Below are 72,089 nucleotides of genomic sequence, written 5' to 3' on the forward strand. Positions count from 1 at the left end.
ATCAGGTCTGGCTCTTTTTTTATCTTGCAATAAAATAGATTCTGTCAGTCAACCATATCATGGCAAGCTCCTTCATATAAAAATGTTAGATATTTTGTTTCTTCTCTTTTAACGCCTTCGTTATCTGTTTGGTTAACAAGTTTATGCTTAGTTTCTTTACTTTGATCTTCTTTTTATGCCATGCACTTTGCTCCTTGACCCCTTCCTCAGCCAGACTGAGCTTGGCTTGGCATAGATCTGTGTAATAAGGACTGCAGTGCATGGAGATGATCTTGAACTTGGTAACAGGGGTTCTATTCTCAAGTAGAGCCAGAGCAGGGCAGAGCTCAGTGTGACTTCATTGCCCAGTCATTCACCCAGCTTCTCAGGTGGGTTTTGCTGCTGTCTCTCAGCTTTGTTATCATGACTGACAACAATCTAAAATTGCCCTTCCCTCTATTTTACTGTTCAAAACCAAAATTGATATTTGGATTGTAGAAAGACACTACAAAATTGTTATCTTAGCAGCTTTACTGATGCAGGAATAATGAACACTGTTTATTTTTTAATGTCTATATTTGCAGAAAGACCTTGCACTTAAATGAATGCAATTTAAGAACATAACATTTTTTATGGCATTGCTTACTCTCTTGGAGATAGTTCCTAGCAGCAGCTATTGGTCTGTCCAAGAAGCAATTGTTCTGACCCTGTGCCTCTCTCCAGAGTTCTATATGATTTCCCATTCAAGACAGGGCACACATTTTACATGCGGTGAAATGGTATGTCAAGAATTATTACCTTTAAGCAATTTCAGATACTTGAGGAAATTTCACCTTTGTGGGCAAGAACTCTGTAAACTAATTTATGCCACAGTTTTCCAAATACATTAGTGAACACAAAGCATCTCACTAATGCCTTTAAAAATTCACCTCAAAAAAAGAATGAAAGGTACCACTGAGTGTCAATAAGTCATTAGTCTAACATTAAAGGCCAAATGTTTTTAAAAAGTTAGGCTCCCAAGTCTGTATTTAGTATTGGAAACTAGTAGCCTTATTTTCATTGCAACTAACCTTTTAATTGACTTTATAAAATTTAATGGAAGCTACTAGATTGTGAAAAAATCTCTGTGGTGCTTATTTTAATTGGTTAAATATGCACTCATATTTAGCACGGTTAGCAACCTCATTTTAATTATTGCCATTTTTCAAAATCTTGGCTCAGATCTTTTCCGTCATTAACTTTTATGACTATATCTATATCAAACACCAATAAATATGTAACTTAACAACGTCTCTCTTTTAAGTATGTTCATGACATCATGAATTTTTCACTGTTGAATTTATGCCTGTGCTAGTGAAACACAATGTACGTGTTGTCCCCCCACATCACTTGGAAATCATTCCTTGGCTGACACAAGTAGCTAACTGTAAGCCAATGGAAAGAAATATTTAGAATATTCATAAGAATTATCGTGGTTAATGACAGCATAATAGATTAATAGACTCTCTCTGCAAATGTGAGAATAGTCGCTGCTTTCTACCAATGAAGTGTCAACATTCATTTACAACATTAAGTGCTTTATGAAGGTTTTTGCATGGCCATCACATTGCCCAAATTGTAACAGAAACATAAATTGAAATTCAAAGAGACTTTGATGAGTTCTGCTGTCATTCAGCAGTTCATTGAAATGCCTTCTATTCCTCATAATTCTTTTCTTGCCGCAGAATGGTACAAATTATCAAGCATGTTCTAATAAACAGTGATCTAAGAAGGTTGGTTTTCTTAATATAAAGCCCCACTGTAGGAAAAATATTTTACAGGCATTCTGGGAGAAAAGCCAGTGAAGGGCAAAATGGGACCTGGCAAGATGCAAATGTCAATAGAGGTGGCTAATCCTCCTACTAAGGAAAGTTGAGGTGATCCATGGGTGGCTTCTTATGGTGTTGAAATCTACACCCGTGGGAATGACTCTCCTTAAATCCTGTCCACTACTTTCTCCAGACCTTATTGCATAGTTTAGAGGAAATTATTGTAAACATCACCCATCTACATTTCTTAATTAATAGTATGGAGTGTTTAATAAAAACAGTGTTTTATGTAGGCAGAGTTCTTGGGATCAGATAGTTTAAATTGAATAACTTCATCATACTAAACTACATACCTCATTGAAAACTGGTGTTTTCTACCAGTTCTAGTCATTGTGGAAAAATTGGTCTGTTTAAATATTTTTTGCATTATAAAAGCATGGATTTTTGTTTGAAGTGTGATGAGACCAATTTCTTTGGTCAAGACAAAATTTGTCTAAAGATTTTAAGGCAAAGAATCTCCCAGAGAAAGAATGTATCCAATTGTAGAGCCGTTGCTATGGGAGAACTCCCAGATTTATTACTATGACTGCATACATTTTTGCATATACTGGTAGCCCTACGCACATTATTAATTGCAGAGATTATGGAATCTATATGCAAAATGGAAATACTCTTTAGCCACCAAGTTTCCATTGATAAACTGTTCCTGGTGCCTTCGAAAATCTTGCTTGTTGTCTATGCATTCCCTGATATAATCATGGGCTTAATAAGAAAACATAAAAAATACAATACTGGGCCTGAGTATTTCAATGTTATAGCAATTTAATAATCAGTGTTTTTTCACATAGTTGTCACCCATTGACTCTAGACACAGTTCTTATTTTAGAAACAACATTCCTGAAATATTTGGTATAGGTTTTTAGCGGGATTTTTTCTCTCTCTCTTTTTTTTTTTTTTTTAAAATCATGAGTGTTTCAGGGAAAATACCATCTGATGTTGCAATGAGGGGCTCTACCTTTCAGGATAATATTTAAACTTAGGTGTAAATACAGGCAAACAGAATTTTTTCTATAAGAACTCTGGAGATCTAGTGTGCTGATCTTGTCAAGAAGTAACCACTGTGTATTTTTGTCATTCTATTAGTTAATTGCCACTTAGCATTACGGAAGCATAAAACTGGAAAGGACTATTGAAATCCTTAGGACCAGAGTCCTGCCTACCATCACAAGCAACTGTGTTTTATTCTACTAGTTGTAAATGTATTCAACTAGGCTCTAAAAACATTTAGTTTTGGCCTCACTATTCCTCTGCAAAGGCTTGCAGACTGATGCATCATTTCCAGTCTTCAGCCTTCATGTACTTTTCACTGCTTTATTTTCAGCCCATAACAACCTCATCCTTAAGCTTGTATGGCTGTTCTGTCTTCCTGTGGATTTACAGGGATCAGTCATAGTCCTCTCAGACTTTTCTAGGATAGTAGTGTCAGGCTACTTTGTCCCTTCTTGTAAAAGCACTTTCTGTTTCCATATGGGTTCGAGTAGTCCTTCCATTCCCATCTAATTTAAATTCACGTTTGCTGAATATGAGTAACAAGAAGTTCTTAAAATGTTCAATATGAACTCCCAGCAGTACCCGGGCAAATAATCAGTAATTGCTGTTATATTGTAATGAGTAATAGGTAATACATCCCTATCACTAGTACAAATACTTTCACCGATATATCCTAAGATGGCAGCTGCTCTCCACTTACGTCACAGCTCACTGTTCACGGCTATTCTGCCCGTAAATGATATCTATGTATAAATGTTTCCCTTCCTCTCTTTATTTTTTTCCAATATACAAATTTCTAGCTTATAGCAGAATTTCCTCCTATCTGCTTTTAAATTAAAATCATTTCTCTTTGTACTACTGAAATTCATGCTATTCCTAATGTTCTAGTTCTAGTAGACCATTTTGTTCCTTCCTGGGTGACCTTCTAATCCCTTATATGTTGACTATAGGCTAGATCCACAGAAATGTATAGTAGAATTCAGTCAAATTTTTAGTTCTGCTGGTTTTGCTGAGTATCAGACTACCTCTGATGGCATTGGCATTGTCATGTCCCTCTCTGTATCACTAGAAAATACCATAGTAATTCTGTTCGTGCATGTGCCTTAAACTTTGATAGTAAGAATGGAGGTTGATGTCAATTTAATTTTCAGACCAAGCTTAAAAGTGTCTTTCTATCAACTCCTTTCTTCATATTCTTTTTTTTTTACAGCACTCATACTTTTCATCTGGACTTTTGGCAGTTCTCCATTAACCCTTCCAAGATCTAACTTTTTTGCTGATCTGCTCCTTTTCCTTATTCATTGTTAAAGTTCTGCTTATTTTAAGAGTATTTTCTGACATAGTTATTTATTCAGTAAGGCTTGGAGTTCTTCCTTTCAAGGTTTTTCCTTTTGTTTAACATGGAAATTCCGAAGTTGTATTGCCGTAAAGAAGTTATATTCTTCTTCCACAAATATACAGATCATGCTCTTCATTTGATTTTTTTCCCTGAGAACAGTTCTCTTTTCATAAATGTCAGTGACTCAAGATTTCTGTTTCCTAGGAATATTAATTAATAATCTACCTATTTTCCTTCCCTTGTAAAATCTTTATGCTCCTCCTTTGGAAGAAAAAATATCTGAAATTCCACTAGAAGGATCACTGGAAATAATACCACTTTCTTGAATGTTTTCACTAAACTGACACAATCTAAACCTGTTCCGGTATGAAAACAGCAGAGTCACTGCTTTCCAGCCCACCTAAAAATGAATTGAGAGTTTTTCAGGCTTCTTCAGATTCGTATCTCATTGTCTGTACTTTTGGCAAACATTGCGTACATTTGTTCACCTGATACACCTTGATGACAAAATATAATGGCTTTGATGGCTTATTAAACATTTCTTGGTAAGATGCTTCCTGGGTTTTTAGACCTGACCTCTCCTGAAGCTAAGATGAATCCCAGCATTTTTCCTCCCTGCTTTTCTTCATTCCTCAGGTCATTGCACTCCATTTAATCTTGCAGTTCTTTGCATATTATCTTCATGTCTCCTTGGACTCTACTCTCCCAGGCTACATCTACCCTACTAAACTAAACAGAACTATGGCAATTGGACCTTGCTTTTTCTCACAGCTCAATAGCACAGTCAACAGTATGTTTTTAGGCCAGCTTAACAAGCACTTTCCCAAATAACACCCAGGTACGGCTTCAGACTTAAGTAAGGAACCATTCCAAATACACAATTGCATGTGAGCACTTTGTTGGGTGACATGAGAGAATTTAACCTGATGGACATGGACTATAGCACAACCCTTGGCCTCAGAGCCAGAAAGTGGTCCTTGGCCCATTTCATTTTTTAGCACAAATAAGCTCTATTTTCCTCATCACCTTTTTGCCCTGGAACCAGTTTTTCTTTGCTAGATAGTTTCTGTTTGTCTCTCTTTCTTATTCCCCACTAAAGCAAATCTGTTTGTCAAATCAATCTCTGTGTAGTAAGGGGTGTCTTAATTTATCTTCATAAAAGTTACTATATGCAGTTCTGGGCATCTTTAGGTGCATAAATATTTGAGTGGCCCATTCACTCTTCTAACTTCTCTGTTCCATCCTTATTTGAATACCACTTTTCCACTTCTCAAACATTTTTCCCCTTATATTCTATTTTTTAGAATACATAGCTTCATTCAGGTCCCCATCCAAAGATAATATACATTCTAGCTTTCTGGATCTACTCTCTCTTAACCATCATCATCTTCTCTCTCATTACCCTTGCTTTAAAGAAATAGGGAAAAATTCCTGTCCAAAGTAGCCTTTTTATGGTCTATGTGATTGCTGACCATTTGGTGTTTCAATCTAATCCTACTTCTGCACTATGGCTGAGTTAGATGTCCATCAGCAGTGATTAAGGCAGAAAGCTTCCGGCACAGACTCTGCCAAAAGCTAACATGGAAATGTTAAGCCCATGTGTAATTTTATTTCAGAATAGTTTTTTACCAAAGTGTAAAGTCATGGGAAAATTTCAAACACTTTCCCAACATAAGTCTCAACTTAAATTCAACATTAGTCTTGACATTAATCCCATGAAACTGAATAATAAAAATGCTAACATCTGAATTTCTAAGCACAACTGCCATTTGAAAGAACTGGAGAAGTTTCACATTCGCAGCTTTACCAGTTTCAAACTCTACCATCTACGACTGGGGAATCTGATTCTACACTCTACATTCTTCCTTAATCTACATTCTACACTCTTACTTGGGTGCATGAGGAATTACTTCACATAAGATGCAGGAAAACAAATGTCTATCAAAGTAAGTCTGTTAAGAGCGAATTTTATGTGAGAACATAATTGAATCTTTGAAATTTATTTTCTAGCCCCACTAGAATCATGCATCATGAATTAGTATCCAGACTAAAAGATGGATTATTATAGAATATGAAGTAGACATAAAGAAACAACTACACTCTTTCCCCAGCGATGTCAGATGATTTACAGAGAAATGCTAGAAGGAGTTATAGAATTATCTTCCTCTGAAGGAAAATTCATAGCTTACATGCTTAAGCATGAAAATTTGGATCATTTCAAAACTAAGCTGTCTTACTCTTTGGAAGTGGCAGCTGAAAACCAGGCAAAATATATGAGTATGTGAGATGACTTAAGATGTCCAAGTTTTGGCAAATAGATAAATTACATACTTTCTACATCATAGTGTTATTGTATCTGTCTGTTTCAGTCTCTTTTGTTTGTATTTAGATCACCAGAAGAGTCAAGGAAAGAAGAATTCTTTTTTGTCTTTGTGAAACACTACGGTGATAAGGTCCCAGCCCAGCTAGAATAGGGTGTCCAGGAGATAAGTTAAACCAAGAGGCACATAAATTAATAAACTTCAGAGGTCTCCAAAGCTACCTGTGATACATATTTAATACTTGTTTTTATTCAGTTAGTTTAGGTTTTACATTCAGATTTATTGCCAACTTTCAAATGCAATGAAAGCAAGATTAAGTAGACTTGAGCATACAGTATCACTTTTTACTCAGTGCATTATCTCCTCTGACCTTCAGTTGCTAACTGAGAACAGTGCAAATCTCATCTAAGATCCATGTCTTATCTCCAGCCACCATACAGGTATCCTTGATACTCCAGGAGTTGAAAATAAAATTGGATGGCCATGTTTCAGGAACTGAGTCCACACACAAGCACCCCCAAAATGTCTTCAAGTACTGCAGGAATACTCTTAGTGGTTTTCATCTTGCTCTGTATTTGTGATTGGTTTGTGTGCCTTTATCTTATCTCTTCTTATCTCCTCTTCAAAGCAAATAATTACAGTCTCTTCAGTCTCTCTTAGGTTGGAATATTTTCCACGGCTCTGATCTGCCTATCTCTCATCCTTCTCAGTTTCCACTATATACTATTTGAACTGGAATGACAGGAAGGGAATAATAGCTCTGTTTACTTCTATTATTACCGTTACTGTTGAGAACATACCATTGTTTGCCTTACTGTAATACCATTTTAATGTTTTGATGCTGTTCTCCATTCTCTTCCCTCATTCTGTTCCTGTTTTGCTTTTTTTCCCCACATCTGCACATTGACCACAGTTCAGAATTGCTTACAACTGTGTGCACATTCTCTGCCCACCAAATCCTTACCATCGCAGTGGAATACATCTTCTCTAAACTTGTCATCTGAACATTGTATCATGAAGTCTACATGAGACGAGGAAACAGTGCTCAAGCTTTGCATCATGAGATTAGGAAATGGAAAGAGCATTATTTCAGGAAGCCACACAGTAAAGTACTCTGAGGTTATGTGTGGCTTAATGCAACAGAAGTGACCATTTTAACAAGCTGAAGTGGGGTGTCATGAGAACCTGGTAGGCTGTTCTCACAGAGGAATTCTGAATAGGACAGTGGATTACAAGGGCTTAGTGAACAGGAAGATAAAGAGAAGATTTCAGCAGTCTAAAGTCAAAGCAAGACTTAGCAAAATGCTAACTATGAGGAAGAAGTAAAGGTAACATTGGGATAGTGTGAGGTATATAAGTGATGTGCTGGGACAGAGAAAATAGGAAGAAGAAAGGGAAGAATAACACTAGAAAATTAAACTCTGTAAGTGCAATTGTGGCAATGAAAAATCAGAAATACCAGATACAAGGGGAAAGATGGCAAAAGGTCAAGGAATAGAAAGCAAATGGTGGGGCAGTCAGCAGAGAAATAGCTGTTGAGAGCATCAAATAAGAACAGAGAGGCGACTTCAGAATTGAGCCAAATCCTCAGATCAGATAGAGTAATATAATTCTGTCATTGTTAACCAATTCATTTCTGCAGATAAATGAACTCTTAGTGTTACATTTCTCAAAGAAACCTGTCCTTTTTCATTAAACTATGTTGATATGTTGGGGTTTTATGCCAAAATGTATAATTCAGAAACCTTCATTCTTGCTAACTAAATGAATATTCAGATGTTTTATTTAACTCAATTAAGAACGTTTTCAAATAACCTAAAAAAAAAAAAAAAAGTCTGGAAGTTTTCCTTCTGTTACTAAATAACATCTGAACAACAGGATGTTCCCTTTTCTTTTCTGGGCCTCCACTGCTATTGTAAGATGAACTTTAACCTGGTTTTGCAGTTCATACCTTATCTTAATGTTAAATGAGGTTTGGTTTCATTTGAGTGATCAGCATAATGAATCACTAAATTGTTGACAGCAGAGACAATTGGATAGTCATACACAAATATAAAACATAATTCTCCATCTTCACTGAACCCTTTATGTCAAGGAGTTTTTCCTTAAGCAGCAACTGTTTGCAACCCATTATTACCCAAAGAGAGACACATTTTTCAAAGATGTCATCGACTGATATTCAAACCTTCACACCCCAAAACAGAAGCTGTATACAGAAGGAATTCAATGACCGATGTGAGAATGTGACCACGTACGTTGATACGTAAAACTGGAATCATGATACCATGTCACTGTAGCCCCAGTGACATCATTAAATGCATAAGTAATGCCAGTAAGGGTGCCATTCTTATTTCCAACACCATTCTTTCTAACTGTATGGTGGACTTAACAAAAATAACATGATTTAACTAATAAAAATGTGCAAATATTGGAAATTAGTTTTAAACAAAACTTTAGATTAGGAAACCCATTGATTTTGGCAGAAATTTGCATTAATCATAGAATGTCCTGAGTTGGAAAGGACCCACAAGGAACATCAAGTCCAACTCCTATCCCTGCCTATGACAACCCCAAAATCCACACCATGCTTATAAAGTACAGAGTCATTCTTAACTGAATGAAAGGAGTGAAAGAGCATTCAGAAATAATTAAGAGCTCATATATAAGCTTGAACTATACTATAGGGATATAAAGTCCTTAGAAAAGATAATACAGTAGAACTGAGAATAAGGTGACTTCAGACAGGAGTTTCTGGAATAAAAGAAATGTGTAAAGAGGATAATATTTGTCACTGTGATTTTGCTGGACAGAAAAGGAGTATTAAGAAATTAACAAAGAACAGGAAAGAGGAAACTTACCAGTAAAATGAAATATTCATGAAGCACAGACAAATGCTTTACTTAAAATATACATGAAAAATGCACATTTTAGATTAACTGTACCTGCAAAGAAGTGGTATGTAGTATTTTCCTGCACCAGAACATTTCCCCAGATAAGTAATTATATAAATATTTAATGTAATAATTAAAAATACCCCAAATAACTGTCTTTAAAATATGAATTTGATTCCTGACAATTGTATGTTAATCTAGGCTGCTATACTGAGTTTAGAAAGGAATCTGGTCAGAGGATAAAAAGACCTTTTTTTCTCAGAGGACTTTTCTAGAAATCAAGAATTTTGGTTATCATCAATAAAATTGTGTTGTTTAATTAGCAAAATACCCAGGTGTATGGATAAGCTGAGGATATTTCAATGATACAATTCAAAGCCCCGTTAGGGATAAAAGACAGGGTTTTTTTCCCAAAATCTTTTCTGTTCTTGGTCTGCCCTAGAATTTAAAATCACAACCACTACAATAATGTTTCTAATTTTTAAAATATTTTTACCCTGGTAAGCAAATTGAACCCACTGCTCATTAAGGCTATATTAACAAAGGTGACCAGAAAGTGAAAAGCCTTTGATGTTGGTACCAATATGCTGAATGACATGTCCCCTTCCTTTCTAACTTTCCAGAGCCTCAAGCCTAACAGGTGCAGTTCATCATCCAGTAATGAAATTTATAACCTGGTCCATATACAGATTAAAATTAGGTCCCCACCTGACAGCCATATCTACTGTCACTCTTGTGGCTTCGTAAGTTTTGCTATCGTTTGTGGTACAGTCATGCAAAAAGTGCTGACTCTTTCTTTTTTCCTTTTTTCTTTTTCTTCCTTATATAGCATCAGAGCCTTAATAATTAAAAAAAATAAAATAAAATAAAATAAAAAAAAGAAAACCCAAACAAATACAAAACACACACAAAACTTTTTCTCCTCCCCAGATGAGATATTGGGTAAACCTAACTATTGCCTTAACTAGTACGTGTAAGATCAGTTCACAGAGCCTTCCTTGTGGCCGTCAAGCAGCCAATATGTCACAGGGGACATCTTCTGTAAGGCAAGTTAGTTGTTTGTGGTTCTGTTCCCAATGACTGATGTGGAGACAGAGTATTTTTCCCTATCTAAGGAGAACAATGCCTTGAAAAGGCTCAGGAATGATCTAGTAAAATTCCATGTAACATTGTGTAGAAATTCGTGTTGCACAATACCAGTCAGTTAAAACTATCAAATTGGTGGATCAACTCAGACACTGAGTGAAGCTGACCTGTCAGACTCTTTGACTTTGAGTGATTATTGAACAGCTCTCAAAAGCAGAAAGAAAAATGAACTGCTTATAGTGGTGGAAAAATGAGCTCCCTAAACAACTGGAAAAGATTTAAACATTGCTCCTCTGTGTATTTGTGAGCAGCAGAAGCCAGCAAAAAGAAAAACAGCAAGGCAATAGTTCTATAAATGATAATTCTTACATTCAAATCTTCCATTTAATTGAAATTGAGAAGACTAAGAATTGAAGTGTAGTGTACCTATTTGAGGAATATGGTATTCGGTAGAAAAATAAACATGTAACAGATAAATATTTGGGAAAAAAAAAAAAAAGAATAAAAAAAGGAAAGAATGTTTCTATGTTGATGAACTCAACATAGTCTGGAAAACATAATCTGGAAAACAAAGTCTGGAAAACAAATTGAGTCCCTGAGAAGTGGCCAGATGTAGAGATGAAGAAAAGCATCATAGAAAGCACAGTGGTGGTGTGAATTAATTTTGGGAAAGCAGTTGGAACTTTGCAGGCAGACATGGCATCCTGTGTACATGAAAGCCGGTGGAGACAGCATGAGCTCTGGCAGTATGAAGATGATGGAGGGTTGAAACCATGGGAGAGATGAAGCGAAAGGTGTACAGATTTTAAAAGTTGGGAGTTCTCAAAAAACATGATCCACTTACATCATGACACTCCACTGGAATACGATATTTTGGCAGGGCTGGCAATACTGTAACATTACAACCCGGACAAAAAGGATGAAGAACATGCCACTGTTTCAGTGGAAGTAACTAGAACAGCAGTGTGTAATTTTTTGTACAGGAAATCCCTGAATTGTCATTGTGAAAGTAAGTGGGTTGTTTCTTAGTCTTACCTTTTTTGCAGATGCACTGGACATCTGTACCAGAAACAATGTTTTTAGTACTAAAAGAGATGGTAGAAGATCAATTTTCCAGAGGTGAGCTTAGAAGGGAGCATTTGAATGGAAGTTGTGGATAAGTAATAAATTGGAAGAAAATTTAAAAAAATGGAAAAAATGCTGCTGTAGAAATACATTGAGCACTTCACCATGTCACCTTGTTGGTGAGAGAGAATAAAGTAGAGCTTTGCAAAACCTTTGTAGGAATATCTCAGCAGAATTCCAAACTGAATTTAGAGACCCCAACTTACCACAGTTCAAAAGTGCGCTTTTTTGCCTAGGGACAAAATGAAATGAAGAAACTGAGGAGTTCTAATACTTTGAAGGAAGAGTGTGAATAAAAGTTTCAACAGAAGCAGTACTTGTTAGTACAAAAAGAAGACAGACTCTTTGCCCAGGGTTCTCAAAAGAACTAAATAAATATGTAAAAAGGAAACATTTTCCACTACCTACAAGGAGAGAAATTCTGGAGGAGATGGCTTATGCCAAATATTTTTCTACTCTTGATGCCTCAGCAGGCTTCTGGCAGTGGTTCTTAGACAAACAGAGGGTATGTTTATGCACCTCCAACACCTCCTTTGGGAGACATGGTTTCCTCCAATTGCCATTGGGTTGCAGTTAGCACTATAGGTGTTTCGCCAGAAAATACAACCATTTTTCTCTGATGAGGGACATACTAAGACCTAAACAGATGACACTGTGATCTGGGAAACAGTAGAAGACTAAAACCAATGTTTCCAAGGAGCTCCCAAAGAACCAGAAGTGTTGGGCCTTGACTTAAATAAGTAATGAGAAAAAAAAAAGTGAACACTGTGTAGAGGGTGTATTTCTTAGAAAAGAAAGAAGGAAGAAAAAGGAGAGGAAGGGAAGGAAGGGAAGGAAGGGAGGAAGGGAGGAAGGGAGAAGGGTGGAAGGAAGGAAGGAGGGAAGGAAGGAGGGAAGGAGGGAAGGAGGGAAGGAGGGAAGGAGGGAAGGAGGGAAGGAAGGAAGGAAGGAAGGAAGGAAGGAAGGAAGGAAGGAAGGAAGGGAAAAAGAAAAGACAGAAAGAGATTAAAGGTACACAAGGATTCTTTGGAATATAAGTAACATAGTGCCAAGTACAGTTGCTTCCACAGACTGTATGGTTGTCTTGCAGAAACCACTGAGTGAAAAAGATGCAAAACTTAACAAAGAACCTAAAGGAGTTAATTGAAGAGGGCCTTATCCTAAGATAATGAAATGACAAACACAAGATAAAATTTCTGATGGATATGGCCAGTGATGAGAGGAGGGAGTTCAGTTTCAGGTGAGTGATTTGATGCAGCTTCCTCTGTACAGCTGTGGAAAAACGTGGACTGAAGTCTGAAGACAAAATTTGATAAAAGAAATTGTTCTTTCTAGAATCAAACTTAGACTCTGATTGCCAGGTGAATTCCTGCAACTAAGACTGTACAAAAAGAGAGGCTTAATGCATAACATGGCTAAGAAACAAACTCAAAGCCCAAACCCTATCAGCTTAAGAGGCTCAGTCAAAGTTTTAGTGTTAGGTTTTCTGTTTAGTGGTATCCATTTGACAATCCCTAAATACAACAGAAGGAAAGCTAGATGCACAAATTTGTACTGAAAAGAAAGAGATCAGCAAATGTACAGTACTGTACTCCACAGTACTGTGGAAGCCATGCGGATGTGCTATATGTACCATAAATACAGGACACCACAGCATACATTATGGAATAGGAGCTATTAAAAATGCTTTCCCCTGCTGACTCCTGGCTATTTGCTGGTATTAGTTTACTGTGCTCAGTTTCCTTGGGTTTTCTAGATTCTACAGGTGGCTGTGACCACCCAATCCATTTTTATTCTAATTAATATACTCCCGTGTATCATAGAACTGTCTAGTATCTATCACAGAATGTTTGGGATTGGAAGGGACCTCGAAAGATCATCCAGTCCAATCCCCCTGCTCGAGCAGGAACACCCAGATGAGGTTACACAGGAATGTGTCCAGGTGGGTTTTGAATGTCTCCAGAGTAGGAGACTCCACAATCTCCCTGGGCAGCCTATTCCAGTGTCTGTCACCCTCACTGAGAAGAAGTTTCTTCTCAAGTTTAAGTGGAACCTCTTATGTTCCAGCTTAAAACCATTACCCCTTGTCCTACCATTGTTTGTCACCGAGAAGAGCCTGGCTCCATCCTCATGACATTCACCCTTTGTATATTTGTAAACACTAATAAGGTCACCCCTCAGTCTCCTCTTCTCCAAACTAAAGAGACCCAGCTCCCTCAGCCTTTCCTCATAAGGGAGATGCTCCACTCTCTTAATCATCTTTGTTGCCCTGCACTGGACTCTCTCCAGCAGTTCCCTGTCCTTCCTGAACTGAGGGGCCCAGAACTGGACACAATATTCCAGGTGTGGTCTCACCAGGGCAGGGTAGAGGGAAAGGAGAACCTCTCTCGACCTACTAACCACCCACTTCTAATACACCCCAGGATGCCATTGGCCCTCTTGGCCGCAAGGACACAGTGCTGGCTCATGGTCATCCTGCTGTCCACCAGGATCCCCAGGTCCCTCTCCCCTAAATGATGTGCCATGGCTTACAAGTGAGAGTCCAAACAGTTTGAAAATAAGCAATACATTTACTCAGTCCTAAGCCCTAGTCCCTGCCACATGTATTATATTTGCGTTTAATCCAGATGTGCCATACATACACAACTGAAGCTAGGACTTTGTACTCCCAGATACATGCCCCAACATGCACAGGAGTTGTTTCATTATTTACTTGTTCAATTTTCTGGCTATACAAACTTCGAATCGTGTCTACAGAGTTTCCAGGTTCATCAGGAAAGCTGCTCCCAACCCAAAATTACATGTAGCCTTATACACAGGACGCTTATATATGGGATCAAATGCTCTCTTTTGATGGCAAAGCAGGAAACTTGGCCATCTACTTCTCAAGCAAGTACTGTAGTTCCAATGGAAATGCAGCTGTTCCAGTCATTTGGAGTATGGCAATGCACCCAAATACATATTTCTTCATGTACATGTGAGCAGGCAGTAACCTCCAGATAGATTGTAGTCCATGAAGGACAGGATGTCAGATGATCATTTGATTTGGCTTTGCTGTATGAGGCCCAGAGCATTCTGATCTAGAGAGATCTGCTTTGAGTGTGTGGTGGGTCTAAATGACTTTTAGAGATCCCATCTAAACCAAGATTATCCTCAGATTCTACGATTGCTAAGGCTTGCACGTCATGAGGGGTTTTCCATATCACTAATACCCATGCACAAATTATGTCTCTGTACAAAATTAATTCAGTATATCAGGAGCATTTAAAACAGATTGGTCTGGAAGACAAATTGTACTCTGAGGCTAAAGCCCACAATTTCACAGAAACAGCTGAAATAAGAACTTTATGTTGTCTATGTGAATATTGTTTTCTTCCAATGAGCTGGAAACATGAGGATTCCTTGATGACTGAGTAGCTGAAAGCAGCGTATAGCATTTTGTGGCACCTATTGTGAAAAAAGTGCTGTCCCTTGACATGCAGCAATATAAACTTGTCACGATAGAGTGGTGCATTAATGTTACCTGCATGCTAATGGACTGAGTCATAACTTCTGGAATCTGTTTATGTCCATGCAGCGTCATATTATATACAATCAATTAGCCTCAGCTTGACCCCAAATAACCACGTGAAGGCATAGGGAAATAACTCTTAATGCTGGGCACTCCAGAGCTCTATTTATCTGCAGTGCTGAAGTGAATAAATAAATAGATTTTAAGTAATAGTCAAAATCTCTTGATGTTTGAATTCAGAAAGGGATCAAATGCTTTGGGCAAAAATATTGTATTTTTGTACAGTCTCTTTGGCAGAACCATACTACAAAGTAAAATCATCGTTATGTATCACAACACATATTGAGGCAGCTGTAGACACCAAAGTAAACAAAAACCTATGTTGCTTTTTTGGAAGTAAAAAATAATAATCACCTATTGGTTGTTTTATTGATTTATTGATTGGTATAAGCCAAGGACAGAAACCAAAATGGAAAAACGTAAGAAATAATTTCTTTGTGATGCCTCCAACACTGATGAATCCAGGAAAGAAATTTCTGAAAGTTCCGTGAAATGGCATCTTGTTAATGTCGTTAGATGAAATCCTAATTGCAAGGATATGTCCCTTGTTGGAAAGTACTTCTCATTGTACATCAATGCTTTGCTTTTGCTTGAACTGATGTTAAGAGTTACATGATTGTAGTGCATTCTGGGAAATATAACCTAACTATGAAGTCCAAGAGAGAAAGGATATGAAGAAATAAGAGACTTTAAAGATAACTGGCGTGATGTATGGTAACATGGTAACATTTCAAAGGAAACAGAATTACCACTTAGCTAGCCAAAATTTGATTTTTTGATTCAATAAGCTAAGAGGAAATATTTTGATTTGGGAATGTCAAAACATTTCAATTTGATCAGATATGTGAAAATTAAATCTACTGAACAATATATTCTTAACTATTTCCATAGTCAATTTTTTTACTGCAATTAGCTTTGATAAATATGAGTAGAGAATTCAAATGACTAGACTTTCTCATGATATAAAATTATTTTTTTAGCAATATACATATTCATAAAAAGTTTTTTTGTTTGTATTTTATTAAGGTTTATCTTCTTCAGATAAATTTGATCATCTTATTTTCATTTTTTTTTCCACTATTAATAGCAAAAAAGAAATTGGATCTGAAAGTAAGGAAACAAAATAATTATGAAGAGCTTACTTTCAACATGAACATGACCTGATCAACCAGAATATTGCAAGTAAAATTCAAATCATTCTTACAAAGGTATGTGAAAAATTTGGGTACCACAAAGGAAAAAAATTACACTTTAATTCTCTTGCCTGTTAATGGAAGATGTCTAAACTGCACGGTACTTGTATTTTCTCAAGTACTCATACCCTTAAGTCTTTCAACATCTATACTGAAAGCATGCTGCAGTGATCATTTCTTCCATCTATAATATATGCATTGTAATCGTTCCTATGTAGATGTGAGAAATTTATTTGAATACATTGTTAGAGTCTGCAGCTGAGGAATTTTGCTTTTAAAGCTCTGATTTTAAAAAAAAAAAAGAACTGGAAGAGACTTATCTCCAGTATATACTCAGTCTTCTGCCTTCAGGGACCCAGAACAACCAGAGCAGAGCATTGTCTGGAGCGCAGTGAGGACCTGGGACTCTCACCTTTGGACCTTTGGCAATTTGCTCTGAGCTTTCTAAACCATGTGCCTCAGCTGCTTGCTGAAGACTATATAAATGGAAGTCCAAGTCAGAAGGCTCATTCTCCCTCTGAGGCGGTAAGGAAGAGGTGAAGAGGGGAGGGAAGGAAAAACAAGAAAAGAAAGAGCAGCAAGAGGGTTTGGGGCTCACCATGGGCCCTGTGCAGCTCTTGCTGCTCTTGCTGCTGCTCAGCAGTGGTGTTCTCACACGTAAGTACTGCCTTTTGTGTTAGCGGTTTTTGCTGATTTATAAACCCATTAAAAAAATGATGCAAAAATCAACAAGACAATGATTTGTAGAATCAGAGAGGGTAAGTGTGGCAAAGATGTAATCTCTTCCCTTTGTAGGAGTGTGCAATCACAGGAGAATCCCAACACAGAAAATGTCACAAACGTCACCTGGTGTCTTTTGATCAGATTTAATGCAGCTTATAGATATTATACAGACTTATTCCAGCTGTTGCTGATCTATTTTGAAGCAAATGTGAAGACAGAGGACAATAAAACAAAATGTATTTGGCATGCAATACTGATGTTTGAAATACGGTTTTGTTTTTAAAGGGACATGGTCATCAGTAGTAGTAGTAAAAGAAGTAGGCCAGTAGGGTTTTTTTTTTCTAAGATCAGAAAAGACAGCCTAGATCAATATGGTGCTGTGGATTGTGAGCTCTCCTTTCCTCCCAAGAAGTAGCTTTTTTGAATATGATACTGTAGTGTTACTTAAGACTTCAGGAACCTTAAGGAGGAAAGAGAGTCTGGGGCCAATTATACAGGTCTGGTTTAAACGCCAATCAAATTCATCATAAATACCCTATGGTTGAACTAATATCCTCTTGTTGACTGATGTTATACAATTTTAAAAGATGCACTTGTTTTTCATGAGTGTTAATAAAGTTAGAACAGTTACTATTGAAATAGTAATGGTAGTAGTACCGTTGCTATTGCTATTACACTCTAAATCTATTGAGTGGCCAAACTTAGAATTCTCGGAATGAAAACTTGGAAAGTGTGCAGAGAATACTGTGAAAAGTGCTGGCATTCATGTGTGATATCCCAAAGAATTACATAGTATCAGATGAATGCAGCAAATTTACTAGATTCTATTAATTTTATTTTATTTTAAATAGAGTCATATGGGACATACCTAAGACAGATTGGAGCAAATGGTTCTTCTTAACTTAAACAGACTTCCAGTCAGTTTTCTTTTCCTCCAAAGAATGAACTCTCAATATTCAGAAAATTTTTAACAACAGAGATTGTAGTATTTATCATCAAAGTTTTCCTTTTTAAAATGTACGAAAACCATAATACAGCCATTCATTCACTACGCAGTATCTTTATGTGCTCAAATAGACTAAAAATTTAAAGTAAACCATGTTGTATGTTGCATTTCATCTGTCTACCTCTACATTTTGTGCCCATCATTTATAAACCTTCTATTTCACATAACACAGGGCTTTTAAAATTACTTGTTGACCTAGAAGCTGTTCCTTCTCAATTTAGATCAAAATAATTTAATTCAGTGACTAAAAGATCTTAATCTGAGATCTTTATTCACAATATCAAGGTAAATACTGTAATTCTCTTTAGATTTGACTCTATATTGTCAATGTTAGTAGTAGCTTTGCTATTTACATCAGTGTACCAAAATACATTGACAGTTGGCATGAATTTGAAAGTTCTTACAATGAAAATGTAGTATTTCTATTTATATTGCAATAGCCTTTTTTATAGCTATAAAATGTTTTCCAGCTTTTAATTATTGTTTTTATTCTTTACAGAAGAAGAAACACCTGAAAGTGGAAATTCTGGATGTTCAAGTAACTAATTTCTTGCATCTACTTTTGTTATCTTATGCTGCTATATTAACTGAATACATCTTTCAAAGCTCGACTTTTCCTATTCCATAAATCTGTTACTCTGAAATAACTGAAACAAAAGTGATGGCAATATTCTAAAGTCTTTATTGCCATTTATTTTAGGTGTTTAATTATCCATAAAGCTTGGCTCAAAGAATTTCAAAAGTTTCCTAAGATCGGAGGAGCTGAGATTACATATCTGAACTTCTAAAAAGCTCCCATTAAGAAAATACTTTTGTTTGTTTTGTTGATCTCTTAATTGTCAGGTGCAAATTACGTAGTCTAGAAATTCCTGTTTATCAAATGTGAAGCTTTAGCAGTGAGGTTATTTACAATACATTTTACTATGGGCTGAATCTCACTTATTTACCCTTCACAGTGGCTGATAAACCCATAGAACTGCAGTTGGATATTTAACTAAATGCCAGTAGAATAAATCATCAACTTTGTCAGGAAGGGCAGCAATTTCTTTAAACAAGTCAAGACTCGGGAAATGATGACTTTCTGCCCTACCTTTGCAATGAACTCTGACTGTCCCTGACTGCTTGGTTAGATACATAATGTTCCACCATAGGGTCAAAGTACCAAAGGGGTTGTTTTGTTCTTTGTCCCTGTGGAACTTCAGGGTTTTTTTCTCTTCTTGGATGCTTTAGCACCATCTCCAGGCAACTGGGTTTATTTCAGCTGCCTGAATCAACTCAAAGACTTCTGGGCTTCATTGCCAATTTCTTGTGTATTTTTGATATAATAAATTTTGGGGTTGTATTTGCATTTCTAATCTTATCATTTCCCTACTCCTTTTTTATTTATCTCTATTTAAAACCAGGAAATGAAGCAATATTTAGTATTTTGACTATAGCATAGTAGATGCTGGTGTTGCAAAAATTTCTGAGAATGTACATTTAATCATTGTTATAGTCCAGGACAACCAAAAGTGACAGGGAAGGTGTTGAATTTTTTTGTAGCACTTAATTTTAAGGCTAATTATGTAACTTAATTCAGTTTTCAAATGTCTGTAAGATGCTGATTACTGTATGATAAATCATATTAATTAAAATAATTCTGTTTAGTGATTACATGAAAGTAATCAGACTTAAAACAACACTAAAGTATGTAAAGCTTATAAAAGTGATAGTCAAAGGAGAAAATATGAGATTTACAGTAATATTCTATCCTGCTCCCTAAGTATGCAATTCTGTGACACAAATGGCAAGGTATCATTGCCATTGGCCTCTGACCAATATTTTATAAAAGAGGAAGATTAAGGTACATTCATGGCAGATATAGGCAAGCAAAATCATACAGATTTGATGGTAGATGTGAGTTTACTCTGAGATGACTTTAACATTTTTCTTTCTATAAAAGTAGATCAGGGTTCTAATATACTCAGTCACAAATAACCACAGAGGAGCAATTTAGGAAATTGCTTTTCACTCAGCATCACAACAACGTCACAATCCCAGTGACGTGCTCAGTCCAAACAGAGGGAATAGCGCTTCTGGTTCAGACAGAACCTGCTCTAACACAGTCGCTTAAAATGCCCATTCATATGTTTAGCTCAAAATGATGCCTGTAGTTATAATGGGAGCAAATTGTAATTGAGGCCATTGTTTGGCCAGTATTATGCATTCCAGACACCAAAAGAAGATATTATATCCCTGTATTTGACACCAGGCCAAAATATTTTCTTATGTCTCAGTTGTCATGTTTACTTCTGCTTGTGGGGTTTAAAATTATGGATTAATTGCCTCTTAAAGCAACAGGAAGAGATTAAGCACAGGTGGAAAAAAAATCCCTTTGAGAAAGTCCATTAGGTTTTGGGGCTTCCTTTGATTAAAAGAGAAACACCTATGTGAATATGCTCTCCTGCCTTATTCTTACTCATAACTTAATGGTTTTGCTTTGTTCACAACGCTCTTCATATAACAAAAGTTTATCTCCACTAAAAAGAGTCTACTGTAGTAAAATTTGCTGATTTAATAAGTGAATTCGAGCAGATCATGTTTCAAGAGGAAGATAATCTCTAGATTCAGGTGAAATTGTATTGAGGAATGCTAGTTTTTGTGTTTTGTCTCTTTCTATGTTTATTTTCTTTTAGTATCAGTCATGTGACTTAGACAAATAAGTTCCTTGGATTTGAATTATGATGGAAAAATTGGAGTTGAATTGAATGCTTTCATCACCAATTTGAAAACTAACATTTGATAGGTTTAATTTAAAAGAAATAGGGTAATTTTTAAAACAGTTCCGCATCTTAAATTTTGTCCTCTTTTTATCATTAACTTTAAAGGGGCATGATTTGAAAGCCAGACACAGTCATATTGTCAGATCTCATCAAACAGCAGTGAACACAAAAACTTATGCTTCTCCCCACAAGTTTTCTCTGAGCTATAACTTATACTTTAGAGAGTGTCCGCTGACATGAAGGCACTACTTCTTTGTCTGCAAACCCTTCGATAGCAAATATAAAAGGAAATATTGGGAGGGTCCTCATGCTTCCTTTATATGTAGCATTCATTTTAATTACAGAACACTAAGTGTATACTATAAGGATCTACATAGGCACATCCTATCCAAATTATAAAAGTACTATTGTTTTCCTAATTGCAGAAGATGCAACGAGATTCAAACACCTCAGAAAATATGTGTACTCATATGAAGCAGAAACATCAAATGGGATCACAGGAACAGCAGATTCTCGAAGTGGTTCAAAGATCACTTGTAAGGTAGGGAAAAATGAGTAAACACAACCCCTTGGGATTGTATACTGAATAAGATGGGAGCTGGCAACTGGGGAGAATCCTTCAGTGGTTTTCCAGATAAAATCATTATTTTAAAAGGCAAATGTTCAGTGTCCTGAAGACTAAGCCCTTCCTGTCCTAGACCTGGACCTGGGCACCGAGATGTCAAAAATCCTTCCTAACACTGTGCCAGTGCATTTTGATCCTGATCTCACATGAGAGAGGGGAAAGCCCTGGTAGTTCGTTTTTCCTTGGCTCCAAGCTGACTCTATGAATGCCCACCATACAATTCTAGAGTTGAACTAAACCAGCACATTGATGCCATGAAGACCACTTCATAGCCTGTTGATGGTGACAGTCAAGCCATGATCAGGGCTGTAGGAGAAAAAGGTCCCATAGGCCATTAAACTATCCAATATCCCTCCATCTTGCACAAAGTTCTCCCATCATGACTTTTTTTCTGAAATACAGTAACTGTGGAATTTTTTTTTTAACTAGCACACACTTTTTATGACCAAGTATAGAAATTGATTAGTATAATGAATCAAGTTTTCATACTGTTCTAGTACTATAAATTTTCAGAACCTACACTGCTTGTTGACCATGTAGAACATGTACTATACTCCATGCCATGAGCCAAGCAAATAACTGCTTTCATATCTTCTCCCTCAAGCTACCTTAATGTATTTAGAGTACTTTGGAATCCTTCCCAACAACTGCTAGCAGAGAGATTCTGACACTTTATAAAACCCAAGGAACACCATGTTTTCAAAACTGTAACTGGATGATTCTGGAAACATGATCATGAAAAAAAGGGTAAATATATTGTATTTGTGTTTTCAGGTTGAACTGGAGGTACCACAGCTGTGCCACTTCATCCTGAGGACAACGCATTGCTCCCTGAGGGAGACATTTGGTGTTGACACTGAGGGAAGGGCCATGCTGAAAAAATCAAAGAACTCAGAGGACTTTGCAAATGCCATGTCCAAGTAAGCAATATCAATTATCAATAACCAATTCATCAATACTTGTAGGCTTGAGATTTAAAAAGCTGTAATGTTACAGTCCATCTTCACAAAGTTTTTTTCAAGCATAGAATACATTTCATGATGACATGGCAGATTTATAAGCTGGTTCCACAACAGAACTCTCCCTGATATAATTTAGAGCTAACTTGGCACATTTCTGAGTTTCTAGTAGGTGAGGACTTTTTCCATCCAGAATTTTGACCTGGAATGTCTTTGTCATTTCTATCATCTACATCAGGAATCTGTTGAGACGTCCCCAAAAGATTATTGCAAGTGTTATGTTCCTTCTTGTAAGCAAATTCTCAAATGACTGTCTGCAGCAAATTTAAGATAATTTTCCTTTGCTGACATGGTACGAAGACTGTGCAATAGAAGGGCATTTGAGACTGAAGTCCAGGTTTCCTATCATGATCTTTAATGACCTATGCAACTTATCTTCTCCTTACTTATCTTCTTTTGTAACTTATTGCTACTACTCCCTCCACCCAACTAAGTCTCCAGTGCTTGTCAGTGCATGTTTTACTCATGCACCTTCATGTTTGTTTCAATGCCTCAGTATCCACTCTACCTTGTTTCACAAGCCATAGATCTCAAAACAGCTTGAGACAGTGTTGAAATGTGTTTTTCGGAAAACAATCAAGGTTTTATTTGAAGATTTCAACTAGTAGGAAATCCTTCCCATCATTTTGTAGCTTATTGCAGTAGTTAATAATTACCCCATTCTAAAAATTTAGTTATCTCCTCTCTGAATTTGTGCAATTCCAACTTGCAGCCATTCCTCTTGATATTTACTTGTCCTTAGATGACGTAGTCTGGTGTTATCAGAATGTCCTTGGTTAGAATTTTGCTGCTTTAATAGTAATACTCTGTAAGAGTAACAAGAGAAACTACTAAATAATGATAGACCAAAATAAACATTATGCTTTAGCTATAGCCCAGCAGTTTATTGGTAACATATTTTTCAGTGGGTGGCTTTAACGTGATTTTATACTGATGTTCGGGTTTTTTTGGACAGACATGAGCTAAAATTCAGCATTCAGGATGAGACAAAAGTCAAACTGTATCCAGAGAAGGATGAACCTCTGAATGTACTGAATCTCAAGAGAGGGATCATTTCAGCTCTACTTGTGCCAACAGAAACAGTAGAAAATGTAAAAACAATTTCCATGGTAGGTATTTTGAAAAACATTCACCTTATTTCCTTAACAAATGGAAGAAATCTCACCTAGTAGAGTTAGTCCTGAATATAGTTTTCAAAAGATCTGGGAATTCAGATGAGAAAGGTTACCCTTCAGCTAGATCAGAAAACATCTGGCAGCATGAATAAAGACACTGACTTATTTCTTCTTTCCAGGATACTGTATATGGAAAGTGTGACAGTGAAGTTGAATTCAAATCTAGAAAAGGAAATGTTGCAGAAGATATTTCAATTAACAGGGACCTGAAAGCCTGTGACAACTTCAGTCCCATCAGAGATTATGTCAGCCCTATTGCCATTGTAAAGGGAATAGTAAGTATACCATTAAAAAGTCTACGATACATTCTTCACTACATCACTTAAAATGATAAACAACTACTAGAATAAGTAATTTTTTTATTTATGTTCTAAAAGCTTAAGGAGCTTTTCTGCACCCTTGTGTTAGATCAGATTGTGGCTTTGTAGACTGTCAATTGAGAAAAACATGCAGAGAAAGAGTTAATTACCTTCTTTCATGTTCTTCTCAATTTTTAAAGCAGAATTTTTCACAGATGGAGTTGGTACTATTGATTGCACAATAACCTATCAGATCATATCCTAATTTTTAATTTTGTGGGTCAAAATTTTCAGCATTCCCCTTTAATGTGCAACACCACCAAAACCCTGATGTGTATGTGATGTGCAGGAGGAGAGAATTCTAAATGCTCTAAAGTAAATGGTTTGACATGCAGTTCAGCCTACCTGTGAATCCACAGTGATCAAGTGCAGTTGCCTGCATGAAAATTGGTAGATTTTTCTAGTATCATGGCATCTGTAATTTTGTTTTCCTTAGGTGGTGGTGGGGGGGAAGTCAGGACTTCATATCATACTAAAAAAACCCACATAATTTCCGCCACTTTTACAGCTTATTGTAGAAATCTTTAAAATGTGTATAACAAGACTGAAACCGTAAAGAGCATTGACTGTTATAAGGGGCCTGAACTACTCCAAAAATTACAAACTGGTTTCTATGAAGGAGTCCTTTGTTGTAGGCAGCAGGGGATCAGTCATGAAGTAACTACTAAGCCAAACTCCTCAGTAAGGCCTGAGGGAAAATTTCAGTGGGATTTTTGCCTGTGAAGAGACTTAAGACTAAAGATTGATGCTGGCACGATTTTGTCTTTGTGCGAGAATGATTCCAGTTATGCACCTTTGTTTCCAATATGCTGTTAACTCTTAATATTATGGGAAAACTGTGGCAGCCCTTAAAACTATGTTTTTTTCTTATACTATTCAGTAAAATGACTGCCAAACCATTTATTTTAAACAGAACATCCCATTATCTACCCTTCTAAGAAGCACTCAATTCTGTCATTACAATATTGATGCAAAGAAAAGGCATATAAGAGATGCTGTCTGCAGTGAAAAACACCTGTTTCTGCCTGCCTCGTACAAGTAGGTTGTTCAATATTTGTCAATAGCCTTTTTTTATAGATATTCATTTTGAATGGTGATGTGTCACATTCTGTCATGACTTCATCCCCAAATATATTGTGGGGTTTTTTTTTTCTCAACGAGGCGGAAGGCATGTCCAGATGCCTCAAAGGTACTTTAACTCAACTAAAGCACTAAATTTCTCTTTGTTTGCCAGAAATCGCTATGGTGTGATGACAGAGGTCAACCAGACGCTGAAGCTTGAAGATACCCCGAAGATCAATAACAGAAATTTTGATGGAGGTATAGCTGCATTTCTCAATAATACAGATACAGAGACAATGTATAAATACAGGTCAAATACCGGGACAATTTTGATTTTTTAAAATGTGTATTCATTAATGATGCAGTTGATAGAATGAAAACAATTCATAAATTTCAAATGAAATTTGATCACTTTAGTCAGGAAAATGTTAGTGTATAAAATGGGAAGAAATTAAAATTCTGTACACTCTGTAATTTTAAATAATCTTTGTCTTTTAATTTTGAAATTATTCTTTATAATTAAACAGTTATAATTTCCTTGGAACATAGATTTAATCTTATTGCAAAGGAGTTTAATGATCCCTTTTTAGCTAACCATAATTTCTTATACAACTTCTAGCTTTATCTGCCAAGTGTAAACAGTCCATGATTACTATATGTTTGGTTCTGAAACACACTTCTTTGCGATGTGGTTGTTGTTCCTAGTCGTACCATATTTCTCCTAAGATATATTCATTAAAAGTTAAAGGAGCAAACTGTGCTAATATAAAAGGTGGTATGGAAGCCACAGAAATTTAAAATAATTTATGCTAACAGGTATTATTATTAATTTTATGGGAGAATGACATTTAATTTCCATTGTTTTATTTCTAAAAACTGTTCAGCTGTTAAACTACAACAATTTTCACATAAAACAATATACAGAGTTTATATTTATGTTGAATGTATGAAAGAAGGTAAAAATTAACATAACTCCTTCATAATAACATAAAAATGCATTTTCTTTAATTACTAGATGAACTAGAAGAGAAAGGACTTGCACTGGAAAGTGCAGATGCCAAATATCCAAAGCAGGGGGATGCTGTTCTGAAAATCCTTCAGGAACTGCAGAAACTTGCAGCCTCCCAGCAGAACCAGCAGAGAGCAAGACTCTTTTACAAATTTGTTTCCGGACTTAGAAGTTTACACAACAGCACTCTTGGCTCTCTTGTACCGAAGATGATGGAAACTTCAAGGTATGTTACAACAGTTCATTATGCAAAGACACATGTCAGTGCCACAGCCAGTTCTAAGGTCAATGATTTGCTGCAAGTGGTTTTAAATTTGAGGTTAAGTAGATGTAAAGACTGTCTTTCAGAAAGGTAAGTATCATCAGAATTATTGAGAGAAAGAAATAAAGAAGGGAGAGTAAAACCTGTGGATTTCACATTTTTCCATCAGAACTACTCAGTTGTTAACTGGAACGTGAACATTAAATATATGAGAACAACATAAGAATTGAAATAGATCTGAAAGTTCTAGCCTTTATGAAGAACTAATATTGTTTTGATCATTCTCCCAGCAAGTCTTCCAAACTTATTGGAGAAGCTGAGCTGAACTATGAATTAGAGTATAACACAGCACAGCAAAGAGTTTTTCTCCCCACCACCAGCCCAAGTGTGTTTGCCAGACAAAATCCTGTGGATATGTTATTATAGCCAAATATATTTCACACAGTTTTGCTCAAGGACAATGACTGTAAATCCAAACTCCCAAGTCTGACTTACAGCAAAGAACACAGTTTTGAAAGTGCGATTTCTGGAGACATGGAAGGGCACAATTCTTTGGTCTGACCCTGCCATCTACTCCATACCGTTACACTTCTGTCCCAGCTGGAGCTGAGTCAACTTACACATACTTTATGTCCTCAATCTGAAGTGAGACTATAGCCTCATTCTGGTTAAATATATTATAATACTTCCAAGTTGTGGGAAAGACTGTTGTGGAGAAAAATGATATGTCTGTGTGATTATAGTATATTAGTACTTTCTAGTGGTTCATAGCTAATCAAGTTATTAGTATAAATTGTAAAACTAAGAGGCCTATTTTTTGTAAATAATTGTGTGATTTGCTTCCAGGCATGCATAAGGATATATTGTTATTAAAACACCTTCATAAACCTGGCAAATATTTATTTCAAACATGTAACATGCAGTAATAACTGCAAACAGGAAATTAACTAATCAAAGTCTTCTCTTTTCCTTTCAGTTCCATCACAGTTCAGGCACTGACTCAGTGCGGGACTCCGGAGTGCTATGGTGCAGTCCTTCAAATACTGAGGACTGGAAATGTGAATCCTCTTGTGGTAGACCTGGTCACATATACCCTGGCACTATCGTCTTCTCCAACTCCAGAAACAATACGGGAAATTCTTAACATGGCCCAGTATCAGCCAAGTAGAGCTTCTTTTTATGGCTTGAGTCATTCTGTTGCTAAGTGAGTAATGGTAACATGTAATTGTACAAAAGTACCTCAAGAAAACATTATAATGCTTAGAGTAAACCCGAAGGGTGGTTGCTTTTTGAGGGTTTTTTGTTATTCTCATGAATTTGCTCTTTGGGATTAAAAAATAAATAGATATTTCCCATTTTCACCTTTTGCTTCTATTCTGCTTACTTCTTTAGGTTCTACAATGAGAAGAAGATTGTGACAGAGGAAATAACAGATGTTGCAGACTTCATGGTATCACTGCTCGGCACTGATTGTTCTGGGGAAGATGAGCTCACATACCTCACACTTCGGGTATATTTATTTACCTCTTTCCCTATGCAGGCTGTTATTCTAAATTGTGGCACATAAACTACTCTACTTTTCTTGGTGGAGAAAAAAATGTGTATCATCTTTCTGTGTTTTCATAAATGACAGGCTATTGGAAACATGGGTGCCATCATGGAGAAAGCTAAACCCAGCCTGAAATCTTTTCTTAAGACATGTATCAGAAATGAAGCTGCATCACTTTCAGTTCAGAAAGCAGCCATCCAGGCGTTCAGGAAAATGACTGTCACTGAAGAGGTAAATTGGATCACAAGAACCAGCATAAGCTGTCTTCAGTTCACCTTGACTGTTCACAGAAGTTCCTGAATATGTGAAAATATTGCCATTATTTCATAGTTTTGCTGTCTCCCTTTTAGCTCCTTCCAGCATTTCTAGAAATCCTTTTGTTAGTTCAGTTTCCATACACATGTCTGAGAAGTCCTGAAGACTTCTGACTTAGTGGGTGTTGCTCCTTTGAGATGCAGTTTCTTTGTACAGAAAGTCTCAGTTTAAATGGGAAGTTTGGATCTGTTCCTGTTAGAGTGTCTTAAATGGAGTTCTACTTATTTCAGAGTGGTTTTAACTAACAAATTACTCCAGATTTAAATGGATTTAACTGAGACAAAAATCAGTTCCCTATTTCATGTTGGCATTTTGTTGTCATTGTTTTTAATGGTACTGGCTAGATTTATGATTACATTACAATGACATTAAAGCGCATCTTACAGAATAGTTGTCATTATGCAGAGCACTTCAGCTTAGTATAATGAAATAATTTCAATATCAATGAGTTTCTCCTCTAAGAGACATGCTTTATTTTTCCAGACAAGGCTTAATGAGTCTGAAGGCCTGGAAACACCTGGAACTCACGTCCTCAGATTCAGTTTAATTTAAAGCATTTAATTTTTAAAAAATAATTATTTATTTTCAAACTATGTTTTTAATTTTCCTGCAGCAGAATATTTCAATCACCTAGTTTTCCTAAATCAAATGATTTTTTTTTTCAAAATTTGAGTTTTTGTCTGGAGACCAGAACACTTCTAATTCCCACCAATCAAAACTCAGTATTCTAAATTAAAAAGTAACCTGCCAGTTACAGGATAAGGAAAACAGTTTTAATAAAACCATAATCTCTATGACATTTTCTGTCAAGATAAACTTTATTGAACTAGCTTTAATGAAACATTTTAACAGTTATAGAAATAAGGTATAGGAATACATCCTAAAATTATTTCACCCTCTATATTCCCAAAAGAGTTTAACAATATCATCTACTAGTCTGCTAATCAGGGTGAACTTTCTCTATTTAAATAGGACCGTTCAGCACTTCTGAAAGCATTCCAGGAAGGGGATTCTCCTACAGATAAACGTCTAGCAGCCTATCTCATGCTGATGAAAGATCCTTCCGCAAGTGATCTCGCAAAGATTTTGAGAGTCCTCACAAAGGAGAAGAATGAGCAAGTGAAAAGCTTTGTTGCCTCACACACTGCCAACATCCTAGACTCTGAAGAAGTGGGCATTGAAGAGTGAGTAAAATTTAGTTATATACTGGTCTAGGAAGAAAAAAGTTCTAATCATAGTTGCAGTGGTAGTTATTGAGCAGTGCATTTTTTGCTTTTTTTGGTTTGGTTTTTTGCTTGTGTTTTCTTTTTTTTAACAAATACATCACCTGAGTAAATCTGTGGCTTTGTTAAAGCAGTGCCAGTTTAGTCTTTCCCTTAAGTATTATTTTTACTGTTAAGATGTGCAGAGACCTACCCATTTACAATCACCGTTGTTATATGAATGTCTGCAAGTGACACAAGAAATCCCTCATCTAAGACTAAATGAGTTTTTGGAATTTATACTAATCATATTTGCATTGCTGTCCTCTTTCCTAGTCTAAAAAAACGAGTTGAAGAAGCTCTGAAAGGAAACCAAATTCCAACAGCTGAAGACTTCAGAAAATTCTCACGAAATTATCAGATTTCCAAAAGAGTTTCTCTACCTGGACTTCATCCTGTCTCTGCCAAAGTAGAGGGAAATGTGGTGTTTGATCCAAACAGCTATGTTCCTAAAGAGACTATGCTAAAAACCACCCTGAATGCGTACGGACTTGGCCCAAGAGATATCTTTGAGGTAAAAAAGTTATAAAAAACTTTTGCTGGTATTCAGCTGTTTTTGTTCTCATTTCTGCTTTCTTATGACAACTTTCTCCTAACAATGTATTGTTTCTGTAAGCTTTGGGAGAAATCTAAAGATCATTATGCTTACAAGAGGACTTTCATTTGATCTCAATGGACTTCAGAGCAAGCCATCCGTTATGTGATGTCCCTTGCCACTGACTCAATGGACAACCCTGTTGGAGTTACTAAAGGCCTCAGCTAGGGTAAAATGAACCCATCTGTAACAAATTGACTTCATGCTAATAAATCATTACTGGCACCCTGAAGTAGGTTTTAAGTGAGATACAGCATGTGTGTAGGTTTTTTTGTGTGGATCTCACCACTGAGATAAAATAAATCATAAGACCTAGTATTTCTTATCTTCCCATAAGAATCAGAGACTTGTAAGATGCACTTGAATGCGTTGCTTGTTCCTCAGAAAGTCTGTTTGTTGTAAAGCTCCAAAGAAGTGGAGAAATTGTCTCAGTTCTTGCATTGTCCTGTTCGTTTCAGCTTGGCTTGGATGGAAAGGGGTTTGAACCAACACTGGAAGCTTTGTTTGGAGAGAATGGATTTTTCCCAGACACCGCAAGCAAGGCCATGTACTGGGTTAACGGCAGAGCGCCGGAGCAGGTTTCCAAGGCGCTTTTTGGCTATTTTGGTTACTCCCCAGATGGCAAACAGGATCAGGTATATCTAGAAAACATTCTCTGCACAGCACAGCATTCTTGTCTTTATACAATAGTTACAGCACTTCCCTCTTTTTTGTATATGATCCTTCTCCTCTTCTAGTAAGCTAAAATAGAAATCCTTAATGATATTTAACTTTTTTTTTCTTAATCATATTTGGGAGGAGCCTTTGGACATAAAACTGTAAGACGTGCATGTGCAGATTAGCAGACATTCACTAGATAACTGTTCTAGAGATATGATCTTAGAGATTTCTCACAAATCTGTTGTACTACTTTCTGACTGATTTTTCAGGATCTCATGAAAGGAATAATGCTTAACCTTGAAAAACTGGTAAAAGAATTGGGCAGCAAAGAAGCTCCTGAAGGAAGAGCATATCTGAGAATCTTGGGAGAAGAACTTGGGTATATGAAACTCAATGATTTCAAATTTCTTGGAAGCATGATTTTAAAGAGTGTTAAAACTCTTCAGACTGTTCCTGAAATGGTATGTTTCTGATGCACCAATGTGTATTATGAAATTGTTCTTGTTGTTTGTTTCTTCTACAAGATTTTTTTAAGATTTAGGTTGTGTTCATCTATTATGTAAAGAATGGATATTTGATACCAGCATGAAAATACAATTATTTAAAACAAAATATCCAAATTTAGTCCAAAGTACTCTGAGAAACCCACAAAGACTCCTCAATAACCAGGTGAAGTCCTCCTGGAAGATGGGTGAGAGAAAGGAAAAAGGGAAGGTTCAGATCTTATTGTATGACTGAGATATCCACTGGAACGATGCCTAAAATCTTGGTGTTGGTCATTATGTTATACTATTAAATTTCCAGTTATGAAAATGTATATTAAAATTAGGCTGTAATTTGTCATGTTAAGAGCAAATAGGATGTAGTACAGTTTTAGAATATGTGGTAAACCCCTTCTTTCACTGGAATAAAAAAAAATGCTTTGCCGTTGACTTTGGCAAAAACAGAGTGTTACATATAAACCAATTCACCTTTACATATAAACCAATTCACCTTTGTATGTGTATGTCAAGGTAAGTGATCTTTGTGTATCGAGGCAGGTGATAAAGTCTAGTATTTGTTTAAAGCTGAGATTTTGATAAACAGTCTTTAATAAATGTTTTGAAGCAAGGAATCCCTAGAAACTAGATTCTATACTTTATACTAAATTAATTTTTGGATTATACAGTTACAATCATTCCATGGTCAATTTTTAAAGTACAAAATGTACGTATTCCAAAGTAGATTTGTTGGAGTTCATGTCCTTGTTTTATTCACAGGTTGCACAAGCCATCTCCAAAGGTGTTGATAGGGATTTATTTGTCCACTATATGTTCATGGACAATGAGTTTGAGCTCCCAACTGGAGCAGGTTTGCAACTGAAGTTTGCTTTGTCTGGAATAGCAACGCCTGGGGCCAAAGTAGCTGTGAAGCTTCATCAAAAAAGCGTAAGTCTCAACAGATATCTATATTTTCTCTCCTCCTAATCTACAATCTCATTTAGGGATAAAACTGTAACACCAGAAGAATTTCAAAGACTACTCTTGAAATGAAAAGAACCACTTACTTATTAGAGGTCTCCAGTTAACTTGTGGATAACATTTACATTAAAGCAGTAATACATACAACGAATGATGTATGAGACATAATAAAATTTATGAATTAGAAGTATTTTAATCACCCTTTCAAAAATAATTATTTTAATCTCTATTTATTTTTCTCTCCCTGCTCTCAAATGAGAATAATACAAAAGTTACAGCATATCCATTTGCTGTTCAAACCAAACAGTTAATTAAAAAAAATTGATGTGGCCAATTGAAAATGAGAATTTTAATTTTTGGCTAAAAGAAATATTGAAAATTGTGTTAAATGAAACACTTTTTGATCTAAAAGGAAACATTTTAAAATCATAACAATTAAAGAGCATGTGACAAAACTAATTACCTGATGACAGTAAAAAAATAATTAAAAAAAAATATGTTTTTAACCATTTTATTAACTATTTTATTCTAATTTAGTCACTTCTCAATAGTTTCAGTTCACCTAAGCTTTAATTTTCTACCATACGCATGATTTAAGTAAAAGTAAAAAAAATGAGCCCTCTAATTTAGTACTGGTTGTCTCTTAGTTCCCTTTGGAATATTTTTGAGAATTTTGCATTCTGTCCCTTCTTTCTTTAATGGCCAAAACAAAAGCTTGGAAATAATCTGTTTTCTGTTTAGAAACATTAAAATCTTGGATCCATTTATTTTTTTGTTGAATAGTTTGCTCATTGTTTTTGAAAACTGCCTTTTTTTTTTTTCTTTTACAATGGAAAACTGGCTCTTGTCTTCAGATTTAAAAATACATGCAAATAGCTCCATGTACAAAATCTTCCTGAAGCATGAATATTTTTACATTAAGTAGGTATGGTTCCTTGGTGTTATCATCTTACTGTTGCTGTTACATTATAGTTACCGCTTATGTGGTCCCTCTGCTTATGTGATTTGGAAATCAAATTTTTGGAATAGCAAAAACAATTGTATAAAACTTACCTATAGGTTATCAGGAATATTACATTTGTTTCATAAAACCAGTAAGATATGCATTGGGCAAATAAATACACCATTTTATTTTTATAAACTAGATGCAAGCAGAACTCATTGCTAAACCTTCAGTGGCAATTGAGTTTGTAACACACCTGGGAATAAGCATGCCTGAATTTGCCAGAAGTGGCGTGGAGATGAATTCTAATGTATTCCATGAGTCTGGAATTGAAGCGCATGTTAGTATGAAAGCTGGACAGCTGAAACTCAGCATTCCTGCTCCAAAGACTCCAACAAAGCTTCTCAGTATCAGGTAATGAGAACTGACTTAGAACTTTGAAGTCTATGTTCTTTACTTCTCTTCTTGCTTTTTATTGTGATGGAATTGAGAGGCTAGAGGAGGCACGGAGAAATTTTCAGTTCAGAAAAATGCTAGACATCGTAAAACTATGATGTCTTCTGTTAGATAAGCAAATAGCCCAGATATGTGGTGACTGCAATCCATGGCTTATAGATTATTTAATTTATTGCTAATTTCTGAAATTTTCAACAAGACTCTTACCATTACTATTATTTTGTTTTCTTTCATGGAAAAAATATTTTAGTAGCAATGTCTATTTTTTGATTGAGTTTAAATGAACTACTTAACACTAATTTTAGAGAGGGTAAATGGCTCAGTACAGACAATTATAATTATCAGTAATAATACAGGGTGTTTCAAAAAGGTGGACCCAATTTCACTATGGTAACATGTTATAATTACACAAAAATTTACAAACAGTTTAATGAGTTACCAAGTTTTATAACCTTCTTATAAATGCTCTACATTCCCTGTGCCTGCTGTATGGACAACATCTAGATGATAGCTGAATTCGTCCCAAACGCCTCTCAAGTGGGTCTATCTTTTTGAAACACCCTGTACCTAACAATAGTAAACCACCATCATTTAGCCATCTAATGTTATTTCATTAAGCCCCTACCTTAACAAGTGATTTTTATTCAGAAAATAACCTTAATAACACAATGTCTGAAACATGTCCTGGTAATAAATGGCTCATTTTTGTTATTTCAGCAATACGCTACATTTGGTGTCTCCAGCCAAAACTGAAGAGATTCCATCTCTGACTGAGAACCAAGAAACCTGGACTTCTTGCAAGCCTTTCATTCCTGGTCTAAATTTCTGCACCAAGTTATTGTACTCTAATGCCAGTGCCATGGAGGCAGCTCCGTATTATCCCTTGACTGGAGAATCGAGGTAAGTCATATCAGCTTTAACTATGCTTTTCTGTTAACTAACTTTCCCTCCTAGGACGTGGTATCTACAGAACCTTCTCACACAAATCTTGCCTTTAAAAATCTTTAAAAACAGGCTAGCAGGAGGAGCTCAGAAAGAGAGCTGTTGTGAACTGTATGATTTATTTTGTTTGTAGTCATACACAAAATAGTTATTTGAAATACATTTGTTTACTCCTTTAGATATGAAGTTGAATTAGTGTCCACAGGTGAAGTGAAGGAATACTCTGCAAGTGCAAACTACGGCCTGCAGAGAGAAGGAAATGACCTGATAGACACGTTACAGTTTGCTCTACAGGCAGAAGGTAAGAGTCTGAAAAAAGCAGTATGGATTAGCTCAGTTTTGAACTGTGTCATTTAATGGAAAAAAGATTTATATGAATAAATCATAATAGAATTCTTTACAGTATAAAATAGGATGCAATTTTCAGATGAAAACAGGCCAATACTGTAACTGGCATTTCATTTCATGTGTGCAATCGCAGTGCAAGACTTTCACGATCAGAGACTGATTTCATATCCCCAAAATGCTTCCCCTTGATTTAAATAAAAGCGTGATGTTGGTGAATGGAAGCAAGGAAGAGAAGTTGGTGGCTTCTATACGAGCAAGAGAAAAATATAATTTCTGATCAGATCTGGAAGTAAAGTACACAAACTGAGAAGAACTGCATTAGCATCAAAGGGAGAACCTGTGAGATGGCAAGTTTACGTAACAAAACTAGTGACAAGATAAGTGGATTAGACTATGTTGTGTTTAGAAGATGAGGAGAAGATGACCCAGTTTTGATTCAGGCTCATCAAAAGTTATATTAGATCTTCAGGGTGATATAATTTCCAGTCGATCCTTTTTTTATTCTCCTTTTAAAAAATGTCCAAACAGATTCCATAGTTGCAAATAACCAAATTACATTATATTTTCCAGGTGTAAAGCAGCATGAGGCCACATTGACCTTGAGGTACAACAGAGACAGAAAGATTTTGACCAGTGATGTCCAGATTCCACGTGTTGATGTTGACTTTGGTACAAACTTCAGAATTACTGATGAATCCATTCCTGGGAAGAAAGCATATACCATTATCTTGGACTTTAACAACAAGAAGATTTCTGAAGTTACTCTTACTGGCCAGATAAGGTAACACAGAAAACCACTCAGACTTTTACATTTGAATAGCATATCTAAAGGCAGGATACTTTGGAAAATTTCATCCGATTTTTGAGAAATTACTTATATAGAGAGACACATACACTTGTCATTAAAACTCTCTTTAAAAACCCTTGAAGTATTTTATTTGTAATCCATCACGTATACATTAAATACATACATCTAATACACCAACTGATCTTTCCTACTACATGTATATATATATATATATATATATATATAATTTGTATTACAGTTTCTTTGAGCTAGTTCTCCCATGTTTGCACATGTACGACTACAAGAATGACATTGTACTAGTGTTATTGCAGGTGTGATAATCCAAGGATATAAACAAGGCAAGGTTTGTTCAGAGAGGTATTATCTTTTACTGGATATGTTTGGCTCTAAAAAAAGTTATTACATCTCCCCATGAAGAAGTCTAATGGCACTCAATAAGCAACAAAATCAAAAATAACTGAGAGCTTCCTGTAAAAATTCCCACGCTTCATGATGAGAATATTTCCGGGAACATCTACAGGGGAGCTAACAAAAATGTTCAGCCTGCCAGGGTTTCTAAAATTGTCTGCCTCACAAGCCCATAGTGAAATGAGCTGATCACATTCTTTAATAAACCTCAATCTTCCATGGAATTCTGTGATCTTGATGGTGCCCTGGGGAGTCTTTGTCTTTGCTGTTCATGCAGAATTGCCTCTGATATCAGTGGGAGCTTTGGACAGATGTCAGGGACCTCAATTCCCTTTCATTTGCACTAACATAATAGTAGAAGTTTGCTCAAGTCAACAAAGTTACAGAGATATAAAATAAATGTGAATAGAGGAAAATTAAGCCCAGTGGCATAATATATTTTGTCAAGTGTTTTGTTTCTGTGTGATTCATGGCCACAGTCTGTACCCTTAGCAGACAATTCAGCTTGAGTAAGAAGTTCAGAATTTGGTCCAGGTACAACTTTAGCAAGACAGGTACATATTTCCATCCATTTCAGTGTTATGAAATTAATACAGAATTATTATTGTGTGTATCTGCACAGCAGCATTATAATAATTTATCATAGATTTCCCGAAGTAACTAGCAGAAGCTGAAAACATTCATTGAATTGAAATAGAGTTTACAAGTTTGATTCAATCTATTTTTTGTAACACCTATTATTCTTTTACTATAGATTTAAATGCTCAAATTGCTCCTGAAACATAAGTGAAAAAGTAGAGAAAAATGGATTTTTAAATTATTTTTTTCTTTATTTAAAAAACCTAAACAAACAAACAAAAACTAAACCAAACCAAACCAAAAAACCCAAACAAACAAACAAACAAAAAACCCCACACATTTACTTTCTGCTTTTACAGATATGCTGGAATGGAAGAGGCAATGTTAGGAGGCACCATTTCTATCCCTCGCCTGCAAACCGAACTTAAAACTGAAGCATTGGTTCATTATTCACCAGCCAAAGGATATCTTCAGATGAGCTCAGCTGCAAAAATTCACGGAAACTCAGTTTCAGAAAGAGTTATTTTCAGATATGGTAAGGACGAAAATATGATCTACATGTACAACCTATACATTTAAACATCTTGTTACATTAGTTTACAGTATATCCTTAAATAGACTAAGAATATTACTAATCGTACCATTTTCTTTTAAATTTTTGATTTTCAGATTCTGAGAAAGTTGAGCTAGAGTGGAATTCAGGTGCCAGTGCTGCTGTGAAAAAAATGTCTTCTGGCTTCCCAGTTGACTTTTCAGACTACCCAAAAACTTTAGAGAAACATGCCAATGAACTGCTGGATCGGAAAGTGGCTCATACAGATATGACACTGCGACATATCGTGTCACAATTTATTGTGGTATGTTTCAACTTACGGTAGATATTACAGTTTGAACTCATAGCCCTGGTGAATTCTTGCCTCCCCCATGAAAGCCAAAATGGGAAATACGTGTAAAAGTACTCATCAGAATGAACAGGATGTATATTTCCAACTTTATCGTATTCCTTGGGCTCAGTATATGGATAGTTACAATGGCTTTCAGATGGGAAGTGCTGAAACTTGTTGTTTACTTTGAAAAACGTGTCTCCTCATTTCAGGCAACCAACACCTGGCTGCAAAAGGCATCAAAAGATGTTCCTTATGCCCAGATTCTGCAAGACAAACTAAGTGGACTTCAGGAACTAAACATTCAGAAAATTAGCCTGCCTGTTATCACCATTCCTGAAGAACTTTTCCTGAAAAGGTAAGGAGAGAAATGAGGATAGTCACACAGGAAACTGAAAATAGATATTTGTTCATATTGTTGTGTTATTTTAGTGTACTTTGTTTTATAAAACAACTGGAGTTGCTGTAAATATTAGCATAAAATTGGAATCATAACAAAGAATATTAAGACCAGAGAGATTAAACTATGTGGAGGAAATGATGCATGTCTTTAATACAGATTTGAGTTTATAGCATTCACACCTGCAGTATGTGAATACATCCTAAAGTATTGTGTTATATAGTAATGAAAACCAAACAAAAATACAGCATTCCACAATCCTTACTCTAAGCCACAGAAATCGTGAAGCCAGGCTTCCCATAAATTTGTGTCCTGCATCCCTACAGACCCCTTGTCTTTGGCCATAACCCTAATATTTTTACTTTTTCCTGTGCAGTCCTATTGGACAGTTTTTCCCATTCCCCAACACATACTGGTTGATCTCCACAAATATATTAATAGCACCCTGACTTCTTCCCAGGGTCTGACTTCATCTTCCACTTGCTCAGAGGCAACATGTGCCACTGTTGTACACATACGGACTCAATGCTTGCACTAGTTTGGGCCCATCTCCTCTACTTATAGAAAGTTTCACAGAACTTGAATGAATGCAATTACCCTTGAGGCTTTTACCCTTCTGTCACATTTGATCGAAATCATCCAATATGTTAAAAAATTCTAGAAGGTGGGTTTTGGCAAACAAAAGGAGAGACTGGAAGGCAGATAAATAGTATATTTCTTCTGTTTCTTGGAAGTTAAACTGTATGTCAGCCCCAGAGTGGATCTAGACTTCAAAATGCTCATGCACCTGCCAGGATTTGCTCTCATTACAGTTCGTAACACATATTGTTCTTACCATTTAGTGTTCATATCACATTGCTGCTCTGCTTGTGTGTAAGAATTCAAGGAACAGTATTGCTTGGTAGTATCTTCAGAATACACCCACAGCCACCACTGTGATAAATAGAAACATGTCTGTATAGTTTTCCCATGAGCTAGTGAAATATTGATGGTTGAAATAAATGTAAAGGACAACAGAAGCTAACATAAGATTGGATTACAGAAACAGATGGAGAACAGTCTTGCGTTTTGTGTCTCTTAGTGCTGTTTTTCCATGTGCTATCTTTCACTGTGGTAATACGAAACTGTATGCTAATGACACACATCTCTATTACTTCCATTGTGTTACTAAACTAAGTATAAGCAAGGAAGAAATGTATTTTCTCCTATATTCTTATCAGCAGTGCACATTATAATAATAGGAATTTTTACTGCTCTGTGATGTTGCTTTTTTAACCATTTGATCTAAAGGAAAAAAATTACAAAAATGTTTCCTTAATTTTCTTTTTAAGATGTTTTAAGATGTAGATCTAATCGAAAAAAAAAAAAAAAATTTGTAATATAAAAGACCAGTTAGGCAAACAAGAAGAGCATCTTTGCCAGCTTATTGTTCATGAACAAATTAAGGCCGAGTTTCCTCCTGTTTTGCCTTTTTGTAATTGCACTTTTTCCCCACAAGCTTTTCAGCTGATGATCCATTTTTTCCAGTCCTAGCTTCTAGTCAAATGGTTAGATTTTCATTTCTTTTTATTCAGAATAAAATAAGTGCTGAATATCTGGAAGAAGCTTTGGAAATGCTTATAATCAGAAAGATAAATTAATTATAGTTTAGGTTCTTACAACTTCTAATGCTAATAAGACTTTTAATGCATTTCTATAAGAATACATCACTTTTTTAAGGAAGAATATAATTGCCTTTTTGTGGTACTCAGCATGCCACATTGCACAAGTGTGGCAGTGGTTTTGGAGGATTTTTTTCCTGTATGTCAGCTATTTTCATTCAAATTCCTTTATTTTGAGGATCATTTTCATGCCAACACATCCTTTCATTAATGTTCATAAAGCAGATTTGTATTCTCAGAGTAGGAAAACAAATGCAAAATTCCTAGCAGTTGTGTATTTAGCCCTTGAATGGCACTCTCCACCTGTGAGCTAAAGTTAGTTAAGCTCTGAACAAAGAATCAGGAACCTTTGAATTCTAATACGAGGTCTTACAGAAAGAATGAGTTTCTGGACTACTTGACCTGTGAGTCTCCCCAGTTAGGAAATAAGGGGAAAAAACATTGATAGCATCCACTGATCTCAAAAGTGCTTTTGGTAAATTCTGATAGATGAGTTCTTAAAAAATGCTAATAATAATAGATGATCATCACATTTCTTTCTAAACCTAAATTCAGGAAATAGATATAAACGTGTAAGTAAGATCAGTATCATGGGAACAGTAGGATTCATGGAAATTTCTGTATATGCTTCACGGACTTCCAGTTTCTAATAGAACCACTTTTATTTTCTAGTGAAGGCCGGATCAGATACAGCTTAAATAAAAACAGTTTTCTAATTAATATCCCGTTGCCATTTGGTGGAAGATCATCTCGTGACATAAGGGTGCCACAGACTGTTAAAACACCTCCTCTGGTAATGGAATCAATGGGAATAAGTGTGCCGTCTCAGGAATACAGAATCCCGACATTTAGTATTCCAGAATTCTACCCTGTTCGTGTGCCTTTATTTGGCGCGTTAGAGCTCTCTGCAAATGTGTACAGCAACTATTACAACTGGACAGCAGCGTACACCTTGGCTAACAGCACCACAGACAAAGCACCCAGTGTAAGAACTACATATGCCACGAATGCCGACTCTGTTTTTGAGCTACTTTCCTACAGTGTGAAAGGTAAAAATGTGTGCTAATACTGCAATTTCAGCAAAACTATTTTAATGACATTATTTTCCATGTATGGGGTATAGCACATTGATTTTCCTGTTGTTTATTTAAAAAAAACCTGCTATATACATTCAAATAATTTTTGCTTTGTTTTTAAATATAGTATGTTAATCTGATTATTCAGGCACTAAAGGTAAAGTCAGAGTAATTCAATAAAGACTTTTAAAGTCCACATTTTCTTAGAGTTTCCCTAGTGGGTAAAAAGCCCTTCAAAACTAAAGGCATGATTCTATAAACACCTGTGTATCTGACAAATCGAGTGTTTTCAAAATCAAATGTGCAGGTGAATGTGTAGGTATGACCACAGTTTATTAATCTTTCTGGCTATATTTTTATATATAAAATATTTTTTTTCTTTTTTTATCATTTAGACATGTCCATATACTGCTATAAGTACACAGCAATTATTCTGGAGTCAGACTGGATAGGCTTGAAAACTGGTATTTTTAAGTTAGTTCCTCTCAAATTGCAGTTTGAGTTCTAAAATTGCAAAAAAACAAACTAAATTCAGTCCCTTCTAATCTCCCAACCATAAATTAAGCATAATGAAGAAAACATTAAAAAAGGAGAATGTTAGATACGGGTTATTCTTGAGAGTCTACCTTCTCAAGTTAAGTTTAAATAATTAAAGAACTTCATGTCATTTCACATAAGTATATTTAGTAGAGTACTGTAGAGATTTAATTTAGTTACAGTTCAAAACTTTAGCCCTAAATACCAAAATAATAGCTATATTTATAGAAATAATCAAGATTTACTGAAGCACTTTGGCCTTCAAAGCAAAACAGTGTAATAACAGTAATTACAATTCAAGCAGTAACATCAAAGCTTAGTGGCATCAGACTTAAGACAAAATGGTATAAATTACACCATTTTCTTTTGTCTGCTTTTCCTATTTCAGGTTCTGGAGAAGCATCATATAGTAGAAATGGATTCACCTGTGCATATGAAAATCACCTGAAGCACAGACTCTTAACATCAGTTTTTAAGCTGGCCAGGACAAAGAGTAATGAACCTAGTTCTGCTGCAAACTACACGTTATCACTTATGGCATCCAGTACTCTGGGTCCTCAGCTTTCACTTTCCGGTGATATTGTTTCTGAAAAGACAAACAACGTGAATATCAATAATGTCAAGATGGAAGGACAGCTGGAAGTGGCTTCTGTCTTTGCAAGAAGCATTTACACTCTGTCAAGCTCATACAATGAAAAGAGACGGATTTTAGAAGGAAAATCAAATCTGAAGTTGGATTCTTCTTACCTTCAGGCTACCAATCAGATATCTGGCAGATACAGTGATGATTTATTTTCCATTACTTCAGTTTCTGATGTACAAAGTGGACTGTTAAAGAACACAGCTTCACTGAAGTACGAGAACAGCCAGCTGAAAATTACGTCTGAAACAAATGGGAGGTATCGACATATTGCAGGTGTCAATAAGCTTGAATTAATTTTGTCAAAGAAGATGGCAGCACTTCGATCTGAGTACCAAGCCACTTACAAGCAAACCCAGTGTTATGCCTTGTTTGCAGGTTCTCTCAATTCCCAGGACCTTGTTTTCAACACTGATATCTCTCTGACTGATCAAAGGAATCGAGCTGCACATAAGTCATCACTCAATGTGAATCAGTATGGTCTCGCCAGCAGCGCAACCACAAATGTGCAGTTTAGTCCATTGACAATGCAGAGTGAAATGAATGCTAAACTTGATACTGCTGGAGGCTCCATGTCACTGTCCTCTTCTGGGCGCTATGGTAAAAACAATGCCAAATTCAATCTAGGTGGAAGAGTAAGCCTAGCAGAAATAACGCTGGGAAGTGAATATCAGAGTACAGTTCTGGGTATGGACAACAAACATGTTTTAAACTTCAGAGTTAATAGAGAAGGACTCAAGTTTTCCAATAATTTGCAAGGGTCATTCAAAGAGATTAAGCTGGAGTACACAAATGACTTGAATATTCCTGGCTTATCCCTAACATTTTCTTCGAAGTTGGACAACAGCTTCAGCTTTGACAAGTTCCACAAGCACGTTTTTGACCTACAACTGCAGCCTAGCTCACTTACAGCTAAACTGAGCAATAATATGAAATACACCAAAACAGAAGTTTCCAACAAAGCAGAACTTCAACTCGAGCCCCTGAAGCTGAACTTGGGTGGCAACATCAGAGCAGCCTATGGAGCAGATGAAATAAGGCATACCTACACCATTACATCTGAATACCTAGTTGTAAACTTTAAAACAGATACAGTCGCAAATGTTCAAGGTGCAGCAGTGAGTCACAGAGTCAGTCTGAATGTGGCAGGACTTGCTTCCTCACTTACTATGAACACAAACTGTGATTCCAAATATCTCCGGTTCAGCAATACTCTGCGTTCCACTATGGCCCCCTTTGCTATCACTGCTGACATACATACCAACGGTAATGGAAAGCTGATCGCTATGGGTGAACACACCGGAGACCTCTACAGCAAATTCCTGTTTGAAGCAGAGCCACTTGCTTTCACTTTCTCCCATGATTACAGAGGATCTAGTAGCCATAGTTTGGCATCCAGGGGAAAATACACTACCCTGCTTGATAGCAAAGTTCATATGCTTTTCACTCCATCAGAGCAGTCAAGTGCTTGGAAATTGAAAAGTCAGCTAAACAATAATGTATATTCTCAAGATCTCAGTGTTTATAATGATGGAGAAAAGACCGGTGTGGAACTTAGTGGAAAAGCTTTGGCAGATCTCTCTGTAATGGATACATCAGTGACTCTACCATTCACATCTGGACAAGTTAATTTAATTGATGCATTGGGCCTCAGGGGCAGTGTGTCAGAGCCTCAAGAATTCAGCATCTCTGGCTTTGTGAAATACGACAAAAATAAAGACATGCATGTCATTTACCTACCATTCTTGGAACATTTGCCAGTTTACTTTGAGCGAATCAGGGGCACCATTCTATCCACACTGCAGGCTGTACAGAGTTACCTGAAAAACATTAACATAGAACAACAAATGAGAAAATACAAGGCAACTTTGGATAAACTCCCACAGCACATCAATGATTACATGGACAAATTAGATATGAAAGGCAGAGTTAGCAGCATGAAAAATAATCTGGTTGCTTTTACAAAGGACTACAGAATAACATCTGATGATATCCAAATTATGCTGGAAAAAGCCATGAACAATCTTCAAGAAATACTGTCTCAGCTGCAGGTCTATCTGATACAAATTGAGCAATACATCAAAGATCATTATGAGCAATATGACCTTAAAACACTTCTTGCACAGCTTCTTGACCAAATAGTTGAAAAAGTGACAGCTTTAGATAACAAATATAAAATAAGAATGACTGTACTTGACACAATTCAAAAATTGCAAATTTTTTTTCGCCAGTATTATCCTAGCAAAATTGGAAGCAGCACTTTGGCTTGGATTAAAAATGTAGATGATGAGTACCGGATTACAGCTAGGATACAGGAAAACCTAGAGCAACTCAAGGTTCAGATTCAGAATATTGATGTCAGACACATTGCAGAAAATCTGAAACAGCAGATTAAAATGTTTGATGTTAAAGAAGTTTTAGAAAAATTGAAACATTCATTACCAATTGAAAAAATTAACATAGTTCTTGAGCAAATCAAAGACTTTATTCTAAATTTGATGGAGGAGTATGAAGTCTCTGAGAAGATCAGTGCTTTCCGAGGTCATATACACAAATTGATTGTAAAATATGAAATAGATAAGCAGATTTTTTTTTTAATGGACAGAATTATAGAACTGCTTAACCAGTACAGAATAAAAGAAACTGCCCAGAAACTGATCGTCTACCTGAAAAATATTGATGTGAAGTCCTGCTTTGATAAAGTTGTTGTTTTTATTGATGATGCTGTCAAGAAAGTGCAGAACTTTGATTATGAAATGATGATAAAGGAAGTGAACAAGTTCCTTGATATGGTTATAAAAAAGCTCAAGTCTTTTGACTATAACCAATTTGTTGATGACACAAATAAAAAAATCCGAGAAGTGACCCAGAAAATAAATGAAGAACTTAGAAATCTAGAACTTCCACAGAAAGCAGAAGCACTGAAAAAGTATTTGAGAGATTTCAGAGCTGTGATTTCAAAATATGTGGAACAACTAAAGGACACCAAGCTCGCTGCAATAATTAACTGGTTCAAGGAGCTCATAAACTCAACAACATTTGCTAATCTCAAGGCCAAGGTAAATGAACAACTGGAAGACCTGCGAGAGAGGATTTCTGAATTGGATATTTCCCGAGAGTTCCAGTGGTGTCTTCAGAAGATAAGCCAGTTCTACAATTCTGTTGTCGTTTACATTTCTGACCAGTGGAACATAGCTTTTAAGAAAATCATTGCTTTGGCTGAAAAGTATGATCTAAAAAATTGGGCTGAAAATTTAAACCAGTTTGTTGAAACAGGATTTACAGTCCCTGAAATCAGAGCTGTTATAGTCACTATACCTGCCTTTGAAGTTAGTCTCCGAAGTCTTCGGGAAGCAACATTTCGAACACCAGACTTCATTGTTCCACTGACAGATCTGCATATTCCCTCCTATGAGATAAATATTAAGAGACTAAAGGACATGAAACTATCAATGAGATTTACTACCCCAGAATTTACAGTTCTAAATACCTTTAAAGTTCCTTCCTATACAATTGACTTGAATGAGATTAAACTCCAGATTGTGAAAACAATAGACAAACTCATGTCTGGTGAATTTCAGGTGCCAGCAATTGATTTGTATTTTAAAGATATGAAGATGAGAGATATGCCCTTTTCTGACATTTCTTTCCCAGAAATACAAATGCCTCAGTTTCAAATACCAGAATTATTGGTTCCAAAGCTCAGTCTAAATGACTTCCAGATTGCTGACCTGAAGATACCAGAGTTCCAGCTCCCACAAATCCCACATACTGTGACTGTCCCTACATTTGGCAAATTGTCTGGTGCTTTCAGAGTCACCTCTCCATTCTTTACACTGTCTACACAAGCTGGAGTTCATAATACGACAACATCTGCAAACAGTCCAGAATTTGTGACCTCCATTTCAGCTCAAACAACATCCAAATTAGACTTCTTAGTTTTCAGTGTTATCGCAGATTCACGTCTCTTGGCCCCTGAAATGAAGCAGCTGAACCTTAAAAATTCCATGAAAGTCAACCACAGGTTCCTTAAAGTTGATCACACCAATGAAGTGATATTTTTAGGAACTTCAGTAGAAGGTGAAGCTGAAACTAGAGCAAACTTTTATACAAAGAAAAATTCAATAACACTACAGAATAATTTAATGGTCAAGCTGCAAAGAAAAATTTGGATGCAGAGTGGAACATCGTATTCCCACAGACTGAGTATTCCACAAGCTGATTTCTCCAGCCAAGCTGAACTGATCAACAACGTGACAACAGAGATAGAAGCAGGACACATATCATTTACCTCCACCGGTAAAGGAAACTGGAAATGGGTTTCTCCTAGCTTCTCTGATGAAGGCACTCATGATTCACATGCCACTTTCAGGGTTGAGGGTGCTATTATGACATTTTCTGCTGACAACAGAATAAATGATAAGTACCTGAAAGTCAACCAAGCTGTGAGGTATGAATGTGGTTTCCTAAATTATGCAACACTTCAGCTTCTGTCTGAAATTGAGTCACCGCGTGTGGGACGTAGTGTTCTGAATGTGAAAGGCGCAGGACAGCTTGGAGGAATGAAAGTAGAATTAACAGGCTCTCACAATGCTCGACTCAATGGACGGATTACTGGAACTGTAAATAATGAGGTTTCATTCTTGGCACAGCCTTTTGAAATTAGTCTGTTAACAAACAATGATGGAAATGTGAAAATCAGCTTCCCAATGACACTGACTGGCAAAATTGACTTCCTGAATAACTATGGTTTTGCACTGAGTTCCTCTGTTCAGCAGGTCAGCTGGCAAACTACTGGCAGGTTCAATCAGTACAGATATTCCCATAATATGTCTGCTGGCAACAATGATGACAGAATTCAGGCTCATGTCGAAATGAATGGAGATGCCAACCTGGACTTCCTAAGTATTCCTTTAACCATTCCTCAGCTTCAGATTCCCTACACTGGAATCAAAACTCCTCAGCTGAAAGATTATTCACTGTGGGAACATGTAGGCCTGAAGAATTTATTGAAGACAACAAGACAATCCTTTGATTTAAATTTGAATGCTCAGTATGACAAAAACAAAGACATGCATGTAATCCCACTACCTTTAGCAACAGTGCATGAAGTACTTAATAAATACATCATTTTCTTCAACAAGTATTTTGAGAGAGGAAGAAACACCGCTTTAGATTTTCTCACAAAGTCATATAATGAAGCCAAAACAAAATTTGACAAGTACAAAATACAGACATCACTGAACAAACTACCACGGACCTTCAAGATTCCAGGTTACACCATTCCAATTGTGAATATTGATGTTTCTCCTTTTACTGCTGAGCTGCCAGCCTTTGGTTACATGCTCCCAAAAGAAATAAGCACAACAGGATTCACAGTCCCATTTATTGGCTTTTCAGTGCCATCTTACACACTAGTTTTACCTTCTCTGGAGCTTCCAGTCCTTCATGTTCCACAGGATCTACGCACTCTAAAGCTTCCTAGATTCAGAATCAACAGCCCGTCAAACCACATCTTAATTCCTGCCATGGGAAACATTACTTACGACTTCTCATTTAAATCCAGTGTGATCACTTTAACTGCAAATGCTGGGCTATTTAATCAGTCAGATATTGCTGGGCATCTCACTGTCTCATCCTCTTCTGTCATTGATGCACTGCAATTTAAGCTGGATGGTTCAACAAGTTTGACAAGAAAAAGGGGGTTGAAGCTGGCCACAGCATTGTCCCTGAATAATAGCAAATTTCTGGGAGGAAATCATGACAGCATTCTTAGTCTCACAAAGAAGAACCTGGAAGCTTCAGTGGCAACAAATGTAGAAATCAACACACCAGTTTTAAAATTGAATTTCAGCCAGGAACTTTCTGGAAATACTAAGTCTAAACCCACTCTTTCCTCAGGGCTAAAATTAATGTATGATTTTAATACTACTAAATATAGCACCAACGTTAAGGGGCGAATTGCTCACAAACTTGCTTTAGAGAGCCTTACATCTTACATATCAGCAGAAACTTCTACAATTGGAGATATTGATGGAGAGTTTTTCACTGGAAATGCATTTTCTGGAAGTCTAGACCACGAGGCACATACCTATCTGAATGCTAATGGAGCACGGTCATCTCTCAAGCTTGATGCCCAGTCCAAAGTGGATGGACTCTGGAACAGTGAAATGAAAGAAATACTTGCAGTTGAAGCATCTACCCGTCGTGTTTATGCAGTCTGGGAGCACAACGGGAAGAATTATGCACGATATACACCTCTTTTCACAACAACAGGGGCTCAGAGATGCAAAGCAACCTTCGAGCTGGCTCCTTGGGCTATATCAGCAGATCTTCGAATTCAAGCCACTCAGCCAAATTCCTTCCTGGACATAGCCTCAGTTAATCAATTTGTCATAGTGAAAATCAGTGCTGCAAACCAGAAAGTTGGCTGGAAGGGTGAGGGCCAAATTCAGTCATTATCCCTCAGTCATGATATGCAGTTATCAAATGAAAAGTCAAAGGCAAAGTTTGATATTTCTGGATCTTTAGAAGGATATATGGACTTCCTCAAAAACGTAAAGTGTCCCATTTCTGAGAAGAGCTTATGGGATATCTTGAAGCTGGACGTCACGACCAGTGCTGACAGAAAACAGTACTTAAATGGTTCAGCATCCCTCGTGTACACGAAGAGTGACGATGGTTACTTTATCCCCATACCTGTGAATAAACTGACCGACGGCTTCACTCTCAGTATTCCTGAGTTACATCTAAAGGCTCCAAGTCCTGTTCTCAGCACTCCAGAGTTCAGAGTTCCTTTCACCACTCTCCAGGTCCCAGCATACACCATTGACTTGCGCAACATAAAAATTCCACAGACACTAAACACAATGCCATTTGATGTCAATTTACCCACACTGCCGAAGCTCAGATTCCCCAAAGTGGATGTAGGAGCCAATTATATTACATTAGAAGAATATAAGATACCCTATTTTGAGGTGACAATACCTGAATACCAAATAACTGTGTCTCAATTCACTGTTCCAAAGACTATTTCTCTTGGCAGTTTCCATGTAGATCTGGATGAAGTAGCCAATAAGATTGCAGATTTTGATCTGCCTACGGTTACAATTCCTGAACAGAAAATTGAGATTCCCCCTCTCAAAATGTCCTTGCCTGCTGGAATTTACATCCCATCATTTGGTGCCTTGAGTGGGTCTTTCAAAGTTGCTTCACCTTTGTACAATGTCACCTGGAAGACAGACTTAACAAACAAAAAGGACTCTTTTGAACAGTCCATTGACTCTACCTGCAGCTCAACATTGCAGTTCCTGGAATATGACTTGACTGGTAAGACCTTAGAATTTTATATGCCACAATACTATATAGTGGTTTTTTTCAGATTTATTTCTTTTAGAACTATGCATATGAAGGTGTTGTTCTCTATTTAGCATTGACATTTGATTATGTTTCTTTTATCATCAGCAGCATTTTTTCATGAATTATTCTCAGAGTGTCTGTCAGTCACCCTGAAGGCTACTGACCAGGCATATGTATGGCACAGTGTGAAAAAAATGTAAAAGATCTCTTTTCTTTGTGGCAGCTTCTTACTTTAAATTGTGAACAACATAACATTCCTCCAACACTTATGATATTACTTGTAAAGGAGAGAAGGCAGGCTGACTTTTTATCTGATTCAGTTGGGATAAAGAAATACCTATCTTTTTCCTTAGGAACTAAGCATATTTGATTTCAAAAATTATTTAAACTCAGAAAACTCTGGACTCCCATATAGAATTGAGTTTAAGAATTTATAATAATACTAAAAATGTACATCAGAATAAAATTCTGAACTCTCAGAAAGTTAGAATCCCCACTTATGATGTGCATGAATGCAAAATATTATATCCATGTTGTTCTAAATATAGAGGAAAACTGAATTTTAAAACATTCCAGTTGAAGAAATATTTTCATATCTTTTTATTTGGGGCATTATGAGCATTCAGTTTCTTGATACATAATTTTACATACCACTGAAACACCCCACAACTGGCCATCTAACATACAACTGGACATTTATTTTGTATTGTTTGCTGATAAGCCCTGGAAACATATACATTTGAAATCTTTTTCACAGCTGTTTCAAACTACAAATATGAAGAAGGCGTGTTTGTTATGAAGTCAACTGGCAGCTTTTCACATCGTGACATGAGTGCAAACTACAAGGAAGATCTTACTCTTTCGGGAATTAGGTAAAGATTCTTAATAGACAACATTGCCAGTGATGTATTGTTGCTTTGATCTCTAATGCCTCGGATTGCTTTGCTGTGATTAATAAGAACCTGTGTAGCTACCCTGTCATTATCGGCTGTGACTTTTTCCCTCTCGATATAGCTGCTCTCAGTATTTCTAGAATAGCTTTTCTCAGCAGCCTCATTTGAGAAAACTTCTGAGATATAAAAACAGTAATTTATAATCAGAGTAGTTCTAGATCTGACCATCAACATAGCTGTTCATTTTTTTTCTTTTCTTTTCTTCTTTTTCACTGAAACGCTTTTAAGAGTAATTTTTCTTCACAAATACCAGTACTAGGGATTATAAACCTGGGCTTCTAAGTGCCTGGTTTATTCTGCAAGTGTTTTGTTGAAATATCCAAGGGATAGAAGTCTGTGAAGACAAGTACAAATGCAGGTAAAACTTACTGCCTGTAAGCTTGTGTCAGTGGAAAAAAATGCGGTGAGCTTGTAGAAATCTGTAGAAAGCTGACAGTGGTACAGCTACAGGTTTTGCTTTGCTGTCCTAATTTAATGAAAATTCTCAACAGAGCTCAATACAATTTTATTTAAAACAGGAAAATCAGAATGACATGAAGTTTTGAATGTGTTAGGCTAAATCCTAAGAAATGTGCATAGTAAAAACCTACATTTTATTTTGATGACAAAGGTATTTTTTACATATATGCACATATATAAAATCACGAGTGGTGTTGCATTCAGACATACTGTGCTTTGTGCATTCCTTCATAGCTGCCTATTCACTGTTATTGTAGGCTCGTGGACAACACTGCATCACTAGACATCATCAGCCCAACATTTACAGATGTCCACGTGCGTTATCAAGGGACTGACAGGAGGTTATCTGGCTCAGTATCTTCACCCTCTGCCGGGACCTTGGGCTATCTTGTTGAGATGGACACTGACGTTCTCACAGCAAAAGTTTACTACCGAACCCGGGTAAGCTTGATATTAGAAATAAAAAGCAAAAAGGTTGGGTGTGTTAAGAGGAAAAGTTTTTAGAATTTGTGTATGTTTATCTTAAGACATAAATTACAGATCCTTTGTGCAAGCAAAAGGTATATTAGCAGTAATTACAGGTTTTGTTTCCTGCACTGGCCTTTCCATTACTAAAAGTAGCATCTGTGTGAAGAGGCTGGTTCAGCTCCTCCACACAATCAATTTTGCCTTCTCCGATGATCGAGGAAACACACCCCCTGAAAGTGACAAAGTGCAAATCCAGTTCTAGATAAGCCACCCATCAAGTTTAATGTATACCTATCAGGCTACTTATAATTACAACAAAAGTGTCCATTCTAGGAACCAGGCCGCTGGAAGAGAACAGACCACCTATAGAGTGTCTTATTTTTTTTAATCCATTATTCCATCACAATACTTTATGTGAAGTAAAAACCTTATTAGATTTGCTAATAAAAGGTGCCATTATTATTGGCACAGTACAATAACTTCAAACTTAAAATCTTACCTTGCAAGATGATATACTAATTTAGGAATCACAAGCAACTCTTAATTCACTATTTACTACCAAAACCTGGAAAAATTGTTTATATAAAGAGATTCTTATGCAGGGATCTTTAATTAGTCTGAGCAACTCTTCAGATTATCTCATTTATTTAAATGATTACAAAATGAAATTTTCTAATATTTTCATATTAAGAAAATGCTTTTTGAATTCACTTTAAGTGATTTCAAGAATGACTAGAAGCCTTATTTTCTCAAGTACTTTGCATGCCTTATGGGACATCATAGACGTTTAATACAAAGGAAGGGAAAATCTTATATGCAGTCAAATTTTTAAAAAGACCAGACTAGGTTATGTTCTAGTCCTGCTGTTCAAAGAGGCACAAAGTAGCTTGATAGAAAATAATTAGTTCCAAAATAAGCTTTCAAGATGAAAACAAACATGCAGTATACAAAAAATTGTAGTGTGTGTGTGTTCTAATATATGGTAAAATTAAAGAAGCAAAATTAGACTATTGAATAGTATGAATAGTATCAGATTTGTTTTATATACAAGCTAACTTTTTATTATACTATTTTTTATTTTCAGTCTGCTCCTCAGAAGGACATTGACATATTAAAAAGTGAGATATCCTTCAAGAATCCTGACCTGATTCAAATGAAGTTCAACTGGAAACAGGATGCTGCCAAAGACTTACTGCTGGGTCTAAAAGAAAAAGTACCTAAAATTACATATGCAGTCTACAGGTATGTTAATCGGTATCATAAGGAGCATATGGGACTGGAAATTAGTGCTGCCACCTTAAAGATGAAGAATCTAATGCAGAATAATGCTGACAAAGCATACACGTTTGCTGTAAAACAAATAGATCAAATAGATGCTCAGCTTCGCACAGCTGCCAATGAGGCCTCTGACAAATACCAGGAGATGAAGGTCAAAGCCAAACATCTATATCAAGAAGCAGCAGATCAAGCTGAACAGTTTGACTATGAAAGCATAAAAGCAAAGCTTTTGGATGCTACAATTGACATAATAGAAGAGTACCATAAGAGGATAAAACACCTAATTGACTCAGCCACTGAATTCCTGAAAACCACAAAATTCCAGGTCCCTGGACTGTCTGAAAAATACACTGGTGAAGAAATATACTTTATGGCTACAGAGAAGGTAGCAAAAATTGCTGATTTATGCCTTTCAAAACTCCAGGAGTACTTTGATGCCCTGATTGCAGCTATCAATGAGATGGAAGTCAGAGTTCCTGCTTCTGAAACAATTCTTAGAGGTCGTAACGTGCTTGATCAAATTAAAGAAATGCTGAAACATTTGCAGGAAAAAGTCAGGCAGACATTTGCTACTCTCCAGGAAGCTGATTTTGCAGAAAGGCTTAAGCAACTGAAACAAATAGTGCAACAAGTTTTTCAGAAGGTAGAAGAAATGGTAAGAAGCTTGCAATCCAAAAATTTGGGAGACGTCAAAGTCCAAATGCAGCAGCTATACAAAGATGCAATGGCTTCAAACTATGCACAGAAACTGAGATCCTTGGCAGAAGATATTAAAAAATACATTTCTCAGTTTAAAGATTTCAGCCAGAAGACATTCCAGGACCTTTCAGAAAAGCTGCACCAGCTGCTCCTCTACGTAAAGGCATTGCGGGAGGAATATTTTGATCCATCTGCACTTGGATGGTCAGCGAAATACTATGAGGTGGAAGATAAGGTACTAGGATGGCTGAAGAATCTAATAGATACACTAGTGGATTGGCACAACAAGTATGTTGGAGATCTTGCAGACTCAGTTAAATGGCTGACAGACGAAGTAAGAGAATTGGTGGAGAACTACAGGCAGGAATATTATGACCTTATAACTGATATTGAAGGAAAAGGAAAACAGAAGATCATGGAACTCTCTGCTGCTACTCAGGAAAAAATCCGATATTGGTCTGCAGCTGCTAAAAGGAAAATCAATGAACATAACAAACAACTCAAAGAAAAACTCCAGGAGATCTATGGGCAGCTTAGTCATTCCCAAGAAAAGTTAATCAGTGAGGCCAAAAGGTTAATTGATTTAACTATAGAAAGTTACTCTGCATTCCTGCAATATATCTCAGAGCTTCTTCATTGGTTGGAGCAAATAACAGGTGAGAGCATAAAGCCATATATAGCTGTTCGTCAAGGAGAGCTTAGAATAGATGTGCCCAAGCCATTTGACTGGCAGTCCATTTACCAAATGCCCCAAAAAAGCAGAGAGGCACTCAGAAATAAAGTGGAACTTACACGCACACTGATTCAGCAAGGCATTGAGCAAGGCTCCAGGAAATGGGAAGAAATGCAAAGATTCATTGATGAACAACTTGCCGTTGAGCAACTGAGCCTTCAGCAAATTATGGAAAATATACAGCAGCGCATGAAGACCTGAATGGACATGCAGAAGAGGAAAAGTAACAAGTTTGTACCACAATGTATTTAAAAATAACAGCAATCAGCTTCAGGTAGATACTGTTTGAATCTGAATTTGTAAATGAAAACTGAATAATCTACAGTAGGTTATTTTAATAAGCCAATAAATGAGTTCTTTACTACATTTTTGTGTCATTCATTGCAGCTACTTTTACTTGGACCATAGGGCTTAATCCAGCAATTGTCAAGGTCAATGGGAAATCTTTGCTATGATTTCACTGTATGTTGGATCAAGCCAATAATGTGCAATACATATTGTAAGCAGTCACAAAAGCTATTGAATACACAGAAGAAACAGGTTTTAACATAAAAAGGTCACATTCACAAGCCAGCTGAAGAACAACTTGGAAACACATCTATTTCTCAGCATAGAAATGCCTTCACAGAAAAGACCGGGAGAAAAAGAAGATGAAAAGAGCATGTATAAAAAAAATGAAGAAAAAAATTAATGAATTCTGGAAATAACATCAAAAAGTGAAAAAGAACATAGAAATATAAACATATATAGAAAACTGCAGATGATAATACCAATGTTCTGTTAAGAAAAATAAATTTATGCTTGTGTCAGTTTTCAGAAAACTATGCCAAGAATTTTAGATGGGTTTTCTTTCTACTGGCTAATTTATGATTCAGAAATACAGGGTTTTCTTACCTGTTTCCCCATGATATTTCTGGTTTCACATGAAATTGTCTAACTTTTACTTACTGTGAGTTTACTTAACTGTCAAAGTTTCACTGGCATCACTGAATATGATGGGACTCAAGAAGTTTCCCCCTCAGTCCCCTAAGGCTGAAACCTAGACTTCTTTAAATGGATTCTCAATTTAAAGATGAATTTAAAAAATGTTGAAGAAGTCACTCACAAAATAAGACTACTTTTGAGTGGAAAATGTATGGACCTGTTATGGTTTATTTTCAGCTGTTGGAATACTATATAGATAGTCCTCGAGAAAGGCATGTTCGGGCTGAAATAATGTTGCCTCTTTGAGAATAAACTCTTTAACAAACAACACTAGAAATTTTGCATAGATGTCTGTTTTGAAACAATCAGTTCACTCTGTAATATGTTTGTTGCTTGCTCATTGATGGGAAAATAGAGAGTCCGGTTTCATCTCATGGTCTGATTAATTGCCTACATGAAGCAATGGAGCATCTGTTTAAAAAATACATATTACAGATACATATTTACATCACAGAGCAGCACCACACAAAGGGAAGACCCCAATGCCAGTGTTGAATTTTGCAGCAACAACACTCCCATCTCCACAGCTGGCCCACACTGATCTGGCAAGGTCTCAGAGCAAGTTGGGCTATACGACTTGGATATCCCTATTGCCAGATAATATTATTACCTGAGTAAGTTTGCCAATAATGATTTTTCACCAATGAGTTACATTAACCTCAAAATAAGAATCCAACAAGCACATTAGTATACATGCACCCATCTAGCTGTCAGCAGAGTGGGCATCTCTTAGAAAGTGAGGTAAATCCATTTTCTCTTCAGAGATTTCAGCCATCACAAATACAGCAATAATTGTCAGATAAAGAGATGGAGTAGTCCCCTGCGAACTATAAAACAAGAATTTTACATTCTGAATAGAACTCATCTGCATATGTCACCCTGCCTGGGGGAGCCAGACGTTTAAAAATCCCTGTTTACAAGTCCTACTGAGTACCCCAGTAAATAGAGATGTCAGCTGCAGAGCCCTTTCACCTTCATTCACAAGGAAACTGAAGCCCATGGGTCATCTGATCTTTATTTGATGTCAGATTGCACAACTCATTTCCCTGAATTTCACAAATGTTTAAGCACAACCAGATTTCCAGACACTGTCTGATTCTTGCTTCCCTTCATCATGACAAATAGCCCTGTGAAACAAAGGACAATAGAAGAAATTATAAAAGTTATGGGAGAAAAGAGATTTAAAGTTTTGTTTTCTTTTGTTTTTCCCTCTATTTATTTCTGTCCATCACCCATAGTTCCTGGGAGGGTTATAAATTCTAAAAAAGGATTTACTTATAAGGAATGGGTTAACTGAATAAAAAAGTTGCCAAATAGCATAAATACTGGCTCTGTTTGGCAAGAGTGAAGCTTCCCAAGAGCAAACACAATAGTTTGTTCACTAATCTGTGGTTAGAGGTTAGAGGAGATTTCCAAGTCCACAGCAGCATTGCCGCCAATTGGATTAAAGCTCTCAATCCTGTAATCGACGTGACAGCCATCTTGCAGTCATCGCACAGTTGGTTTTGGGAGGGCCTGGAAGCAGAATGTTGCTCTCAAAAATGAGATCTTGCTGGAACTTTGCTTTATTAAATCCTGACACCAGAGAGGCCATCTCAAGAACCCTCTTGAAACTCTGGCAACGTTTTGACAAAGGAAGGAGTAGTGTCTAATCGCATGTGTGCACAGGTACGTCGCACAAGCACGTACAACCAAGTGTAACTTTAATTCCCGTCAGTTTTCCTGTTTTTTGCTTCCTGATTTGGGGTGGTTGTTTTTTGGTTGGTTGGTTGGTTGTTTTTTTTTTTCTTTCAGGTTCTAGCACATTTTAGCCTTATTTTTTACGTAATAAGTTACAGAAATGTAGACAAAACTACAATTATTCAAATTATGCTGCAATTTACTCAACTTATTAAATGCTTACAATATAATAATTTGAAATATTATTAGTTCCATTCTGGCATCTTTTTCAGTCTAGTTTATATAATAAGGAATTTTATATTCTATTTCATTACATCGAATAGTGTGGAAGATAACAGGGAATCAGCAACTATCTAGGGCTCAGTGACACTGTTTCTTTCTTTTTTCTATACTCTTCATCATTTGAATTCTCATAAATGCCAGAGGGGTTTTTCTTTATAATTTACAGCAAGTATCAGACATAGAGCAGAACTGGTTGTAAAAGTTTAATTAAGTGAAACATTTTAACAAGAAATTCAGAGAACAATATGCCCTGCTCTAACTAAGTGATTGTAGAAATAACATTGACAAGAAACGTGTGTGTTCCTAAATGAAAAACTTTTGCAGACGTAGGACAGCAAAAATGTTCCAGAATTTTAGATTATGCAACTAACTAGAGCGGCTTTTATTGAGTGATTTGAAAATACATGTATAATTTTCTGCGAATACACAGATTCTACACATACATCCACATCCACACATACTATATAGTGCATCATCCACCTCTGGCTCTAAATTATGCGATTGATACTTTTAGAGCGACTGTCATTATGACCTACTGATACCTTACAAAGTTTTATTGAAACATTTACTTGTTTAGTAAGTGACACCAAATTTTATATTGCTCTTCTGCTGGCAGATTTATTGCTCAGGTGAGAAACCAGAATTTATTAAAGGCCATACAGACATACAGAATTGCTTGTATTCTGTTTCTACACAGCCAAATCCTGGCCCAGATGAAATAGATGGCAAAATGTCTATTGGCCTCAGCAAGAGTAGGCTTTGGCCAGTTATGTATATAACTTGAGAAGCACTTTGGGATCCTGTAGGACAAAGTCTATATTATTATCTATAAAAATCTACACAAAAATATCTTTGAAAAACCATGCAGACAGGAAAATTAATCACTAACAAATTCAAGACAGGACAGAATGAAGGTTGCCTGCACAACACTAGCCAGAGCCTCTTTAAGTATTTTTACTCAACTTTACCTAGTTTCACAGAGAAAGTCTGCCAGGGCCAGGAATCCTGGGTTCTGGTTCCATGCCTTAAACATGGAAATATCCTTATACCTCTCACCACCCTTTCCCCCATTTCATTATCCATCCAAAGTATTGAGACAAATTGGGACCTTCTAGAACAAAAGCGTATGTTGGAGGTTTGCAAGACACGACTGGTCAAAGTCCTGAGTAACCCAGTCTGAGTTGAAGGTTGTCCTTGCTTTGAGTGACAGGTTGCTCTAACAAGCTCTCAAGGTCCCTTCCAACCTAAGTTACTCCTGGATTCTCTGTGACTAAACTAGTATGGCTTTAGGTTACCTGACTTAATATCTTTGATAAACGGCTTATGTGCAATTGGCTTCATCACCATTCTGTTATTATACAAAGAAATACGTTTTATGGTATCCCTGTGTGTAAATGCATTGTCATTCTGATTGGAACTATGAGGCACAGACCCTGATACCAAACTCATGCAAACACCAATTTTAATAGTCTCTGTCACTAGGCTACCACTGTTTTGGCAGCACCAAACAGCACACATATGCATACTAGTGTATTTCTTATATCCACCATTCAACAGTCCAATTAAAGGCCAGCTAGATGTTTGGAATGCTGTTGAACAGGTATGATGAAGGCACATTTCAATAGCAGGAAATTGAAATAGTGTGGTCAAGACAAGTTATTACAGAACACATCCATCCATCTTTCATCTCCAGTTCAGGCAACCTGATAACCAGTCATGGCTGAACTGAGGTGAAGCAGGTGTCAGGGCAAGTTTGCTAGGAGGCTTGAACTTCTGTCTTTAGATTGACAGTAAGATACTGCTACAGCTCTTCCACCATGTTTCTATTGCAGCTGTTTTCTTTCCAGGATGTAGCTTCTTCCTTAACTGTACATAAAACACACAAAACTCCTAGGAAACTGCACATTTCCCGGGTATTACCTGCCAGCTATCTGACATTATTCTTTGGTATAATTTCCTTTGACCATCAATGTCTGTGATGCTCACTTCTATCAATGTGGATCATCTTCTACAAAAATCTCCCTTAATTTCTCTTTATTATATCTGGGTTCCAGGCCCACCAGAATTTGTAAGTCCAGGGCATTTCAAAAATGCTTCAACCTGTAGTGTTGGAAACCTTTTCTTTCACCTATTCTTGCACAAGAAGCAACACTTCACTGTTTCTCTTACTGATGAGAATGTCTCTGCCCTTGCCTTTGCCTTCCTTGAAGTATTTTTTCTCTGTGAACTTGACATGAGTTTGGATAGGTAATGTGTTCACAACCAGCCAGTCAGTCCTATAACATTGGGTATGTCCCTTTGTGAGTATAAGTTTGCAAAATCAGGTAGGTAGTATAGGTAACAATGTAGGACAAATTCTTCATGGCAAATGCTATCATTTCCCACAACTGTATCTTGTACTCTTTATCTGGTCCATACTTACTATGCAAGCTTCCTAAATTCCCTGGAAGCATTCCAGCAGTCAAAATCTTCTCAGCTGATTCTGCTTCTTTCCTCTTCTGTGTTATTTACATCAATTTAAACAAAAGTACCTTTCTGCTTTGCCAAACCATGGAGATTTCCCAGCACACAAGAACTGATCACAAAACCATGCTATGGTTCTTACCATTTATAGTCAGACAGTGTGGTTTTGGTAGCTGTTAGGAGAATAAACAGCAACACTAGATCTCAGAATGTCTGAAGAAGGATCATCTATTAGTCTGGGCACTGGCAGAGTGAGAGGATGAAGCACACTGAGCAGCAGTACAACCAACATCTTACAGCGGTATAAAGCTCATGTGAGATGCTTACACCGGGCACCAGTTGTGAAGATTTTGCCAGCTGTTTCCTGTGAGCAGAGACCCATGACAAGTAATAACCTCATTTTGATTTCCTAAACAATTATTTCAAGAGGACATGCTAGAAACAATCTTGAATTTATGCATAAATCTATACTGCCTTTGGGACTCAAGGAGCAAGTTCTGGTCTCTGAACAAGTGATAGGAACTAGCTCACATGTTATATAGCCTGTAGGAAACAGGACTTGGAACAACCCTCTATTCATTGTCCAGTATTCCTAAAGAGGGAACTTTTGGTTGTTTCTAACTGGAGCCAAAAGCCACATGCAGGATGGATAACTGGGGGACCTGAGACTGAAGCAAGGAGTGAACCAAAGGGACAGCAGCCAGACCATACAGAATGAAAATGCTCACTACATCTACTCTACAAATGGCATGGTCCAATACTTAGAGGAAGCCACCAGGGTGAGTAAAGATGATCTTAGCTGAGGAGATGCATGGGGAAAAATGGCAGATGTGTAACTCTTGCAGTGCTGCCTGCCACTTATATAATAATTCTATGGAAGTGATACCTCAAGAGGCTGGGGACTCTTGGGTTTCTGGGCAATCTTGTTATTCTTACAGAGGTAATATTCTGCTCTGGTCTGTGTACAGCTTTGGCTAAGGAAGGAAAGCAAATAGTCTCCAGAACATACTTTTCTTCTCCCTGGTAGCACTACCTCTGCCACAGTTAAGATGTATTCCAATATTGTTGCCAAGTAGAGGAGAAAAAAGTGAACATACACTTTTGCAGTAGGACCTTTTCTGGTATGCACTATGATTACAGGACTTTATTTCTAAAAAGCTTGATAGTGTTTTTATTCAGAACTGTTTTCTGTAGAAAGTGTTTTATGGATGCCTTTGTACTCAGCTCTACTACTGCTCTGAAAGCACTGGTAATTATAGCTATATTGGCAGGTTTTCTGTATGGAAGATTTTTGTTCTGGAACCCCCAGAAATCACTCCATCTGCTGATATACTGTTTTGTCACCAGTCTCTTAAACAACCTCTCATAGCACCCACCAGTTACTCTGAAATATCATGTTTTCTTTTCCTTCTGAAGTCTTCTTAATTTGTAAATCAGAGGCTAGCCTGAGAGGCTGTTAAGATCCAAAGCCAGTAACAAGATGGTATTAGACCCCTATCCTCAGGCAATCCAATCAAGCTTCTGCATTTAGCCAAAAAATCCCCATTTCCCCATTGAGTACATGCTCACTCTCTCACACTTCACACTCCCATCGAGTCTGCATCACATTATGCTGCAAAAATAGGAAGAAAAGTGGGGAGGTGGTATCACTGTCTGAAATTATTTTAACTTATTTCAGGTTTACTACCTTTGAATAGTCTCAAAGAGACAGTGATTAAAAATAAGGTCTCACAAACACCTACTACCTTTGTGTTGCGTGACACTTCAGACAGACATTTCACATTGTTAGAAGGCTGTTTGTCTCCCCATAATGTTTTTTCTCAGTTGTTATTGTATTGGTTTCTTTAAAAAGCGTTTGGTTTTCTCTAGGGTAACGACTGGCTTACAGCTTACAAACAATATAGAAAGTTATGCAAAATAATTTCATTTTAAAGTTGCAGAGCAGAAAACCAGCCAAATTTGAAGGAACACACATTCCTCACACATAGCCCATATACACAAAGCTATGAAATCAAATGCATTACAGCAGTACAAACCCCACCTCATCTCTCAGACACATCTGTCTATATGTGCACACATCCATGCAAGCACACGCACATGTACAATGTACATTACTGTCAATTTAAAAGCCTAAAGCTAATCTTTAATCCTTAGGTCATCCCCTTCGTTTCAGCACATCAAGCCAGCCAAGTCTCCCCAACGTGTCTGTCAGCTAACTGCTGACATAACTCTTCCCACCCTGGTCCCATTAATTCAGCAGCTCCACCAATGGTGTTCCACCAAGACTGTCACCTAAAGCTTCAATTTTTGTGTAAACACAAAAGTAGAAAGTTATATTTTTAAAATGTTGCAGTGAGGCAGTTTGACTTAACTTTTTTCTTTTAGCCAAAATGCAGCGGTGAATTTAATGTACAATTTTGTGAAGTGATATGGTTGATCTTATTCAGCATTGTCCTGTTCCTCCTCCAAAAGATTTGAAATGAATTTTTCCAGTCCTTGTAGAAATACACTTTTGTTTTAAAAAAAAGTATGTTGGTGTTTCACTGGTGGGATAACGACCTGATGACTTCTTTGTGGTCAGGTATGTGTGTGATCTGGACTGCTATGTCTTCCCTCTTAAGGTTTTCACTGAATGTTGTCAACTTTCTGCTTTTTACATATCTTCTTAATCCATACACTATGTCTGATTACCCTGACAACATATTATCCATTACAGAGATAAGATCTAGTTATAATAGCTGATACTCTAAATTTGGGTTCAGGTCCTAGGCCAGCTTTGGATCCACTACATGATTCGATCAACTAATTTTCTCATATGTTAGTTTCCCAGCAGTAAAGTGGGAATTATACTTCTCTGCTTCTGAGTGGAGTTGTCAGAATAAAACTAATCCATGACCTGGAGATAATCTAATAACTCTAATAGTGCTGAAGACCATGAAGTAGATAGACACACTGTAATGGCAACAAGAAATCATGATACGTGTATTGACTTCTCTTTCCCATCATCATGTTTATTGTTTTAGAGACTTGGAGTTGATTTCATGTGCTAAATCACTCAGAAACACTCTAGTCCACCCCAAAATCATCATACATACCAGGCATCAAACATATAACACTCTCATACAGATAAATGATCCGAGGAATGGACTCAACGGCTGCTAGCAGTTAATTTATATCGTGGTTTCACCATAAACTTTTAACTTTGGAAATAATCTGCCACCCGTTTCAATTTTTGGCTGCCACATAATGCACCTTTGTGAAGTCACTTTTCTGTCTAATAGAGATGTTTCTTTTTACGGGTGAACATTTGTTTAAAAATAACAAATAGTTATCTCATTTACCATTCACAAAAGGCGTGCCACTTAACCGTATGTAACCAAGCCCCATTTCATCTGGTTTAATGTTTAGCAAGGCATGCAAACTAGTCGATATTACAGGGAGGAGAAGATTTATTTAATAAAATTACATTACCATTTTTTTTTCCATTAAAAAAAGGCAAATAATTACAACCAAAAAAAAAGTGTTTAAAGTAGAAAAGCATAGCCTGCAAAGATTGATACCGAAAAGTCAGCACATACTGGAAAGTCTCATGCTAAGCTCAGCTGCTTCTTCACCCCGTCTCCACTTCTGTTCTGTATCTGGTGTGCAGCCAGTCTCTGTTTCTGAAGTCGAGTACTCCCATAGTGATTACTATAATGTAGTTAGCAGATAGCCCAATTTGTTCCGCTATGGATAAGGTTGCAACAGAACTTTAAGCTCATTTTTTTCCATTGGGGAGGATAAAGTTCAGGATATATATAGATATAATATGTAACATGCAATGTATAATAGATACATTTACATGTTGTACCTACCTGTTTGTATTCTCCATGTGGACAAGAAGTTGAACAGGAGTCAGCAGTATGGTCTTTTGCCCAAGAAGGCCAACTGCATACTGGGCAGTTGTAGCTAGCAGGTCAGGGAAGAGATCCTTCTCTTCTCTTTGGCATTTGTGAGACTACATCTGGATTACTGTTGCCTGGTTTGGGGATTCCCGGTGAAAGACGTGGACATACCAGAGTGAGTTCAGCAGTGGCCAGCAGCCTAGTCACAGTGCTGGAGCACACAGTATGTGAATAACAGGGAGATTAGATAGATAGATAGATAGATAGACAGACAGACAGACAGACAGACAGACAGACGGATAGATTTGTTGAGTCTTAAGAGGAAAAGGCTAAGGGGAGACTATTGCTGTCTTCCACAACCTGTTGCAAAGCTATAGAGAAGATAGAGCCAAACTCTTCTCAACGCAAAAAGACAAAATGCAACAGATAGAAGTCATAGGAAGGAAAAGCAAAAAAAAAGCCACCCTGGGAGTTATCAAACACCAGCACAGATGCCAGAGGTGTTGTGGATTCTCCTTCTTTGGAGATGTTCAGGAGTCAGATGGACACAGCCTTAGGCAACTTCATCTGACTTCAAAGTTCAATATAACTTCAATGTTAGTCCTACTTTGTGCAGGGCATTAGATCAGAAGATCTTCAGAGGCACCTTCCACCCTGAATTACTCAATCGCATGGTAAGACCTACGTTCTGTAGGCAGCCCCAAAAAGTGAAAGGCTGTGAGTTCACACCTGTTCGGTGGTAGAGACTCCTCAAACAAAAGCTTAGTTATGAATGCCCCAGCCACAGGAAAAGCTTCCAGTGGAACTCATGATCAACCATGCAAAACAAATGTGTATCAAATCTGGCTTCATCACTTCTTGTGCTCCCAAAACTAATTAATGTAATGTAAGTGGAAGAAGTTCACATTTCCCACTCACATTAGAAGTCACAGCAAATTGCCCTAGACAACATTTTGTGGCCATAGATTCTCTGCTTTGCTGCTGTTGTTTATCTTCAACACATGTAGAAACTGTTTTTGGGAAAAGATAGGCCAATAAATGTGATCTTTTGTTTTGACGTAATGCATTCCTCTTACTCATTAGATGCCTTTTTGAGATTAATCTGAGAATGTTGCTCTTGCAGTCAACCAAATAAGGTTTCTTTTTTCCTTTGGGGAAGGGAGGAGTGGGATGTCTTCAATTTTTTTGGCTAGGGGTGACACTGATGCTTTATGCAATTGGCCCTTTGTTCTTAAAATAAATACATAAACTTGGCTTAAAATAAGAAGTAGTAGAATTTGTTTGTTATTAGAATGCACTTGTGATTAGCAGAACCATTAACCAGCAGCTGTCCTTTTGCACTGTGTGAGATGACTACACTTTCCCCACATATTTTCGAGGACAAGAATGGCATGTACTATGATGCTAAGGATGTCAGAAATGTTGAGGATGCCTTTTAAATTACATTTACTGCTCTATGTTTCTCCAGCACGAAGAGGCACTGTAGGAAAGCAAGGTGACTCTGAGCAAGATAAGCAGCCTATGCCCAATTAATTTTGTCTTCTAATACCAGGTTTTGAAGCATTGTCTGTTTGGGATAGCGTTCCCTGGGAAAAAAAATCACACAAAAAAGAACATTCATGCATACATGCACATCTTTCTAGGAGTGTCTGTAGCACTGCCATATGTACACCAACTACAACATGCACATCAGAGTTTGGGAACCTTTTTCAGAGGCTATAATTGTGTTGATCCCTTGTATTCAAAGTTGCTTATGCCCTTTTCATGCCCCTTCAGATACTACCCCAGAAGGGTCTGGTAGAAAGCCATGGAGGACTTCTCCATATTCTACCCTTTGTTTATGTGACTGATCTGGCTGCCAAAAGGCACAGTGACTGCCAGACTATGCCTCTGTCGGTTCTTTCACAGAATCAGAATCACAGAATGTTTGCGGTTGGAAGGGGCCTCTAGAGGTTGTCTTGTCCAATGCCCCTGCCCAAGCAAGACCACCAAGAACCAGTTACCCAGCACCGTGTCCAAATGGATTTTGAATATCTGCAAGGAGGGTGACTCCATAAACTGCCTGGGCAACCTATGCTAGTGCTCAGTCACTCCACAATAAAAAAAGTGTTTCCTGATGTTCAGAGGGAACCACCTGTGTTGCAGTTGTGCCCATTGCCTGTCAGTTAAGGAGGATGCAACACTTTTACAGTGAACCAAAAAGATAATTCATAGATACAGGGTTTAAAGGTGGACATATCTTTGATTCCAGAGGTGTGAACTATTACCTTCAGTCAATTTGACAAGCATTTCTTTTCCCAGAATTTGACATTCAAATCAATAAGTCTCAACAACATGCACCAGCACAAGTCCTTAAAATTGGGCAGTGGGTAGGACCTACTGCTTTTAATCCACTTTTAACCTATGCTGAGTTGCTGTTCTTTAAATTGTTGCTACAGTTACTTAATTTCCTTCCCCGGCATTGTCAGTTGTTGTTTATTATGATTATTTGTTTGTTTCTTCTTGCTTGAGTGGCAGAAGACAATAGCCATGTCACAGTAATGCACCAGCCCTGGTGATGTCACAGCCATGTCACAGCAGGAAGCCACCAGCTCTTGGCACCACTCTGACGATGCAGCAGCCGCATCACAGCAGGCAGAACATTGGTGGTGGCCACATCGTGGGCAGGTTGGTGACACAACCAGCTCCAGTAGATATAAACAGAGCTGTGCCAGGTCAGGCTGACAGACAAGTTGGAAAGCTGACCAGGTGAGCATGGGCAGGAAGAAAGAAGAGAGCAGGGCAGGGCCAGGTGGCTGCTCCAACTTTTTTTGCTTTTCCAATGCATTACAACTGGACACACAGACAGGGATGCAACCGGACCACAGCATGCTCTTCTCCTCTCCCTCTGGAGAGCTGTCAAAGCTCTATGGGACAGATTAAGTACCCCACCTGTACCCCCTCATGGTCTTCCAAGGAGCTGGAAGCTCTCCAGGGCCATGGACAGAGGGAGCTTGCCACCCTTTTACCCTGGGTAGCCAAGGGCTGTCTGGGCCCCACATGATCTCCTGACACCACCCCTGGTGATGAAGTGGCCTTGTCACAGTGGGCAGAACACTGCGGGTGGCCCATGTCCCAGTGAGGTGAGTGGCATGTGTGGCCATGGAAGGGTGCCTTGTGTCTGTCAGGGAGATGTGGGATGGACAGCCTTGGCACGAGGCTAGGAGACTGCCAGGTAAGGAGGCAAGGGCTCTCCATGGAGGTGAAAGGTGGCAGCTCCAGTTGCTCCTTCTCCTGACATCTGCAGTCCTGGATATGGAAATGAAGAGACCACACCCTCTGTCACATAGCCAAAGAGTGCTGCAATTTTCTAAAAGGAAAATGACCTAAGATATAAGGAGAGACACAGAGCCCCAGCCAGTACCACATCATAGTCCTACAGGCAGCTGGAGATTCCTCACAGCCATGGACAAGGGAGCACCACACCACCTAACACCTCTGTACCCCACATTAAACTGTTTAGCTTGTCTCTAAAAGCAAATGTGACTGCGATTGTGGAAAATGTCATTGCTATCTAGATTTTAGGGTGGAAAACTCATGTGCAACACCAGTCAGAAAAGCATGGATTCAGGAAAAGCAGTGCAGCCCATGGAAGCCAAATAGTAGCTTTAAGAAAGGGGTATTATCCAAAAGGTCACTCATGATTAAAGGCATCCTGTGCTGAAGAGTGAGACAGCAACAGCTCCAGTGAGAGCTCTGGCCTTAGCTAAGGCCTTATAAATACATGGATGTAAGGGGAGGTGGAAGAATCTTCTTAAACTGTTTTTTTCCCTAATATTCAGTACATGCACAGACCTCACATCATGACTTCACCTTCACTGGTGTAAAACCCTTGAAGTACATTACTTTTGGCAGCTCCACAATGGGGTCAGCAACCTCCAGCAAGAGCCAGTAACAAAGAGCTCAGGTGCAATAACATCTTAAATCACCACAGCTGCTTGTTTGGCGTATGTGAGTCACAGGTCCAAGTGGATGAGTATAAAACCTAAAGGTTATGTCTATATTAGTAAACTAAACAGTGTCAAGGCCATCAAGCCATCTGGAACAATCTGATCACATCCATAATATTAAACTCTCTTAACCTCTAGAACAGGACAGCTGCCTGCATGTTGCCTACTGGCAACAATCCCTGGCCTGTGCTAACTCATAAACCATACCTAGGAATTGTTTGGGAGATTGTTAGTTGATCTGGGCCAAAACCACACCAAGGACTGTTCTAACAATTGAATCGCGTGGATGAGTAACCTCCAGTGCCTGTGCCCATGCCTTGACACTGTTTAATTTACCAGAAAACATGTAACCATAGTTTTCCAAAAGTGTCACTGATCCATCTGCTATCCCTACATATTTTAGTCTCTGAATTTAGATATTTAAAACATATGCAGCCTGACAGTACCTCTTTACACACTCATAATCGGTGTTTTGGCGTGCTGCACCCAAGTTTTTCTCCATAAATATATTTTTTTTATGACTGCAAACAAATATATCTCTACTTGGAATAAAACCCCCCATGTTTGGTCAAGCCAAGTATACTTTCAGAACTGGAGCAGTCTGGAATGCACATCTGGAATCTACAGTGTCGTTAAGGGATCCTGAATAGCAGAAGAGCAACAAGTTGGGCTTCTGGAGCACGGCACTTACTATATTTGTTGCAGAGGCTTTCTCTGGCTGTCAGGCCTGTACAGTCACTTCTATAGTGTGAAGTGTCTTAGTGCTTTTAACCCATCAAGTCTTGGTAGAATTCAGTAAGGTCTCTGGTTCAGGTCCCACAATACTATGTTAAAGGCAGACTTTGAGTACAATACCTCTCCTGGAAATGTGAGGTCTTCCCTTCAACTATCCTAAATGCAAAACCATTCTTAGAAACCTCTCAAAATGTATGCCCAAGCAGGTTACATATGCACAGTCCTACTTAGACACTGGTCAGACATTTCAGCCTCTTACCATAATTCTTTAAAAGTGAGCAAGGTCATATATGTCACAGTCCTTCCTGTAACAGAAGCTGTTGCCTAAGCAAGATAAGGCAACAGGTCTCCACATCCTCTCTACCCCCAGAATGGTTCTGATGCTCCCTGACTCAGCCTGGAATGTGGGGGAGAACATGACTTGCATATCAAAAAAATTTGTGGTTATCAAAATTCCTTCTTCCCCACCCAAACACCACAAGTACTGAGGGACAGTATATCATCAGGATTAAGCCTTTTCAGGACTCAAGAGAGTTCTTGGTGGCTGTGAAAATCATAGAAGATCACAGAAAAAGAAAATTCATCCTTAGACCCTCAAAGTTTTCCAGGTAAACAAAATAACACAGAAGTGTTTTGCCTGAAGTTTTTTGGGTTTACTACCAAAACCACCTCTGGTTTGAGCACTGCCTCTTCTACACCTTGCTGCTTCTGCCTTTTCTGTGGAGAATAGAACAGGGTGTTACAGCTTAAGGAAAGTAAATGCAGAAACCTGAGAATCTGAAAATCAAGCCCAAAACACAACTTTCTGACTTTAAGTTGTTGGCTTCTTCTTTGCTTTATCCTGCTTTCCTTCCAAATACAACACTTTTTTTTTTTTTTAACATTAACATGCAACATGCTTTGTTATTATCTAGTTAGTTCTAGTTATTGCAGATCCCTGAGCAGATCTCAGTTCTTTATATATGAAGAAAATCACCTTTAGCAGAAAAAAAGAATGAGCCACAGATTAGTCCCCACCTCCTTGCAAGAAAGTTTTGGGTGTGGAAAGATTCTATCATTCTCAAAAGCTTTCTCCCCAGTTGTTTTGAAAATTATTATTTTTAACATGTTATCAATAAATCCACTTATATTTGGAGCAATGTTGGCTTGAATAAACAAGAACAAATTTAAAAATAAACTATCTTCTGTATATGTTCCAATAAAGAGGGTGATGTTATACTCTATAGTAATTATGAAGTGACCCTATAAATAATTGTCCAGTGATTCATGTTATTCTATAGACTTTAGGTCATGTACTTCATTTCAAGCTGAAAGTGCTGCAAAGGATATATTAGGCTCTGGAGGAAACAGGGAAATAATATAGTGTACACTCCATATTGATATCATGAGAGACCTGGCTGTGAGAAAACAATTTCCCACAAAATATACCAAAATTACTGCAATGAACCCAAGCTGAAGAAAGCGACTGGAGTGCATGTTCCCCTACAGACTTGAGAGAGGGAGGTCCTCAGCTTGTCAGCAGAAGCAAGGACTAGAATTAAATCTCCCTAAATTCTGTGTCTGTTCGGTCCAAGACAGAAAATAAGCACAATAACATTAACATGGTTTTGCTTCACAACACGATTTATGATGATGACATCGTATAATAAGAATCGACATACTTCGTTGTCTCATAAAGACAATGTGTCTTCAGTCTTTAGTCTACCTGAAAACACTTTCTGTAGGGGGCAAATAGACTTTAATATTAGTGGTGGAAAACAGGCATGAGCAACTAACTAGAAGTGAATTAAGTGTCCCGCATAGAAGCAAAAATCCAACTGGAAGTTTGTGGGCCAAGGCACATGCTATATACTTTAGATTTCCTGAACCATTTTTTTCCATATCCAAACTGTATCTCTTAGAGAAATTGGGACATACCTGTGAGTGCCTAAAGGAACATAGACAGCTTCTCTCTGATCAGCTGACTCTGTCAAAAAATAATCAGCTGGCCTCTCTGAGAATCAGTCAAAGCTGGCAGAAGAGGAAGAAAACCCTTCACTAAACTGGGAAATCTAGTTTGCCTATCTTGATTTGTTCGATTTTGGAGCTTACTGATTCTGTGTTTTCCCTTTGTTTTTAATTAACAGCAGAGAAATGTCTTGTGTCCAGGAAAATGCATCTCTCTTACTGGAGATGAATAGATGTTTCCACAAATTATTCTCTCTCCACAAACACTGACCACAACCAACCTTCCCTTTGCCACCCAAACTCATTACATTAAAAATGAGCCTTTTTTTGATGTCATTCCCACCTGGTTAGTCCTGTCTATGGTCTACTCAGACACTGCTACGAGGAACTGGCTGTGAATCAGGTCAATAGTTCTGGCAGGATCAGCTCAACCCAGCTGGTATCTTCCTGACTATATCACACCTCATGTCACATCACCAGCATGCTGGTGTCCAATATACATCAGGAAAAGGGTTGAGAAGCCCCCTGAGGATGGCAACTGAAGCAGGCTGCCCAGCCAGGATGGTACATCCATCCCGACCCTGCGTCCCAACCCACAGCTTGCATTGCTCAGAAGACATTAGCTGTGCGATCTTCCCTGCAACAGCATCCTGCTCTCAGGGTTTTCCCAGACACTGCCAGAGGTTTATACAGCAGGAAGATACATATGCTTTACAGTTTATATGCATGAATGATGATACATCTCATTTAGGCTGGGCTAAGGGCACAAACTCAGGTCAGCTTTACTGCACACATGCCCACATTGCTCACTGAGTGATGATGGAGGAAACAGATCATATTCGAGTACTCACAGAGGAGTCAGCCAGCCACCAGGACAAGATGTTTGGGCACCAGTGCTCTGCAGCATGGAAACACTTCTGCAGTGTCTGGAGGGTTGTAATTTTCCTTCTGGTTCTTTCAAAAGCCTTTTCTACCCATCCACTTGTCAAACTATCTGAGATTTCTTTCATGTGCTCATCTCCACGTATTATGCAGCAGGCAATGAACAGAGGACTTTTGCCTGTTTGGTGGCAGAGCCCTCAGTAGGCTGCAGGATGCATTGCGGTTAGAGGTTGCCCTGCAGAAACAAATTGCTATGCTTCTGTAATATTACTGTTTATATGTTGGTGTTATAGTGTGGAATACAAGGTGAGGAGAAATATGAAGTAATAACTTAATAAGGCCTGTCCTTTGCTGTGCGAAATGGTTCATCACTTCCAGACATATTTACTTTTCCCTCTTCAGAAGGTCAAGGAGTTTAGGGCAGGTGTGAGACCTGCTGCACAAAGCAGACAAAGGCTTATATAGTCCACTTTTTAGTGGGTGGTCCCACCAAATATTTTTTGCATGGGGCCTTCAAGTTGGCCCTAAAATGGTTTCCAAAACAAGGTCAAGAGAAGGCATTTGAAACTTCTGCTGCCACCATTCAAGGAGCAAACAGCGTCAAAACATTTAAACTGTGGAGTAAAATGTACCATATGTTACTGCTGTAACCATATCCAGCTTTACCTCTGCGGCTTTGTAAGCCCAGAAGATCCAGGCAGCAAGGAAGATGCCTTGGCCGAAATGCAGTGGTCAGTCAGATGATGGCACTACAGACCCAGCTCCACCAGCTGCCTTCTGCACTCATTAAAACGTCTGCTTGGCCGTTAATTATTCTGGTTTCATTCTCCATCCCTGTTTTCCCCTGGTTACCTGGTTGGAAACTGTACCCCCTGATAATTCATACACTCGCGCAGACAGCCCATGGCAAACGTTGCTAAGAGAGGGACTGCCACCTGTTAAGAATCCGTGGTTTGGGGATGCAGTGAAGTGTGCTCCTTTCCCACACTAGTATTTTAAAAGGTTATAGATCATGTGTGCATAATAGGCAGAACATTAGGTCACTTGTCTCACTTACAACAATAATCCATTTTGATATGGGTCAGGTTGACACAAAGGGTCCACCCATACCAGATCTATTGACGAAACTGATCCCTTTCCCCCAAACTAATGAAATTTTCAACTAATGGGTACTTAAGTTAATAAAGTGTGCCACACATCTGCTAGAAGCCATTTGTAAAATAAAGCACTGGAGTTCAATTTTGAGATCATTGACATAATGTTTGAGTGGCATCCCACAGGGACCCAGCATGGCACCAAATTAAGGAGAGTAACACAATAAACGTGTGAGAAACAACGTTAGTATATAAACAGTAAGTAGGAGCTTCTCTTTCTTTAAAGGAAGCATAATACTACTTGGGGTTCAT

The 72,089-nt window shown here is 37.4% G+C and overlaps 1 protein-coding gene across 1 annotated transcript; it reads left to right on the top strand.

Moving 5' to 3' along the window:
* Positions 1-16,962: 16,962 nt before the first annotated feature.
* Positions 16,963-54,038, top strand: APOB (apolipoprotein B; the record flags this gene model as incomplete). The annotated part of the gene is made up of 29 exons (XM_080341620.1): positions 16,963-17,020; positions 18,592-18,630; positions 21,280-21,395; positions 22,254-22,399; positions 23,454-23,607; positions 23,793-23,948; positions 24,946-25,070; positions 25,267-25,352; positions 26,110-26,329; positions 27,342-27,569; positions 27,758-27,875; positions 27,999-28,145; positions 29,202-29,413; positions 29,768-30,005; positions 30,545-30,721; positions 31,016-31,207; positions 32,006-32,173; positions 33,352-33,563; positions 34,323-34,505; positions 34,727-34,848; positions 35,466-35,676; positions 37,050-37,225; positions 37,360-37,547; positions 37,787-37,932; positions 40,308-40,684; positions 41,637-49,217; positions 50,005-50,119; positions 50,917-51,100; positions 52,212-54,038. The coding sequence occupies 29 exons, from the start codon at positions 16,963-16,965 to the stop codon at positions 54,036-54,038; spliced, it is 13,902 nt and encodes a 4,633-aa protein (XP_080197746.1).
* Between the last annotated feature and the right edge of the window lie 18,051 nt (positions 54,039-72,089).

Source organism: Nesoenas mayeri (genome assembly GCF_963082525.1).
Source record: "Nesoenas mayeri genome assembly, chromosome: 3".
In the NCBI taxonomy this organism is placed as follows: Eukaryota; Metazoa; Chordata; class Aves; order Columbiformes; family Columbidae; genus Nesoenas; species Nesoenas mayeri.